The sequence below is a fragment of the Citrus clementina genome, unplaced genomic scaffold (assembly GCF_000493195.1).
Source record: "Citrus clementina cultivar Clemenules unplaced genomic scaffold, Citrus_clementina_v1.0 scaffold_5, whole genome shotgun sequence".
Classification (NCBI taxonomy): Eukaryota; Viridiplantae; Streptophyta; class Magnoliopsida; order Sapindales; family Rutaceae; genus Citrus; species Citrus x clementina.
The window spans coordinates 25,686,150-25,747,097 of record NW_006262201.1 but is presented as its reverse complement, the minus strand read 5'-3'; the positions used below and the strand labels follow the sequence as shown (position 1 = coordinate 25,747,097).

General features: G+C 35.3%; 3 protein-coding genes, 1 non-coding gene and 2 pseudogenes across 6 annotated transcripts; all 6 read left to right on the top strand.

Moving 5' to 3' along the window:
* Positions 1-1,210: 1,210 nt before the first annotated feature.
* Positions 1,211-4,646, top strand: LOC112098084. Its single transcript, XM_024183689.1, has 5 exons — positions 1,211-1,601; positions 2,354-2,740; positions 2,897-3,713; positions 3,803-3,842; positions 4,005-4,646. Exons 1-5 carry the CDS (start codon positions 1,211-1,213, stop codon positions 4,644-4,646), a joined length of 2,277 nt encoding a protein of 758 aa, XP_024039457.1.
* Positions 4,647-16,444: 11,798 nt separating this feature from the next.
* On the top strand, positions 16,445-22,561 carry LOC18042442 (protein LOW PSII ACCUMULATION 3, chloroplastic). Of its 3 annotated transcripts, none has more exons than XM_006432561.2 (9): positions 16,445-16,551; positions 16,630-16,791; positions 17,717-17,764; positions 17,855-17,894; positions 17,991-18,091; positions 20,737-20,929; positions 21,005-21,103; positions 21,500-21,617; positions 21,741-22,561. In XM_006432561.2, exons 1-9 carry the CDS (start codon positions 16,477-16,479, stop codon positions 21,859-21,861), a joined length of 957 nt encoding a protein of 318 aa, XP_006432624.2. In that variant the 5' UTR covers positions 16,445-16,476; the 3' UTR covers positions 21,862-22,561. The 3 variants fall into 3 exon arrangements, with proteins under 3 accessions (XP_006432624.2, XP_024038684.1, XP_024038685.1); XM_024182916.1 differs by having other exon boundaries at positions 21,752-21,863; XM_024182917.1 differs by lacking the exons at positions 17,717-17,764; positions 17,855-17,894; positions 17,991-18,091.
* Positions 22,562-23,170: 609 nt separating this feature from the next.
* Positions 23,171-25,265, top strand: LOC112095417 (UPF0481 protein At3g47200-like). Its single transcript, XM_024183002.1, has 2 exons — positions 23,171-23,855; positions 23,956-25,265. Exon 2 carries the CDS (start codon positions 23,964-23,966, stop codon positions 25,236-25,238), a length of 1,275 nt encoding a protein of 424 aa, XP_024038770.1. The 5' UTR covers positions 23,171-23,855; positions 23,956-23,963; the 3' UTR covers positions 25,239-25,265.
* A 1,354-nt stretch (positions 25,266-26,619) lies between these two features.
* Positions 26,620-27,849, top strand: LOC18041266 (annotated as a pseudogene).
* Positions 27,850-34,860: 7,011 nt separating this feature from the next.
* LOC112098083 lies at positions 34,861-43,338 on the top strand (annotated as a pseudogene).
* Positions 43,339-47,470: 4,132 nt separating this feature from the next.
* On the top strand, positions 47,471-47,612 carry LOC112098720. Its single transcript, XR_002905829.1, has one exon. It is a non-coding gene; the product is annotated as a small nucleolar RNA Z247 (small nucleolar RNA).
* Positions 47,613-60,948: the final 13,336 nt, after the last annotated feature.

The following is a 60,948-nucleotide window of genomic DNA, read 5'->3' as shown; positions in this document are numbered from 1 at the left end:
TCAGGTAATCTCATTCTCCCTGACAAGTTAAGTCCAGAGAAAGAACTGTAGAGGAGGTTATCAGTTGGTAATGGCAGAATGCTTTATTTTTTTGTGCAATTTAATTATTGGGTTTGTTTTAATTTGGCTTATGAATAATATTTTTGAATTTTTATTTTTGGGTTGTTTCAGATATTTAGAAATTGAACAGTCGTGCAACCCTGGTGGGTTTTGTTTTCCAAATTTTTTATTTATTTATTTATTCGTAACTTGAAATTTTTGTTCTTATTTTCTATATCTTCACTCACATGCAGTCCAAAAATACAGGCATTTTAAGTGGTGCATTACTTAAACTCAAAACACTTGCTGCTGCGACTCTGTTTTTTCTGCCACATTTGAGGTCAGTTTCAAACTTTTGTGCATGTGATTTACTGTCATTGTTATTTAAAACTAAGAATGTGCATTTTTTTTAGTTTCTGAAATAAACTGTTAGCTCCGTTTCTTAACTTTGAGCAATAAGTTAGTTGATTTTGAATGTACTAAAATATGAAATTTGATTTTAGCTTTTGCCTTTGTGATTAGGAGATGATTGTTTGGGTGTTATATTGGCTGAACGACTGTGTATTTAGTGGTTACAAACTATTTACATCTCTGTTTCATGTAAAGAGATTCAAATTTTGTTATATAATCCTACTTGTTTATTTATTCTGTTTTGGTTGGACGATTTGTAATAGAGACAATGACTATGATATGAATTAATTAAGTTCGTGGTTGTGAGTATTTTGAGATTGTATAAAGTTGATGATTTGTGTTTGATTCAATAAAGAAATGCTTGTTTTAAAGTAGTTCTGCATGTTGTATTTGAAGTTAAAAAATGATTTATAGAATCTTAAAAAATGGCTTGCAAAGTGGTATGAAGACATTATTTATTTGAACTCTTAACTTTTGTTAGTTACTTGACTTATGAATTAGTTCGACTACTTAAAAAGCCATTAGCACCCATCTTACCTATTAATCTCCTATTTAAGTTTCAAAACTTATTTTGTTTCAATTTCAGGATTTTGTCTAAATTATTATTATAATTAATGATTTATAGGGCTATTAATGATTTTCCAGAATTATAAGTTTATTATTACAACTATAATCATAATAACATTGAACTTTAAATTAATCATGCAATTTAATTAAACTTAAACTAACATTACATATGTGAACAGGTAAAATATTTGAAATGGATAGAAGTTGGATAACTTGTGATAGATTGTCTGTAGAGAATCGTTCTGGAGTTGCTGATTTCTTAGATTTTGCCATTTTGAATGCTGAAAATCGAATGTCAATTAGATGTCCTTGCACCTTTTGTTGTAATATGGAGTTTCATACTCCTCAACAAGTGAAGGATCATTTATTTGAAAAAGGTTTTCTCCCAAGATATATTGTTTGGACTTGGCATGGTGAGACTGACTCTAAATCTACATTTACAAACTGTGAAGACCATTCACATAGTCAAAGATTTAGATGTCATGATTACAGTAATATAATTGACATGGTCGAAGATGCTTACGAGCATTGTGATAGAGATCCTAGTTCTTTTAAGGATATGCTTGAAGATGCTGAAAAGCCTTGTACCCGGGTGCAAAACATTCAAAGTTATCTAGTTTAATGAGACTTTACAATGTGAAAGGGAACTATGGGTGGTCCGATAAAGGGTTTTCTGCTTTCTTAGAAGTCCTTGCTGATATTTTGCCAAATAATAATACTCTACCTATGTCAATGTACGAGGTTAAGAAAACAATGAAAGTGCTAGGCTTAGAGTATGAAAAAATACATGCATGTCCAAATGACTGCATTTTGTATAGGAATGAATTTGCTGATCTTGCTGAATGCCCAAATTGTGGAGCATCTAGGTATAAAAAAAAAAAAGATAGCTCAACAAAATTTAGGAAAGGGGTTCCTAAAAAGGTATTATGGTATTTTCCACCTATTCCTAGGTTGAAAAGATTGTTTTAATCACCACAAACAGCTCAAAATTTAACATGGCATGCTAATAAAAGAATTAGAGATGGCAAACTTCGCCACCCAGCAGACTCACCAGCCCGGCAACTAATTGACAATAAGTGGCCAAAATTTGCACAAGAACCTAGAAATCTCCGTTTAGCTCTCTCAACTGATGGGGTTAATCCACATAGTACACTTAGCACTACTTATAGTTGTTGGCCTGTTATATTAATAATATATAATCTTCCTCCATGGTTGTGTATGAAGAGAAAGTTTTTTATGTTGTCACTTTTGATATCTTGCCCTAAACAACCTAAAAATGATCTAGATGTATACCTAGCACCTTTGATTGAGGACTTAAAAACTCTATGGGATGTAGGTATTGATGTTTATGATGCTTATAGAAAAGAAACCTTTAATTTACGGGCTGTCTTGATGTGGACAATCAGTGACTTTCCAGCATACGGAAACCTCTCTGGTTGTACTGTTAAGGGCTATTATGCTTGCCCAATTTGTGGGATAGACACTTGTGCATGTTGGCTACCACATAGTAGAAAAATGTCATATATGGGCCATCGTCGCTTTCTACCACTCGGTCACCTATTTCGGAAACTGAAAAAGGTTTTTAATGGGAAGCAAGAGTGGAATGAGCCTCCTAAAACTTTGTCTGGTGGGGAAATCTTTAATATGGTGGAAGATATAGATATTAAGTTTGGGAAAAAGAAGGCCAAAAAGCGAAAACATGATGGCGGTGGTGGCGGTGATGGTGATGAGAACATAACTAAAAAATTGTACAAAAAAAAGTCAATCTTTTTTTAGTTAGACTATTGGAAGCATTTATTATTTCACCATCAATTAGATGTGATGCACATTGAAAAAAATGTGTGCGAAAACATATATGACACATTACTTCATCAATCAGGCAAAACAAAAGATGGGATTAATGCTAGAAAAGATCTTGAGTCTTTGAAGATCAGGGGAAAACGAGTTCCTGATGAAACAAACAAAAAAAACAAAGTCCTGCCTCCAGCTCCCTATACTTTGAGTAAAAAAAGAAAAAAAAAACAGTTTTGTGAAACCTTGTTGAGTGTGAAAGTCCCTGATAGGTATTCTTCCAATGTCCAAAACCTTGTTTCAATAGATGATTGTCGGCTACAAGGCATTAAGTCCCATGACTGTCATACTTTGATGCAACAATTTCTAACACTAGCCATTCGAATCTGTTTGCCTATAAATGTGAGAAGGGCCATAATCAGGATGTGCTTCTTTTTTAATACATTGTGCTGTAAAGTGGTAGACCCTAATACTCTTGACCAATTGCAAGAGGAACTTGTAATCACTTTATGCTTACTGCAGCAGTACTTCCCACCTAGCTTTTTTGACTTAATGATCCATTTAACAGTCCACTTAGTTGAACAAGTTAGGTTATGTGGGCCTGTTTATCTTCGATGGATGTATCCTTTTGAGAGACAAATGAAAACTCTCAAGGATTATGTTCGTAATCGCTACCACCCTGAGGGTTGTATTGTAGAAAGTTATATTGCAGAAGAAGCACTTGCATTTTGTGCTGAGTACCTCTCAAATTGTGATGTTATTGGGCTGCCTACTGGTTGTCCAATTGATTTATCTATCAAAAAGCCTTTGGGAGGTGCAAACATAAAGGTGGTTGATGATCCTTTGTTGGCACAAGCACACCGGTGTGTTCTAATGAACACCCCTGAAATCCAAATATATATCGAGTAAGTTGTTAATTTTTTCAAAAAAATATAACTATTGTATTATTAGATTAATAGACTAGTTTTTAAATCTTAATATGGTCTCACTGTAGGGAGCATATGCATTATTTGGCATCAAGAAACCCCTATAAGGCAAAAACAAATCTGTGGTTGCAAAATGAACACACACGTACATTTTCTGGTTGGTTACAAGCAAAGGATATAATTACTTAACTAAATACAATATATGATATAAACTTTAACAAGATTTTTCTACATGTTACTAATTACTGTACTTATTAATTTAAATTATAGGTGGCACATGATAAAGCAAATAATGTGCCGATTGACGAAATAGTGTGCTGGTTGGCAAACAAACCACGCTCAAGCGTGGTGACCTTCTCTGGCTACGAGATAAATGACTTCAATTTTACAACGAGGGACCGGGACTGTAATCGTGTGACCCAAAATAGTGGTGTTAGGGTTGTTGCTAACACTCTACAGATTTCAAGCTCAAAAGATAAAAGTCCTCATTTTGGAGACATGAAGTTTTATGGAGTCATTGATGAGATTTGGCAGCTTGATTATCTAATGGTTAAAAAAACACTTTTCAAGTGTGATTGGGTAGATGATAGAGGGGTTTGCACTGACAATTTAGGTTTCACTGTAGTTGATTTAAATCGGATTGGCTATAAATCTGATTGCTTTATTCTGGCTTGTCATGCAAAGCAAGTATTTTATGTAAAGGACCAGCTAGAGAATAATAAATCAATAGTTTGTTCAGTGACCGACAAAGCTTATAAGTTAAATGGGGAAAGATGTGAAGACGTGGATGTATCTTCTCCATTATCTAACAAACTTCCAGTATGTGAGTTGGATGAGAAAGATGATGAAGGAATTTATGACAGAAAAGATTGTGATGCTATTCCAATAGATATTGATTTAGAAAATCAGTGAATGCATTATTGTAGTTAGTTTCTAGCACCAATTTTCAAAGTTTTCCAGTAAGTGATTTATTTATTTCATTATATGCTATTGCTCTTGTATTAACTTATTAATCTAAATGATATACTTATTTATTTTAATCATTTTCAGGATTGTAGGAGATGGCTGACGATGTTGAGTTCACTCTTCCGGAGCTCGACGGAAGACCAAGGAGAAGAAAACAAACAAAAAAAAAAGGTTTGCAAAAACAAGAAGTTAGTCATGAAGCTGCAATTGAGTACAATTCTTATGGTGTTCCGGTTGGAAAGGGAAGAAATGATCTTAGGAGTTACATTGGAGTCATTGTACGTGAAACAATTTCAATTTTACTTGATGATTGGAGGCGTGTGCCACTGGAGATGAAGGAAACTTTGTGGGTTCATTTTCAGGTTTTGTTTTCTTGTTTCATAGTATGTTTAAAGATTTTATATAACTTCCAGATTTTTTTAAAGTTGATGCTAATCCATGTTATTGGTTGACAGAAAAAATTCAAATTGAGCTTGAAATGCAAAAGCCAAGTATTAAAGTGGATGGGGGTTGCATCAAGAAACTTTCGTTGTGAACTGGCAACTGAATTCGTTCTACCTAACAAGGACGATCGAAAGTCACTAAGGTTGCCTCCTATTGAATATCCAAGCATTAAAAAGGAAGATTGGAAACTTTTTGTTGACAAAGTTTTGTCTGAACAATTTCAGGTGTGTTGTTTGTTAATATTACCTGATTTAATTGTTGGTAGTTACTAATAATCAGTGGTAACTTTTTGTTCTTCATATAAACTGTTTGTGCAGGAAAAAAGTAAGAAGGCAAAAGACAAAAGAGCAAAGAATGTTGTATAGAAAAGTAAGTGGGGTAATATGGAGTAATTACAGTAACATAAGTAATCTAATGCGTATAATATAATAGAATCAATTATTTATGTTTTATGTCACCTTGTAACAGAAAAAGGAGAGTGGAGTTTCTGAGCGGGAGATTGATCGTAGTGAAGCTTGGTTAATGGCACGAGCAGACCGAGATGGCAAATATGCTTCTGATGTGACGCCAATTGCTGAGAAAATAGTAAGTCACTTGTATACTTAATTCTTATGAATTTTCTTTATAATATGTGTGTGTGGGGGTAGATATTTACGTACATATATACTACTTTTTGTAATAATTGTATGGCAACATTTACAAGTGACAGAAACTCAGTAAGATTTTATCAGAACTTATTTCTTCGCATATAAAAAGGTTAAAACTTGTGTGAGGTGTTGTCTTGTAATATTTTATGTAGTTTCAATTTGAACTGTATATGGATTTGCTCTTTGTTAAAGATTCAAGAAGGATATTAGTTTAGTTTAGCTGATGTCTTGTACTCGTAATTGCGGATTTACAATATTTTTTTTGTAGAATGAGCTGAAGAGTCAAGTTGAACAAGGAACATTCCAATCACAAGGGTCACATGACATTCTAGGTGAAACTCTTCAGAAGCAGCCAAATGGAAGCAGGGCGCAAGGAGTGGGGCAATTCGTCACCCCATCTATGTACTTTCATGTCCCTGATGCCACTGAGTTAGCAAGAGAAAGAAATATGTATCAAGAGAGTTTCCAATTCATGTCTGCTCAATTAGAACGCATGAATGCAAGGTTAACTGCGTACAACAATACTGAAGTTGGAAGTTCTAACTTTCCTAAGCCCAAAACTTCCACTGGTGTTCAGATTGACAATGATCAACAATCCCCTGAAACTCTTGGAAAAAGAAAGGTATATGGCCTGTTACATGTCATTATTTTATTTCCATTTGTATATGCATGTATTACTACTAATGGTATGTATTTTGATTATTGCAAAGGCTGATTTCCCATCCGGTAAGTCGACTCCAAAATCTGTGAAGAGTAAAATCAAGGACAGTCCCACCACAATTTCCCAAGCAACTCCTTAACAAACCCCCGAAAAAGTAGACTGTGAAATTACTTCAAAGCCCACACCGAGAAGATCTCCTCGACTAACTCCTAAAGTACTAGATAGGCAATTCTTCTGTCATGACAAAGTACCCAACAAAGAACCACCAGTTATCAGACCAACAGAAGTAGCCAAAAAAGAACCCAGAGTCATCATACCAGCAGAAGTAGCCAAAAAAGAACCCAGAGTCATCAGACCAGCAGAAATAGCCAAAAAAGAACCCCGAGTCATCAGACCAGCAGCAAAAGACCTCAATGTACGTGTGAAGAATACACGGGCAGCAGCACGATCAAGAAAGAATGACATGAGTGAATATATGAACATGTTTAACCTGTTCATCGAGAATTCTTTACCTCGGTTGATCAGGATTCGGCATGACACAGCAACCTTTGGTGAAATTTGGGAAACACACTTGGACAAAATGATTTGTGCTGAAATCATCGAGTTTAAAGAGGTCTCAAACTGCATCATTAACATATGGATCAAGTACGGTAAATCATAACTTATGTTTTAGTAAACTTGGCCCTATTATTTTGTTTCCTATATTCAAACTTACTTCGTTATATATATTTGTTTCCTCTTAGACACCTGTATGAGGAGATGGAGAGCAATGGAAGTACTAAACCAGTTCAGTTTGGGCTTTTTGAGAAACTATATCCAAGGGTCAGTTTCAAAGACAGGACTCAATACATTTCAAAACTGTTAGGCTTGGCAGAATTGGGACAAGTCATCGTATTCCCGTATAACCCTGGGTATAACCTTTTTCATTTGCTAGTAATATTCTTTAATTTGTAGATTAATCACTTTTACTTGTAATTCATGTGTGAGAACAATTTTTACTTTGTTTAGTGCCCACTGGGTGTTATTGGCAATTGATATGGTGAGACGTACAACCTATTACCTTGATCCTTTGGAAGGTAGTCCTGATGAAGAGCTAATGCAGATTGTCAATCAGTTAAGTTTGTTATTTGTATCTTTGATCATGCTATTTTATTTTTATGTCTTATGCTAATTATTTGCTAACGTTAGCTATGTCTCTTAATTGTAGGGGGATTTGAATACATCAGAGTTTAAATTCTAATACAAAGGCCAATGTTCAATGGATACCTGTCAAGGTAAAAATCAGACAAACCTAACTAATTATTGTTAACGTACAGTAAAAAATTAATGTAATTTTGACCTTGTAGTGTCCGAGGCAGCCGAGCAGCTTTGAATGTGGTTACTATGTGATGAAATACATGCAAGATATCATCACAAATGTGAACGTTCTGAAAAATAATGTAAGTATTGAAAATGATTTTTACAATACTGTATCATATTTTTTTAATTTATTGTGAAATGAATCAGCTCAAACACCTGTGTGCTTCTTTACAATTATCTTTTTATTGCGTATTGTATGCATTTTATAAACTGTGAGGGTACTTATAATGGTGACTATGTTGCATACTGTTGAATAGATTATATGAATATCCATATAGACATGAATTAGGATTTGGGATATACACAATGTACTGCATATCCCAACACAAAACAATTGTTTGGGTTGCAAAGTAGTTGTTAGTGGGGATGTGCTATGGTGTTGTTGCTTGTACTTTACTTTGATGAGGATAAGTTGTCATCCTAATTAAGGTTTTGTATCTACATCCATATTTGTATTAAATCGCGTACTGTTGGGGTTCACAAGTTGCTTCGGCTATCAAATATTGTTGTTGTTGGGGTTCACAAGTTGTTTTTTTTTTTTGGAATTACCATGATCAGGATGTTCAGTATTTACCTATATAATTTTGGATAAAACAGTAACATTGTTGGAGTTTATTTGTTGGCTTTAATTGTTAACACACAAATGTATTTAAATGAATGATAATTAAGTAGTTTAGTCAAGGATTTTCGGTGAATAACTTGTTGTTTTAAAATTAAAGTTCAAGGGAGTTGAGGAATACACTGTCAAGGACCTCTCGCGACTTCGTGATCAGTGGGCTACATACGTTGCCAAGTTAATTACAGCCTACAATCGCGAGGTAACATACAAGTAATTTATGATTATTTTTCCTTAAAACAAATCTGTGATTTATTTTTTGTGGTGTGCTAATTGATTTTATATACTTGTAGGTGGAAAAAAAATGAAGGCATATGCGGACTCCAAAATCAGTGACTCCAAAATCAGTGACATTGTTATCTGTTTTTTCTTCTTGGCTAAATTTTCCGAAATTAATTTAGTACTTTACCGTGTATACTACTTGTTCAAAGCTTAATTTTGTACTTGAACTTGTTTTTTACCCCCAAACAATGATGTATTTGAACTATTTTAATTTAACTGATGTATTTGAAATGTGTATTATGTGAATTGCATTACAAGATTTGGTATGTTTAATATATTTTGGGTTTATTTTAATTGTAAAATAAACATGAATAATGTCATTAAAAAAAATAAAACACAACCGGTATAGCACCGTTAATACTGACACTAATTATTTAAATGACGAAAAGAATTTTTGATGTTACTGAGTCAGTGGATTCCTGATACTGTAGTCACATAAATCAGTGACATGTAAATAGTATCATTAAATGCTAACGCGATTGAGTCACTATCCTTGTGACTCTCTAGTGACACAAAATACTGACATAAAAATAGTATCAACTGATACTAACATCATAGTATCACTATGGTGGTGATACTATAGTGACACAAAATACTGACGAAAAAATCACTGACACCAAAGATTAGTGTCAGTGTGTTCTGGCTTGAGCATTACTGACACAATTAACAAGTGTCAGCAAAAGTAATTACTGACACTAAATTGGTGTCAGTAAAGCCCATTTTTCTAGTAGTGATCACATTAATCATCTTATTTTATTATTATTATTATTATTTTACAGAAAAATGCAAGAAACATAAAATACTACTTTTTAAAAGGAAAAGTGAGATAATGAAACTTAGAATAGAGTTTCTAAGATTAATAATAGACGAAATTGGAATTGAGATACAACCTCATATTTCTAAAAAAATATATTTATTTTTAAATAAGTTAGAATCTAAAGAGTTGATTTAAAGATTTTTAAGATGTCGTAATTATACTGAAAGTTTCATAGAAAACTTAGCAAAAGAAAGGCAACCCCTAGAAGGATAATTAAAAAAGAATAATACAAAAACATGGGAAGATCTCCATACAAACATTGAAGATTAAAAAGAAATGTAAAAATCTATTAAGATCAGGATTTCCAACAACCAATGGTAATTTAATTTTTGAAACAGATGCTTATGACAATCACTAAGGAACAATGTTAAAAACAAATTAAGAAAAGATTTGTAATACAAGCTGAACATTTAAACCTGCAAAAAAAGAAGAAAAGAATTAGCATAGTAATGAAAAGAACTTGTTAGCTATTAAAAATGGGATAGCTAAATTTACTTTCCTTTTATTACAAAAAAAAAAAAAATTAAGGTTAGATCTTATAATACTCAGGTGAAAATATTTATAGTCAAGCAAACTACCTAATTTACCTCAATATAAGAGATTAATTAGATGACAACAATTCTTCGCAGAATTTGATTTTGAAATTAAATATATTAAAAGATTTAACAATTATACTGAAAATTTTCTTAATATCAAAATAGAATGGAGAAGAATATTTCTAAAATAATAAAAGGTATAATGATGTGCTCTGAAGATTAAGAATTGTTTCACAAAGGAAATATGATGACTTCTGATGGGCTTTCTATGATTGATGATGCCCAAGAAGAATTAGTAAATTTTTTCAAGACAAAAGTTTACAAAATCGTCTAGAAGTTCAAACATCATAACAATATATTAGCAATATGCTAAAAAAGATCTATTTCAAGAATCAAAATAAGGGGTTGATTACTAATAATTCATCACAAAACTTAAAGACCAAAATCCAAAGCATTTACTCACAATTCATGATCTATCAATATACAAAGGGGGAAAGTTACCAAAACTCTTCACAGAGCTTAAAGTCTCAATATACAAAAAGCGGACAGTTTAGTCAAAGGCCAAATTCTAATTAGAATGTGACTATGCTTATGAATACAAGAGAATTAGTAAATTAGCTTATGAGATTCGTCTTAATTAGGTTATATTACTATATCATTAAGGATTATACTAAAAATTAACTTCATTCAAGAAACGAATCCAGAAATAATAAAAAAACATGTTTAATATGGTTTTATTAATCTTATTTATGTCAGTGAAAATTGCTGGGAGCCAGAATTAGTTCTAAAAACAATCATAGAAGCTATTATTAGCCTAAAAAAAGTAACTAAGACAAAAGAGTCAATTTATGTCAAATTTCTTACTACTTGCCCAGTGTACTATAATACATGGTATCCAGCAATGCACATGATATAAGTTGGAATTAATAGCAAAAGAATTAATCCAACCATTATTTTGGATCAAGTCTACAATGACTATGATCTTAAGTTATTTGAGTCGAAAGTTCTCTCCAACAAAAGAGCAATTGGCATGAAAGTCTTCTATGAATAATTTTAGAGGATAAGCAAGGAAAAAGTATTGCTACGTCAAGTCATAATAGAGTATATAATCTTTTCTTTAAAAAGAAAAGAAAGCATTTTAACCAGGCAAGCCATCTTGAAAGAAAAAAAAAGGTGATTTACAAAAATCTTATAGAATCTAGCCAGCCAATGCACCACGAGATATGTAAAGTGCTAGGCATCAATTAGATTATGGCTTTTGCTATGAAAGGTCAAAAAAGGGCACAATCGAAGAAGATATGTCTCTAGATGAAGACCTCATAATAGGTATGTGGCAGGAGACCATTGAAAGATAAAAGATGCCTGCTTAAGAATCAATAATTTAGAAAGAAAGAAACCGAGGGAAAGGACAAACCTTTGTCAGCCAAAGAAAAAAAGATGATAACAGTTGCCATCAATAATATCAAAAAAGACAATAAGGAGAAATAGTCACCTTATCTCCATAAAATCTACCACAAGGATGTTGCATATGTAGGAGAGATAATCTTATTTCTTATTCAAGTCCATATATAGAGTCATGTAAGAGCGGAGAAGCATTTGCATCTCTCACGACCCTCATCTTCAAACTTTCTTTGTAAAAATTTCAGTGATAAAATAAAGAACTCTTTTGGAGTGAAACTATCATCTTCTATATATCTTGTTTTTAATTTTTAGAAATATATTAAGAATCTTACATGTCTGCACTCATATTAAAAGAAGAAGACTCCATATTACTCAGCAATCTTCCTAAGATGATTGCTAGAAAGTCACTCAGACAAATCCTGTTCGGCCAATTTACAATGCGTTATGTTGGGTTGTATGGAACAGTCCTTGAGGTAATTCTACAGGACATGTATGGAGTTATTGCGATGCCAACTATGGACCAATCTATAATTGGAGAGAACTAGTGAATCTATTCCAAAATTTCAAAAAGAATAGTACACTAATTAACATTATGAATTACCTTATATTTTTTCACAAACAAAAACATGTTGGGCCTTGATTGTTTCCTAGAATTTATAAGATATGAGGTGATAATAGTAACTCAATTTTAGAAAAATGGAAAGATCAGTCAATAGACCTCTAGATGCAGTTGATAATTTAGATTTTGTCAAGAATATCGAGTTATTGATACAATAAGGATTGTTAATACTCGATTAATTGCAAGCAAATGCTTGTACGAAAATATGAAAAGGATAAACATTGAATGAAACAATGAAATTTTTGAAATTTTTGAAGAAAAAATAGGGTAGCATTAATGGAATATCTTAATCAGTCTTGAAATAATTCAAGATAGCAAGTGCAAGATAAATAAAAGGTCTCTAGAACATCAATAACAAAGGTTGAATAATAAATAATAATAACAACAATAATAATATGAACTTTTCAATTTAGGACGCTAGATTTAGATTGCAAAATATATGTGAAAGCATTGATGATATATATCTTGAATGGGAAAATAGATTAGAAATATATATAAATATGCTAGAAGAAAAATTTGGTCAATGACTAGAAAGTCAAGGAGTTATAAAATGCAAGTGCTAATGTATACTCAGAATTTATAGATCTTTATGAATATTATAATCATTTAAACCTTTATAAAATATGGTAAAAGCTTTAAAAATAGATGTAGAAGAGATGAACAAAGAAGTCATCCAACAATTCAGAATCAATAATTAAGTATATAAGGACCTAACCGAAGAAATGAAAAAATATTTGAATAAAAGAAAAATCTATGACAAAAACAAAACTAATCACGTGTTGTTGAGATATCAATTTGTTAGTCAATTCAACAGATCGCAATTTATAATAGTTGTAAATTCTGATGACTAAAGATGGCCAATGGACCGGGGCCATGTGGCGTGACATGGGCATAACATGACACGAGCAGTTTCGGTAGGACACGCGGCACGGCACGGCACGTACGTTGGCTGGGTTGGGCTTAGAATCTTAATTACGTGGGCCTTAAAAGTATGGCACGATTAGAGATGGATCAAAGCACAGTATGGAAAAAAACACATAACAAGTACGCTTCACTAATGGGCTAGTACATGGCCCGTAGGTTATCAATAGCATATGAGCCAAAATATATCAAAGTAAAATTTTTTAATGAGAAGTAAACAAAAAAATGTTATGACTTTACAAATATCTTGAAATTAAATTTTTTAATATATTTTATTAGCATAGGCTTTTAAAAATTAATTTAAGTGTTAGTTTAAAAAATTTCTAATTGTCTTATGTTTATAATTTGTTAAATGAATAAATGAAATTTAAATAATTTCTTTGAATATATTTTATATTTTGGCCGCTTGAGTTTATAGATTTGTATTAATCATTACTATGATCTATGGAATTAAATTTACGTATTGTTGTATTATAGTTTATTATTGTGAAATTAAATATATAGTTGTGAAATTCTGATAAATTGATTATGAAACGTTAATTGTTCCCTTAATAAAAATTATTTTTATTGTTGTTGTTGTTGTTCTTCTTCTTCTTCTTCTTATTATTATTATTACTATCTACTACTACTATTACTATTATTGTTGTTGTTGTTATTGTTGTTGTTATTATTATTATTATTATAAGTGCATGAGCTGATGGGCTTGAAAAAACACGTAAGGCACGTGGGTTTAAATAAAGTACGCCAGGCATGTGGTCATGCCGTGGGTCATACTAGACCTAAAAGAAAAAATTTGAACACGACACAACATAGTCCGTTTACTTAATAGGTCGTATCGTACCGCCCCACAAACCCAAATGAACTTTAGTTTGATGGGCCATGCCGTGCCGTTGGCCACCTTTAGTCATGACCCCTTCAATTTTTTAAACAAAACAAAGAGAAAATCGGGAAATTTACAAAAATAGTCATAAAATTTTTACATTTTTCAAATTTAACCCCTCAAATTTTTTTCTATTATAACTAGTCAAATGCTAAATTTTTGGACCAAATTGCCCTCGCCACTTTCATCGAATTTTCAAACAATGCCACTCTTACAATACTCAACACTCTCAACAAACCTTAACTCTCTCAACACCCTCAATAAACCTCAATACTCTCAACATTCTCAACACTCTTAGCATAACAAAAGTATAAAATCATCAATTGGAGAGTATTCTAAAGGTTATTCCATGTTCTTACAGTATTCTAAAGGTTATTCCATGTTCTTACACAAATATAAATTTTTAATGTATTAAGTCTATAGTTTAAGTTCAAAATTGATGTAGATTTTGTTGTAAATGTTGTTATTTTTCATTTATAAAGTACTGTAATTTGTTAAAGTAGTTAGATTTGAGTTGAGAAATAAAAAAATTGTTGAAAATAGTGGAAATTCGAGTTAGAAACGAAACCCAGATTATGTGCGACATGTACGTTTTGGAAGTCATAACTTAAGCTATATGTGTCCGTTTTTTGCGTATGATATACCGTTTCAAAGCTTACGACGAGACGAATCAAACTCATAACTTTTTCGCCGGTCTCCCCCATGATCAAACCAAAAATTTGCATCAATTTAAGTGCAACGAGCACCTATTGCACAAAAAGTTAATTTCACAAATATTCTCCGTTTTTTACGCAAATGTTTGGTTTGATCATGGGGGAGACCAGCAAAAAAGTTATGGGTTTGATTCGAAACGATAGATTATACGCAAAAAAGGGACAAATATAGCTTAAGTTATGACTTCCAAAAAGTACCTAGCACATACTGTAATTTTGTGCGACAGGCTGAATTATGTGTGACATATTGTAATTTTACCTTGAGAAACTAAATCCAATCAATTTGTTTAGTTTGTTTTAAAAGTTTTTTATGTAAAAATGATAAGGTTTTAACTATATATGAGTTACTTAATATTTATCAGGATTTAAGCACTAGAATAAATCGAATCTTGATCTAAGAATGCCAATGGGATGGGGTGGGGTGGGGGTGGAGAAGCCTACCCTATTCCCCACTCCATTAAAAATTTCATCACCATTCCCCAATAAATTTAGAGGAGTGGGGATTGATTTCCCAATCTTCATGCCATTCTTTATTTATTTATTTTATAGTAAATATTGATATATGATTCCAATAAATCAAAATTAAGATTTAAATAAAATTATTATCATATTATCATGTATCTAAATTATTTTTAAAAAATCTCCAAATGTTTGAAATAATATCTTGAAATAATATCAAAATTGAAAAATATTTGAAGAGAGCGGTATCTTAAGAGAGAAAAGAAAACATAACAATGTTTTAGGTTGAATAAAAAATTATATTGTAGGGTTTTATTTTAATTATAGCCCATTTATTTCAAGTAAAAATAAAAAGAAAAATTATTAACTAACATTGTAATTGACAAAATAAAAATTATTAAATAAAAATTAGAAAAATATTTATATATAATAGGGATTGGGGTAGGGGGTGAGGTGGAGAATACAAAACTAAATGCTACCCTATTAAGAGTTTGAGAATTATTTTTCCCTAATTGCCCACTCTATTCCCCACAAATTATTCAAAATTTATCCTATTTACGGTGGAGCCCCATGGGACGCCAAATTCATGGAAGATTTTATCATTTCTATCTTGTTCCCACTTGACACGCTTCACTTTAATAATGCAAACCACTTTTTGAAAAAATAAAATAAGGGTGATGGTAGAACTACAATATTTTATACAAATAAATATAATCAAAATTTATTGATTAGATAAAAATATAAAATAATAAAAATAAATCGCGTGAAACAGTAACTATTTTAATTCAACTAATTTTATCATTACTAATAAAAAATAATGCACAACCTCTCAATATTTTTTAATAAATAATTTACCAAATTTATAAATTTGTTTATTCGCATGAATTAGTTAAATTCCCAGGTACAAAAGAGCACAATATTTTTAAATTTTTTATTTAAAAATAACTATATTTTAACTATATATGAGTTAGTGAATATTTATTAGGCGAGTTAGTGAATATTTATTAGATTTTAACCACTCGAATAAACCGTATATTGATCCCATCCCAGTTGTCACCCTTAACCTTAATAACGCAGACCATTTTTTTAAAAAATAATAAAAATGAAATAAGAGTGAGGATGGAATTATATATTTTTATACAAATGAATATAACATAAATTTATTAATTAAATAAATATATAAAAAATAATAAAAATAAATTACGTGAGTCAACAATTATTTTAATTCACCTAATTTGATGATAACTATGTCTTTACTAATAAAATAATGCACAACCTCTCAATATTTTTTAATAAATAATTTACCAAATTTATAAATTTTTTTATTCGCATGAATTAGTTAAATTCCCAGGTACAAAAGAGCACGGTATTTGAAAGGGGAGCGTTTCTTCTCTCTCTTTCTCTTTACTTCGTGGTTCAAAATGCCGTTATCCTCCAATACAGCCATCGCCCTCCCTACGCTTCCTATTCCGGTTTCTTCAATTCCACGTCCACAGGTATACTCTGAGTCTGTAATCATTACTTTTTAATTTTTTAAAATTGTTTCTAAATGGAATAATTGTCACTAATTGCAGGTAAATTGTAGAATCGAAATTTTCAGTGGTCAAAGAATCGTCACATTTTCGCCGTACAGAAGAAAACGCAATTGTCTCACCAATTCGGTTTCAAGCGATGGCAACAACTCCATTAACGTCGATATTCCCTTTCCCAGTGACTATTCAGAGCTTCTTGATCAGGTACGCTGGCTTCTGCATTTGTTTATTTACCTTTTTATTAGATTAAGCTTTAGGATCTGTTTGATATCGAGTTCTTGTAGTTTTTAACTGTATATGTGTGGTGAAAAAAAAAAAAAAGGCTATAGCTGTGATGTAAAAGTTGACTGTGTTTGGTAAATATGACTTATAAATAATATTTTTTAACAAAACTGATAAAAGGTGATATAAGTTTTTTGTCAAAATATTTTGAGATAAAATTATTTGTGCTCAAAAGCTGCGGCTGTAAGAGTTTACCAGACACTTTTATATATCTGAGCTCCCCAATTGCAATGCCGAAGGGATCCTTAAACTTGTTAAATGAAAAGCTGGAGACATTTCAAAACCAATTTGGCCTTTTTGAAGCTATTAGAAAACAGGCATTGGGTCCTGCTTGTTGTTTTATCCAAAAACATTCACGGGGTAGATAAATTGTGGCAATTTTAGAACAGCATCAACAACTTTCACAGTTTAAGTTACAGATATGTGGATCATATTTCTATATCTGTTGAACATTTCTTTGGTGGGGGTTTTGGAGACTTAAATCAAAACATCTGCTTTTGTGAAATCATCTTCTCTCTACATCGAAGTTGTTGTTTTTGTGTAAGAATCCCTGTGTTATAGTATCTTAGGATGATTATATTTCCAAAATACTATTAGCTCTGCATTTAGTTTAAAACTCTAAACTACTGTCACCACATCATATTGGATGAGTGGCACCTTTAAGATGAGTTGTCAAAGCAGTCTAAAAATTACACAAAGAAACAGAACCTCTTTGGAACCTCTTGGAAAACACAACTTGGTGGCTCTCTTGATACAACTTGATGTGTATCATCTGTTCTGTAGTAGTTAGATAATAAGTATCGGAGTAGGAGCATCTACTTAGTTTGGGCTTTTGACCTTTAAACAGGCAAAAATGGCTGCTGAATTAGCTGTGAAGGATGGCAGGAAGTTGATGGTGAGTTATTACTGGATAATTGAAGAGCTATATGCCCACATCGACTGCAGAATAAGTATATAGTTTATGATGAACAAGTATATGTTACAGGAGATCGAATTCCCAACAGCTGGCCTTGATTCTGTACCAGGTGCCCTCCACAACTAACCCTTACCTCCCACCCCTTACCGAAGAGCAACCCAAATATGTTGGTTATTACCTCTCACTTTTTGTAATTGTGGGACAGGTGATGGTGAAGGAGGAATAGAAATGACTGGAAGTATGCGGTTAATACGTGAATTCTGTGACCTGTTTGTGACTCCGGAGAAAGTTACACGAACTAGAATAGTAAGTATTGTGTATGTGAGCAGTGTTATTTTAATATTTTCTTCAAAGTGAAGGTAGTGTTTGTGTGTACATGTATGCGTGTGTGTATAAAACATAAATAAATACATGCATATGACGAATTTCTGTCCTTAAACCAAGGTGGAACTAATTTCTGCCCCAAGTGCAACTGCCAAGATTTTACCAGATTGACTAGATATCAGAAGTTAGATGTCTATCGTTTTATTCTCAGAATTAGCAGGAATTCATTTTTGTCCAAAAGGGCTCTAGGAAAAGAGGTTATCTTCTTCCTCCTAAATTCCCTTTCTCTCGTTAAGGCAGGATTGGTCCCAAGTCCCTGATACAATCCTTGATGACTTTTATTAGTTGGACAAGTGAACACCTTGAACAGGTCTTCTTGAGCTCAGTACAATTTGTGCAGTCGTTTTTCTTTTAATTTCTTTTGAAATGAGTTACCAAGGTATGACCTCTAAGAGAATGTATTAATTGAATGAGTTAACAACATTGATTTGGCTCCTAGACCTCTATGCAATTTGTGTCAGTTAGTTTTGCTTTGTATTCTTTTTAAATGAGTCCAGATTTGGTCATCGGTGGAGAAGGATGCTGAAGTGATGCGCCTACCCACAGAGGACCTGCCATTTGGCAAGTTTGATGAGTTCCATCAATGGAATCTACAAATTAAATGATATGGGTACAATACCCATGTCATTTAGAATAAAATATTTGTGGTTCCCATCCATGGGATCCATCAGACCTGCCAATGGTGGGTCCTTAGTGGGTGGACAACAAGTTTTTCTCCATTGGCAGATAAATGAGTTAGCTTTTTCCATGCTAAGTTTTTCATGGATGATAAATTTTCTTTGTGCTGCAAGAAACACCTACTAACTCTTTATTTTTTTCTTTTATTTTTGGGCTCCTTATAAATGCCATTAGACGTGAGATTGACTAAAACAAACTTCCTTTTTCCCCCCTTAACATAAACATATGACAGATAATCACTAAGTCCTTTGTTATGAGAACCTTTGTCTGAGCAAAAGCAGATGTCAATTGCTAATAATGTTCTTTTGCAGCTTTTTGCATATCTGTTTTTTGGGTTTTGTGCTTTGTAATTGTTTGCTGTGACCATAGGAGCTTCTACCCATATTATTTTCAGTGTTTAAATAAATCCAAAAGCTTGCACTTTAAGTCTGTCTTAATTTCTGAGGTATACTGTTAATGAGACCTCTTGCCAAGTTCAAGCTTCTTGATGTTTTGTAATTGCTTTAGTTGCGGTGGTTACTTTGCCATAGGTGATAGAACTGACTGTTGAACTCTTGAATACAACTTTCACCAAGCATCTTTAAAATCTCATAGACCATGTCTGCCAAGTTTGATTTTGTTCCTATCTCATTCTTTTTTAATTAAAATGTTTTCATTTCTATTAAAATATGGTTGATTGATTGTGGACATGAGATGTCAGTGATTGGATTGCATCCAACGACTAACACATGTTTGATTATTTATGACTAAGAAAAGAGATCAAAGAAGGTTACGGGCGACAGGGGACAAAGTCTTCAAATTGTAACCTTCAATATGACTCTCTGTGGGAAAGGTTTCCCTTAATTTCTTTCAAACTTACTCATTTTCCGAACCAAGCACTAGGCATGGTCTCTTCATATGTCATCAAATTTGGGAGGTGTCTTTTTGGGGTTCTGCCAAAGTTTTATTTGTGGGTTTGAAATGTAAGAAACCAGAGTCTCGGCAGTTTGAGCCTGCCAACTTTTGAAATAGGCATTTCTATCAACAGTACATCAAGAAGCTAGAGCCTGCCAACATTTGAAATATGCATTTCCACAGTCAAGGTTGCCAGTAGTTCAACAAAGTGTCCGCTGGGCCAATTATTAACCATTGTGTTAAGTGCACAAAATTCTAGCAGGACTAAATATGACGCCAGTCCTTTTGTTGAATTTTTCAATGCAATGTTGGGTCCTTCAGAAAAAAGCTATTTCTACTTGTTAATCCAACGGTTAGAAAGAAGCTTTTTGTTCCTGGTCTTGAGGTCCCAACAGCAGACATTAAAGTATGGCTTTTTCAATTCTGAGTTGTCTTCAATTAGATGCATTATGCTAGACTAGTAATTGTTTTAATAAGGAAAGCTTCATGGTGAGAAGCTGATTTTTGAGGAAGGACAAGTTTATTCTTACCTGAAAGTGAATGTTTCACTGAATTGAAGAAAACACAGCTGGTGCCTGGAAGGAGAGCTGGATCAGGATGAAAGACAGGCAATGATTATATATTTGAAAAGAGAGATAATAAAATCAACTGTGTGTGGGGCAGGTAAAGCAATCAATCAGGCTCTCTGCACTTTAGGAGTGTAGGCAATCCATCAAAGGCCATCAATCAACTCTGTTTTTTTTTTTTTTCATATAATAATCAAACAAATGTTAGCCCTTAGATGGCATCCAATTGTTCATTGTCTCATATTAGGATGTAAACTAAATTCACAAGAGGATCCCTCTGCATATATATTTCATGTGCATAAGGTGTATGAATAATGTTTTCTGTATGCATTTCCTACTTGTTAGTAGTCTGTTTAATGCCCATTTTTGATTATCTGATATCTATGTTCATGATTCGTTTCGTGATCTTGGTCTGTCATTTGATTTTAGTTTTTCCCAGAGGCAAATGAAGTCAAATTTGCAAGAAAATCGGTCTTTGAAGGATCATCATTTAAGTTGGACTATCTAACAAAACCTTCATTCTTTGAGGATTTTGGATTCACTGAGAAGGTTAAAATGGCAGACCGTGTGAAGCCGGAAGATGAAATGTTTCTAGTCGCCTATCCATATTTTAATGTCAATGGTAGTCTTACACCTTGTCTTCTCATTGATATTCATTCCTTAAGGTAATTAATTTTGCTTTTCTTTTGTCTTGTAGAAATGCTTGTCGTTGAAGAGCTTTACAAAGAAGCTGTCTTCAATACTGCCCGGAAACTGATTATATTCAATGGAGAACTTGACCGGATAAGGTCTGGGTGTATCCTTCACCATTCTTTCATTCTTATCGTACTTTCTGTAAATTTAGTATGATTTTGATGCTATATAGCAGTTTCTAGATGCCCACCCATTGAATTGCTTGTTTACAACTTTTTGGTCCTTCAATTGGTATCTTGTTGCAGAAATTGAAAGTAAAGTGGGTCTTTTGCTTCTATTTTTGAATTCAATAATTTGAAATTCACTCACAGAAATCTAAAAGGGAATTAATAGGGATGATCATGTTATATCTTTCAATAAAATGTTGCAAGGAAGAATTTTTTTTTTTTTTAACAAATAACAATGACTTAACAAAAAGAATTGGTAACTTGGTTGTAGTAGAGTTGTTTTGGAATGTGCAATGAAAGGATCAGAGAGGATTTCCTTAAATGAGCTAAAGATTATCCGTCATTCTTCTACCCTAAGCTGGCTGCACTATCCAAAACACTTTTTCCTGTGATGGAGACCATATATTACATTCACAATTTTAAGGGTCGCAATGGAGGAACCCTTTTCAGGTTTGCTAGCTAGTTACTGACACTTTTCCTGCGGCAACATATTAATGCTTGCCTAGTATCGCTCACTGTTTTCCTGCTGTTTAACTTATATTTTACATTTTATTCTTTTCCACTTTCTGTTAGGTGCTACCCAGGTTCCTGGAAGGTCCTCAAGAAAGTGAGTAATAAATATATATGTTTGCATCAGCAGGAAGTGATGCCTTCCCTTAAGGAGGTTGCTTTGGATATCCTTCCGTCAGCTTGAGTTTCACCAAAATACTTGTCTGGTGATAAATCCCACTTATGTTATAGCAGATTTGTTTTATAGCTTATAAAAGATCAACTTATGTGCTGAGTTCAATAATTGGTGCGTGATTAATAATTGGTGCGTGATTTCTAGTTTGTAGGTCTTATGCTGAGTATTTTTTATACTAATCTGCCTGTGTCTGAAAGATCTTATTCTTAAGATGAATATAATCATAACTTCCACGTCATAACGTGATTGATATGTCATCTCTGCTCTAAATTAAGCATCAAATTATCAGAAGAATTTGTTACTTAAATAGATGGTTTTCATTTCAATCCTAATGTTCTTTCAGGCCTAAAACTTCATAGTGCTTGTTTATATTGTTAATCAATATATATAAGTTTACTTGGAGGCAATATCGAAATATGGGTAAGTACGACAAGGAAATCTCAAGAAGAAACAAAAACTTAATGCTTGAAAATTTTATTTATTTTGGGGAATCCATTATGAGTTTTGGGCTCCTTAATAGCTTTAGTAAATTTTGGACCCTTATTTTGAACTGTGACCCAGTTACCCTTGTTTACATGATCGAAGATTAGCAACACTCTCTTAAGTCTCAAATCTCTCTCTCTCAACCAGCAAAAATCAACTTCCTTTCCAATCTAAATCACAATGCAAGCTATTTCATCAAACCCAAGACTTACTTCAGCTTAGATTCATATATATTATTTGATTCTTGATTAAGAAAGTGGGTTTCTTTTTTCCCTAGTATTCTTAGAGAATAACAAATATATTTACCAAAAAACACAAAAAAGGTTTATATGTGGCTTGGTTGACAATTTTATTGTGGTAATATGTCGTTTAAAGATGAATGTTGTTGATTTATCGATTCTTGTTTGATTTGGATGGAAGATATGTTGAAGAAACCCAAAAATTACATTTGCAGGTTTTTCGTCATTTCTGGTTTTCATGATTTTGTACAATATATAAGTTTTGTTTTCTAGACTTTGTTCTAAATAGTATTGGGAAATTTTGTATTGCACATTGTAGCTGTCCTCAAATCTATTAAATTGGATTAGGCTGTCTGAACTCGTTATAAGGGTTGTAAAGGGTCCATGCGGTATAATTTTCTCTTGATGCTTTCAACATTTTTGGGTTTACAGATTTGATGCATTGATGATTCTTTGATTCTGATGTCTTATGAAAATGTATGTTTATATTGCATTTATGAATTTCTTACTCCGGGAATAGTAGTAATTGTGTGCTGTATTTCCATGCAGTCAAAACCTTCATGATTTTTTGAAAAAGGAAAATTACTTAATTCGATAAAGAAGAATATATGAATTTCAATAAAAACTGTAGGAAGCAAAAAGACATCCTTGTGGCATTAATGAATTGCTTGAAACAAGGTTTAAGAATTTTGTATGCTTTTGTTAAAGCTATAAAATGCTATTTATTATCTGTGCTGTTGTTACAAACTAAAGTACTATTGTGCTTTATGCAAATTTAAAAGTGTTATGCTATGTGTTAGAGCAATAAAGTTGTTAAGAAACAGTGGAGGCTTTTGTTGCTTTACTTAAGATGAGGTTCAAGAATATTATATAAACTTTAGTAAATGTTTGCTTGGTGGCTTTGATCTTGTTGCTGCCCCAAACTGACTGATTGAAGGAGAGAATTTTACAGCTACATCAAGCTTCTTTCCCCAGATTAACTTCTGACATGGACCAATCAAATGGCTGTTGCATTCTTTGAATTTTTCCATAGTTATGGTCCACTTGTACGGAATCTGGAGAAATTAATATATGAATTGTGACTTATATCATCTGTAAAGGCAAGGAATAATCCAAGGAATTATATAAGAAGCACTGAAACTGCTTTGTTGATGGCCTGAGGCCAGAGAAAATGCCGATAACATATTCCTAAGAAAGTTGTTCCTTTTAGTTCAGTCCGGTCTATCATTGAATCCTGGCTACAGCTCTGCAAATAGTAGGGATTGAGGTGCTTCTGTACGTGTAAGAATGCTCTTGTATTTGGTTTTTTTTTTTTAATTCTTTTTTAATTACTATGCCTTATTAAGTGTTGAATTGATTAAATTTCACGCCATGTTTTCAGTTTATAACATGGAAGAATGCTTGCAAGTTAAGTTGAAAAAATTATCACCATTGCCCTCAAACTGCTGCATCTACAGAGTTCCAGAGCGATTACGTCAGATAAATGAAAAGGTATATACACCTCAGGTAGTCTCAATTGGCCCTCTTCACCATGGCAAAGCAAACTTACAGTTCATGGAAGAACATAAACAGCGGTACCTGCATTGCTTTCTTCAACGGACCAACATAAGCTTTGACGAGTTTGTTCAAATTATAAAGTTCAGAGAAGCAGAATTACGAGGTTCTTATGCAGAAAAAGTCGAACTAAGTAGTGATAAATTTGTTGAAATGATTCTGCTGGATGCTGCCTTCATCATTGAACTCTTATTGAGGTATCATTTCCGTCAACTTCAAAAAAAAGATGATCATATATTTCATAAACCCTATTTAATAGAGGATATATGGTATGATATGTGGTTGCTTGAGAATCAGCTTCCTTTCTTCATTCTTGAGGATCTTTTTGCTCTAGCGGCAATTGAAATCCCCGACCAACATGAAAATCCAATCATCATCACAGTCACATACGAGTTTTTCAAGGGTTTAGAGGCAGTACAAGGTAATCGGCAAAAATTCCCTCCTTACACTGAGGTTAGGGTAGAGCATTTCCTTGATTTTCTAAGGATTTGTCATCTACCATCATCGAGGAATCAGGAAAAACAAGAAGGTCAGCAATACCACAAAGGTAAAACCGCACCAAGTGTGACTGATCTCCACCAAGCTGGAGTCCACTTCAGTTTGAGCAAGAGCAATGATTTGTTCGCCATAGAATTCAAAAACAGGACATTGCATATTCCGAAACTGAAGCTACAGCTGGAAACAGAATCCTTATTTCGTAATCTCATTGCCTTTGAACAACGGCATTACTCAGAGAATTACATAAATGATTATGTGTTCCTTATTCATCATCTCGTGAACACAGCGAAGGACGTCGAGTTGCTTGTTCAGAACGGAATCATTGAGAACTGGTTGCCGGATAAAGAGACTGCGTCAATGCTTCTAAATAACCTTTCTAGAGGTACTACTCTGCTGTCTGATAGCTTCTATTTTTCTGGGCTATGCAAAGGATTGAATGATCACTGCAAAAGAACGTGCTACAAATGGAGGGCAAACTTGAAACAAAATTACTTCAATACTCCATGGGCTGGCATTTCGGTGTGTGGCGCCGTTTTCCTTCTTATTCTCACCGTCATTCAGTCTGTATGCTCTGTTATACAATTGTTGTCCCAACCCAAAAATATCTCGTGACGAAAAACCTCTGTACGGTATTTGTATGTTGTTTTTGAGTTGCTGTTTTCTTTTTTTATTTTAATTCTTATTCTCAAGCAATTTTATCATGGAATTGTTAATTTTACTTGAATGTTGAACCAAGCCTTTATTTTTTAATAATGAAATGAAATAAAAGGTGGGGGTATACCCTACAAAATACCCTCTTCACTCCTTATTTAGTGTTGCATTTACCGCAAGAAAAAATAATTTTTAAACGATAAACATATTTACTTGAAAACAAAAATTAGTTTATGCTATTTATTTATCTTATAATGTTGGAACTTGAAAGTTAATTTAAATTAATGTAATCCTACCAACTTGATTTGGTTTTCATATTGGTTGGTTTCATGTATCACACGAATTGTTAGGCACCGACTAACTCAAGCGTATGTTACTCAGACATCTCACTTGAATAATAGTCTAAGGAATGTTGATTTGGATGGTAGATATTTAATTAACTAAAACTAACGTTCTCAACTCAAAGCTCATCTACTAGTAAAAGCAAAACCCTTCTCCGTCAACTTATCTTCTTCATTATATAACAAAAGATGTTCAATGAAAGAATGAAAAATATATATATATATAAAATAATTAAGTCAAAGTAGTCAAGATCCAGCCACTCGGCTTGAGGGCTTGAGTTCGAACCGACAAGAACTTATTTCAATCCTTATTTTATAAATGTGAGATTAGAGATAGATTTATCTCTAATTATTTATTTATCGAGTAATTAATTTTAATAATATTATTAATTTTAGTTGAAACTGGAATGAATTTTCTGAAAGATGCTCTCTCATAACTAACCAACTAAAACTAACAATCAAATTATCAAACTCAGAGCTCACCTACTACCTACTAGAAAAACTGTAAAACTAAAACACTTACTTCTCCATTAAGTCATCTCTTTATATATAAAAAGGAGTGTTTTATGAAAGATGGTAAAAGCAAACAGTAACAATTAAGTATCAAATAATTCAAAAAGATGTCAAGCTCTGTTGCTACTGCTGCTGAGGCCGAGATTTGGATTGTCCCATTCTTCGGTCAGGGACATCTATTTCTATGCATTGAGTTATGCAACCAAATCGCTTCTCGTAATTACAAATCTACCCTCATCATTCCCTCTCACATTTCCGCCACCAGCACCATCCCTTTCTCGTTTCACCAATACCCTCTCTTTGAAGTTACAGAAATATCCTCCTCATCTCCGCCACCAGCATTATCCCTTCCTCGTTTCACCAATACCCTCTCTTTGAAGTTATTGAAATATCCTCCTCATCTCCGCGACCAGCATTATCCCTTCCTCGTTTCACCAATATCCTCTCTTTGAAGTTACTGAAATACCCTCCTTCGCCTCCTCACCCCCATGTTGTCATGCACAGCCAAATGCTTCAAGGCCTTCGAAACCTCTTTCAACCCGGGAACCCAAAGCCGACCCGTTTGTGCAGTCATCGACGTTATGATGGGCTGGACGGCTGATGTTTTCAAGATTTTTTGAAGTTCCCATTGTTGGGTTCTTCACTTCTGGTGCTTGCTCGGCAGCTGTGGAGTGTGCCATGTGGCAGGCTCGCATCCAAGGGGTCAAACCGGGAGAGGGCCGTTTACTTCCTGGGTTACCCCAGGATATGGCTTTATTTGAATCGAATCTTAAACACAGGCCTCATGGGCCCCCTCCTAGTGGTCCACCACCTCTGCGAGGTGCACCCGGTTCCGAGAAAAAAAGGTCCACTAGAAGCCGGTGATCAACCACACTGGATGAAGGAAGTAGAGGGATCAATGGCGTTGATGTTCAACACGTGTGATGGTCTTGAGGGACCATTTATTAATTATTTAGCCAATCAATTGGGAAAGCCGGTGTGGGGAGTGGGCTCACTGTTACCTGAACAATTTTACAAATCGGCCGGTTCAAAGCTTCATGATCATGAGATGAGAACCAACCGGCGGAGTTCTAACATGACGGAAGATGAGATTGGTTGAATTTGAAATCACGTGGATCTGTGTTATATGTGTCGTTTGGTACTGAAGTGGATCCGACCTTAGATGAGTACTTAGTACTAGCCAATGCTTTAGAAGCATCAAATCGACCGTTTATTTTGGTAATTCAAGGTGGTGCAGGTAGATTGGATCCTCTACGTCATTTGGACAAACCAGCTGAAGGCAGTTATTTTCGTAGTGGTTTGGATAATAAAGTCGGTAAAAAGGGTTTGATAATAGATGGATGGGCGCCACAATCATTGATATTGAATCATCAATCAACGAGTGGATTTTTATCTCACTGTGGATGGAATTCAACAGTAGAAGCAATTGGTTGTCGAGTCCCAATTTTAGCATGGCCAATTAGAGGTGACCAACATTACAATGCCAAATTTGTGATCAATCATCTCAAGGTGGGTACATGATCTCTGATGATCAATCAAAATCGATTCAAAAGGATGATATAGTGAGTGGTATAGAAAAGCTTATGAGTGATCAGGAGATTAAAAAACGAGCTCACGTGCTTCACAGTATATTTAACCATGGCTTTCCTCTGAGTTCGGTGGCTTCTTTGAATGCTTTCATAGGTCTTATTAACCATAAATCAGTTTTAGAAAAATAATTATCAGAAGTCCTACAAACCATCTAAAATAAAAAGATGGCCCGTCCTCCATCCAAACGACAAAAGCATGGACTCGCAACGCAAGTAGTCATATTCACCCGAGCAACAAAATGAACATCAAATTGTTGACGAGGCACCATATGCACAACATAGTGATATTGTTTAGTGTTTAATATTATAGGGAAGTTTTTAATAAATCTTCATTTCCGTGCATATTGTGAGCTTATTGCCAAAAATGAGACTATATAGTTGTGGGACAAACAAAAAGGGAAATTCTTTACCATTCGGCTAAATTTTGATGTCATGCAAAATAATATAGGATCTTGAATTCACTTTAATATGATATCAACATACGGAAGAAATTTCTGAAGCAAATAGATTTTGCATGAAAGGTATCGACACAAAGTCAGAGGAAAATTTGAATAGAATTTTTTTTAATATAACAATCACTGGTGACCATGTTTAGATACCATCTGAGAGTAGTAAAATATCAACTACCAATTCTACTGTGGTTGAAGAATGTACTTGTCGTTAGATGAGTTTGTTCCCATTGAAGCTATCAAAGAAAGAAAAGGAAAAAGAGCGGCCGCAAAAGGGAGGAAAGTGGGAGGAGTTGAAAGGCTGTCACAGCAAATTGATCGCCTTGTTGATACTGTGGAAATGGAGGTCGAATTTAAGAAGAAGATCATAGTATTAATGTTCCTAAAGGTCGAGAGATGGGGAGATTGAGAAATAATAGTGCTGCAAGTTTAATGAGTGGACAATATTATAGTTATATATTTTTTTACACACATGTATATAATATTTTATTTTTATGAACTACTTTGATTGCAATAGTTTTATGTACATAAAAGTTTATATAAAGATTAAATTTTTGCATTTTCTTTTTGCACTTATTTATTAATCAATTTGATAATATGTTAGCATGAATTTTTTTAGTTAAAAAAATATTAAAGTTAGTTTTATTGCAAATTAAAATAGTTAATAAAAAAATGATATAGATATGTAATAAAGAAAATAGAATATACTCTTTAAAAATCCAGTAAATAAAAAAATGATGTTAATAATAATATTCCGAATAAACTACAAATAAGCAAACAAGTACATTTTTATCATTGCACATGAATATTACACTTTTAATTTTCACTTATCAAATTTGTATAGTAGATTATTTGAAAATTGATTGTCAAATAATCATCATTTACCAAACACCCTACAAGAAGTTATTTAAATTAAGATATCTAATGAATTCTATTAATAGTGAGCGTGCTTATCAAATATATAAAAATAAAAAGAAGAAGAGTTGGGGGAAAAAAGAATTTTTTATTAGTTTGAAGCTGATTAGATGCTTTAAAAAGAAATGTTCTCATGATTGATGACTAAACAAGTGCATAATCCATTCCTAAGTGCAAGTCATGATAAGTAAACCACCTATAACCTAAAGAAATAAAAGAAATCCCAAATGTACCCTCAATCAATCCCCTTTGCTTACTAGTAATATTTTTTTTTCGTTTGCCAAAAATTCCAAGGAAAATATAAAAAGAAGAAGAGTTGGGGGAAAAAAGAAAGGGGAGGAAAATCAGGTTCCTCTGTTTTCATTCCCCTGTTTTGAAATTATCTATCATCGATATAATTTTATTCTCCTGTTACTAAAGGAGAATGGTTCAGATGAGTTGCCGTCCATCAGGCGGATTCAGATTTTGAATTATCATTGGTTTGATATTGTCGTTCCACTTGTTTCATGAATGGATTCCCACCTACGCGTTTGCTTATTAAAAGAATTAATCTTGCTTTTCTAGGAATATAATGCAATATGCATGACGGTACGTGTCCATGTGAAAGTTGATGAAATCTTCACTTTCAGTGTTGGAACTCCACAATCGAAACAATCAATACGACAATTTTTCTCTATCGGTTCAATTTTAATTAAATAGAAAACAAGTAAGGTCAAATAAATTCTGGTCCACCAATTTAATTAGTATAAACATATGGATCCCATCATTATTATTATACATATATGGGTATTTTTACTTATTATATGTTAGGTTCCAGTCAGAGACAGCCAATGATCACGCGTAACACAAGTGATATTTTTCTGCTTATGGCGAGAAAGGACCCAATAATTGTTGTTTAGAATTCTCAATGCCTTTATTCATATTCTGGAGCTTATTTATAATCACAAGACCTTGATTTTCAACCTACAATCACGGCTGAAATCAATAAAACAAATATTAAAATAACGACCTAGATAATATTTCGTAAAGATAATCAAAAGCAACTTGATAAAGTTATCCCAAAAGCAACTTGATAAGGTCATCCCAAAATCACGGCTCCAGTACTCATCTTTACAATTTCCACACGTTAAACTGCACATGCATGTGTCATGCATGGCTTGCATGGGAATCAACTTATGCTCTCACGTAATATACTTATGGTTTGGCTTTGGCATTCTTCCAGATCTTCGTGGCTCATGCACTTGCTTTCTATCATAATCACCCACGGCTTTCTTAAGCAAAGAGACGTGAAACACCGGGTGAATTCGAGCATTCTCTGGTAATTGTAGTTCGTAGGCCACGGCTCCAACTTTGCGAAGAACTAAATACGGCCCAAAGTACCTGCAAGCTAATTTCTGATGTGCTCTTCTGAACACTGAAGTCTGCCGATAGGGCTGCAACTTTAATAACACCATATCTCCCTGTTTGAACTCAACGTCGCGGCAACCCTTGTCAGCTGTTTGCTTCATCCTGTTAGCTGCTGTGACTAAGTTTTTCTTTAATTGTAAGAGCAGTTCATCACGTGAATGTAAGGCTTGATCAACCTCATGCACCGGCGAGGAACCAAGTTGATACATGGGCACGGTTGGAGGTGGTCTTCCATACAAAGCTTGGAATGGAGTCATTCCGGTGGAGACGTGGAATGTGGTGTTGTACCAAAATTCTGCCCACGGCAAAAAAGAATGCCACTTTCGCGGCCATTGGTGAACAAAACATCTCAAGTACTGTTCCAAGCATCGATTAATTACCTCCGTTTGGCCGTCGGTTTGCGGGTGGTACGCCGAGCTCATTTTGAGTTTGGTGCTGGATAAATTGAAGAACTCTTGCCAAAATCTGCTGATGAATATAGGGTCTCGGTCGCTAATGATTGATTTGGGCATGCCGTGCAGCTTCACTACTCCCTCAATAAATTTTTCCGCCACTGTTTTTGCTGAGTAAGGATGAGAAAGAGCCATAAAATGTGTTGATTTACTCAGTCGATCTACCACTACCAAAATAGCATTCTTCCCTTGTGACCAGGGTAAAGCTTCAATAAAGTCTAGTGTAATATCATCCCACACCTGACACGGGATTGGCAGAGGCTGGAGAAGTCCTGCCGGCTTGAGTGTTTCTGCCTTTGTTTGTTGACAAGTTGCACATTTACTCAAGTATTCACGCACAGTTTGGAACATGGATGGCCAGTAGAACTGTTGTGATAAACGTTTGAATGTGCGAAGAATTCCAGAGTGACCTCCTATCTTTGTGTCATGTGCTTGAAATAGGAGTGTGTCCCGTAATGCTTGTGGAACTACTACTTTATTCTTAAAAAATATCATGCCATCCCGCAACGTGTAAGGCCCTGAAGGTTGGGCTTGCACAACTGAATTTATTCTCTTCATGTACTCATCATTGCTGGCCGCGTTTTTTATTTCTTCCCATATAGCAACCTGCGGAATAAAGACATGAAATAGAGTTGGGCTGTCAAAACGTCGTGACAACGTATCTGCGGCTGTATTTTCTCGACCCGGCCTATAAACAATTTCATAATCCTAGCCCATTAATTTTACCATCCATTTTTGTTGCTCCGGTGTTGCGACTTTCTGTTCCAGGAAGAACTTGATGCTGCGATGGTCAGTTTGGATTGTGAAACCCTGCCCTAACAAGTATGGCCTCCATATTCGAATAGCTTCCACAATGGCGAGCATCTCTTTGTTGTAAACTGACCAAGCTTTCTTTGTGATGCCGAGAGCTCTACTCATGTACGCTATTGGTTTTCCTTGCTGCTGTAACACCGCACCAATACCATCGCCGGAAGCGTCAGTTTCAATAATGAAAGTATCATTGAAGTTGGGCATGGTGAGCATTGGAGTAATAGTCATAGCCTTCTTTAAATTGTCAAAAGCTTTTTCCGCTTCGTCACTCCAGCCGAACTGTCCTTTCTTCAAAAGATTAGTGAGTGGCCGAGCAAGCAACCCATACCTTTGCACGAATTTTCTGTAATATCCGGTGAGACCAAGGAATCCCCTCAGCTCGGAGATGTTTTGTGGCCGGGGCCAAGTTACCATCGCCGCAATTTTCTTGTCATCTACCTTTACGCCATGACAAGTGACTATGTGACCTAGATACTCCAATTCCTACTGCCCGAAATTGCACTTGCTTGCCTTGATAAAAAGTTGCTGTTCTCGAAGAATTTCTAGTGCCTGTTTCATATGGTTCAAATGGCAGCTCCACGTGGGGCTGTAAATTAGTATGTCATCAAAAAATACAAGTATAAATTTTCTGAGGTAAGGACGGAAAATAGAATTCATCAAAGCCTGAAACGTTGATGGTGCATTGCACAATCCGAACGGCATCACTAGGTATTCGCAATGCCCGTTGTGAGTTCAGAATGCAGTTTTATGGACATCCGCAGGATTAACTCGCACCTGATGATACCCTGCCCTTAAATCCAATTTTGTGAAATATGCGGCACCATGGAGATCGCCTAACATGTCATCAACCGTTGGAATTGGAAAACGGTCTTTGATGGTGACTTGATTTAGAGCTCTGTAGTCGGTACAAAAGCGCCAACTGCGGTCCTTCTTTTTTACCAACAGCACCGGTGAGGAGAAAGGGCTGGTGCTTGGCCGGATTAACCCTGAAGTGAGCATCTCTTGTACTTGTTTTTCAATTTCTGCTTTTTGGAAATAAGCGTACCGGTACGGTTTTACGTTAATTGCCTCGGTACCTTCCTTTAATGGAATTCGATGATCAATGTCTCGTGGAGGAGGGAGCTGCGTGGGCTCACAAAACAATGCCTCATAATTTGTCAACAGCTGCTGCATATCTGGTGGTAACGTGCCCAGCGACTCTTCTAGTTTTATTTGGAAACAAATTGCATATACCTCATGACCTTGTTTAATTTCCTTCGTTACTTCTGTCACCGATGCTGGCTGTACCATTTGCGGATTTATCCCTTGTAGGCGTTGTTTCCGGTTTCCCCACTCAAACTCCATAGTTAATGTCTTCCAATTACATACGACTGAACCCAATAGTTCGAGCCATTGCACACCCAGTACCATATCTAATCCTGATATCGGTAGAGAATAAACCGTGAGTGAAAAAGAAATATCTTGAATGAAAAGTTGTACCTGTTCAAACTTCCCTTGACATGTCAATCTTTCACCGTTGGCAACGCGTACTGTGAAAGTCTCCATTGGTTTGACGGGTAATTGGAGCAAATTAGCAAGTTTAGTGCTAATGAAATTGTGGGTGGACCCACTGTCTATTAAGACTATTATTTTGTACGGCCCAATCCTTGCCATGACTCGCATTGTTTGAGGTGCAGTCCATCCCGTTAATGCATATAAAGAGATTTTAGGTTTTTCCATTTCTGCTGGTCCCGTTGTTGGATCATCTTCCGTGACCTCTTCATAGATGAATTCTTCTGTTTGTGGTTCGCCTTCTAAAATCAGTAATTGTGCCTTGGTGCATTTGTGGCCAACGGTAAACTTGTCATTACAGTTGAAGCATAACCCTTGTGTACGTCGACGTTGCATCTCCTCCCAAGACAGTCGTTTGAAGGGTACTGTTGGTGATGCTCGATTGGGGACCGGCGGTGTTCGGCTGACAATTGTTGGTCGGAATAATCTTCGTTGGCGTGTTATCTGGTCGTCTTTCATACGAGCAAGGCTAATGGCTTCCTTTAACGTTCGTGGCCTGAACATCCGTATATCCTCTGCAATCTCCGTTTTCAACCCTCCCATGAAAGTGCCTACCAACGCTTTCTGTGACCACCCATGAACTCGGTTTCCCAACCTCTCAAATTCCTTTTGGTATTCTCGCAGAGAACCTGTTTGTTTGACCCGAGACAATGCTTCATCAAAGTCTTCACAATCAGTGGGTCCGAAGCGCGCCCACAACTCGTCAACAAATATTTCCCACGTAACCGGTCGACCTTCTTCTCGGTAAGCCTTGCACATCCACTGCCACCATTGATTTGCTTCGCCCTCCAAGTGATATGCCGCTAAGACTACTTTCTGCTCATCTGTGGTTTCTTGGTACTCAAAATACTGCGTTACCCGATTGAACCACTCCGTTGGGTCGTCGCCGGCATAGCGGGGAAACTCCAACTTAGCAAGTCTTGTCGGCATCGGTGGTCGACCTCTTTCACTTTCCTCGCGGAATGATCGTGAAGGTCCAATGTTCTCGTTAGTGTCGTGTCGTGAAGATCCAATGTTCTCGTTAGTGCCGTGACTGGCAGTGCCTCTGGTTGCACTAAAAGATTCAACCAATTTGTTCATGGTATCCTCCAGACGTTGCAGCTTGTCATTGAACCCAATTTCCATTTGTTCCATCTTGTTCTGTAAGCTCCCGATATCAGTTTCAATTCGTTCGATGCGCTCCTTGTTGGTCCTCATTGATAGCTAGCTCTGATACCAATGTTAGGTCCCAGTCAGAGACAGCCAATGATCACGCGTAACACAAGTGATATTTTTCTGCTTATGGCGAGAAAGGACCCAATAATTGTTGTTTAGAATTCTCAATGCCTTTATTCATATTCTGGAGCTTATTTATAATCACAAGACCTTGATTTTCAATCTACAATCACGGCTGAAATCAATAAAACAAATATTAAAATAACGACCTAGCTAATATTTCGTAAAGATAATCAAAAGCAACTTGATAAGGTCATCCCAAAATCAACTTGATAAGGTCATCCCAAAATCATGGCTCCAGTACTCATCTTTACAATTTCCACACGTGAAACTGCACATGCATGTGTCATGCATGGCTTGCATGGGAATCAACTTATGCTCTCACGTAATATACTTATGGTTTGGCTTTGGCATTCTTCCAGATCTTCGTGGCTCATGCACTTGCTTTCTATCATTATATTATATGATTATTGTACTATTTACGGATTGCTTTCATTATGTCATATTAGGTAAGGAGATTCCCTTTAAAAAAAAAAGAAAAAAGAAAAGAGAGAGAGACTCCCTCTTCGGCGAATGAAAATAAAAGAAATCAAAAATAAAATAAGACTTAGTAAATTTAGCCCTTTTTTCTATTTTTGCTGCTGGCATTTTATTCATAAAAGAAATGATCACAAGTCATTTAATAAATATTAAGGGCTGCATTATTAAGTCTTCTTCTTTTGCAAATCATTACTTTCATAAGCTCTCTATAATCACATTCCTTTGCAGTTAACAGAAATTTTTTTGCTCATTGAAATTGTTCTTAAATATTCAAGGCGATTACATTAGCTCATCAACTTTCTGATGCCATATAATTAAACATGTGCACTTGTACTAAAACCTTCAATTAATTTCTTTTAATAGCATAATCTCTGATGCTTGATCTTTATAGCATTTCTTTCTCAATTTCCATCCACTTTCCATGATAAAACTTTTACGGCTTGTTTTGCTTGAGTTTTGTAGTTATTGTTCATTTATAGTTGTTTTTTTAGACACTTGAAGTACGTTTCTGTTAATAGCAAAAACTCTGATCCTTAATAAAGAAGAAAAAATGCTCTGTTCATGTTTCAGTTGATTCAAGATCAATGTTGCGATACTGTTTGCTGTCTTTTCCTTTCTTGTCTTTCCTTCTAGTTCATTTTAGTTTATTTGACATATTATTAGATTTGTTAAGCAGCAGGCAATGGCAGAGGTGGGTCTGGCTGCTTTTTCCAGCATCGTATCAGAAGGTGCAAAGTCACTGTTCAAACCAATTATACGGGAGATATCTTATGTGTTCAAGTACTAGAGCTACATAGATAAGCTAAAAGATCAAGTAAAGCAGCTGGGATATAAAAGAGAAATGGTGCAGCAACCAGTTAATCATGCTAGGCTACAAGGGGATGAGCTTTATGAGGGTGTCACAGACTGGCTACATAGCGTTGACGAATTCATCAGTGAAGGGGTTGCAAAATCCATCATTGATGTTGAAGATAGAGCTAAGAAGTCCTGCTTCAAAGGATTGTGCCCAAACTTGATTTCTCGTTACAAGCTTAGTAAACAAGCAGCAAAGGCCGCAGAAGCTGCCGCTAGTCTCGTGGGAAAAGGCAACTTCTCTAATGTTTCCTACCGTCCTGCTCCAAAGCGGGCAGAACATATGCAAGCGAAAGATTTCGAGGCCTTTGATTCAAGAATGAAAGTACTTCAAGATGTTGTGGAGGCGTTGAAGGACGATAAGCTCAAGATAATTGGGGTCTACGGGATGGGCGGCGTGGGGAAAACCACGCTCGTCAAGCAAGTTGCAAAGCAAGTGATGGAAGATAACTTGTTCGATAAGGTCGCTATGGCTGTGGGTAACAGAGAACCCAGATCCCCAGAAAATTCAAGACAAGCTCGCTTCTGATTTAGGCATGAAATTTGACTTGAATGATAGTATACACCATAGAGCTTCTCGACTGCGTGAAAGGTTGAAGCAAGAGAAGCGGGTCCTCATTATATTGGATAATATTTGGACAAAACTTGAGTTGGATGCGGTTGGAATTCCTTCTGGAGATGTTGATGAGAAAGGTAGAGAGGATGATCAGAGAAGATGGACAATAATATTGACGTCTAGAAGTCGTGATTTATTGCATGATGATATGAAATCTCAGAAAAATTTCTCAATTGAAATCTTAGCAGACAAAGAAGCATTGCAGTTGTTTGAGAAGATAGTCGGCGATTCAACAAAAACATCTGCTTTTCAACCTATAACAAATGAGATTGTTAAAAGATGTGGAGCTTTGCCAGTCGCAGTGAGTACAGTTGCAAATGCTCTGAAAAATAAGAGGCTTGCCATTTGAAAGGATGCGTTGAATCAGCTGCGAAATTCTAATTCAAGAGAAATTCATGGAATGGATGCAAATGTCTACACTTCCATAGAATTGAGTTACAAATTTTTGGAAAGTGATGAAGCAAAGTCTTTGTTCCTTCTTTGTGGTCTATACGGTCAAGGTCATTCTCTAGAAGTTCCTTCCTTATTGAGAAATGGTATGGGTTTGGGTTTGTTTAAAAATGTTTACACATTGGAAGCAGCAAGGAATAGAGTGGATACATTGATCGACATTCTCAAATCGTCATGCTTATTGTTGGATGGTGATGCTGAAGATGAAGCTAAAATGCACGACATTATTCATGCTATTGCTGTATCAATTGCCTCAGAAAAGCTTATGTTTAATATCCCAAATGTTGCTGACTTGAAGGAAGAGATAGAAAGGACAATAGAGAAGGAACCAACCGCTATTTCTCTACCTTTAAACAAAAGAAAGGCTTCTGAGCTTCCAGAACGGCTGGAATGTCCAAAACTCAAGTTACTTTTGTTGTTTACAAAGTTTCGTAGCTCTTTAATAATCCCAGACCTCTTTTTTGAAGGCATGAAACAACTCAAAGTATTACATTTTACTAATGCTCGAATCCCTTCATTACCTTCATCACTTGGTTGCCTCTTCAATGTTCAAACATTATGTTTAGATGGTTGTGTACTGAATGAAATAGCCATAATTGGACAGCTAAAGAAGTTAGATATTCTCAGCTTTCGAGATTCTAATATTGAGCAGCTGCCACTTGAAATTGGACAATTGACACGGTTAAGGTTGTTAGATTTGAGCAATTGTTGGAACCTTGAGGTGATAGCACCGAATGTCATTTCAAAATTATCTCGATTAGAAGAACTGTATATGGATAACAGCTTTTCACAGTGGGATAAGGTTGAAGGAGGAAGCAATGCCAGTCTTACCGAGTTGAAGGGGTTGTCAAAGCTAACTACTTTGGAGATAGATGTTCCAGATGCCGAAATTCTGCCGCAGGATTTGGTCTTTGTGGAATTGCAAAGATATAGGATATGTATCGGAGATAAGTTGGGCCAACGGCACGTCAAATCTGAAACATCAAGATTGATGATACTCAAGAGGCTAGGAAAAGTTAGCATTCTTTTGGAGAATTATGGGACGAAAATGTTAATGAAGAGAACCGAAGATCTTTGTCTACGGGAACTGAAGGGTGTTCAGAATGTTGTTCATGAATTAGACGATGGGGAAGGTTTTCCACAGTTGAAGCATCTTAATGTAACATATTGCTCTTGTTGGGAAAAATCAGGTTTTTAAATTTTTATAAAACCTTTTGAAGATCGCTCTCATATAATATATAAGAATTTGTATTCTAGAAATCGTACCTTGAAAATCCGATTTGGCTTTTTCCGTTGAAGTGATTTAGGCTCCTAGATCACGATCCGCCACCACCACTCCTGTTAGATCACGATCCTGCACCAACACGCTTGTTAGATCATGAACTGTCACCAATGATCTTCCAGCTTATGACTCAGGTTCGATCTGCACTTGACGTGTGGGCGCCTTTATCACTACCAAAGCAACTAGCACGAGAAAATTTTTCTCTCAACAATAGAGAGAAAAATCTTTTTCTCTGATCTGTATAAAGTGGCTCCACCTTTTTCTTTTAAGAAAATAAGCCTTATATATCTCCCTTTAGTGAAAACCCTACACGGTACTTTTCATTTAATAGGGGACCCACCATGTAAAATAACATAAGGCCCCTTACATAAGCTAATTAAATGGAGCCTCTCACTAAATGATATATTTAGGCTTTTGGCCCAAATAGCTAGTTATCTTGCTTATTAGTCCAGTAGTGGTGCAGTCAATTAAATGAGCTAACCCGGGGATCATTTGGGAACATACAATAGTGGCTATAACAATTAGGCCTGTAATTAAACTAGCCTAATTATTTAATTCCAAATCTACTCCACTAAAAGATTGGAACTGACTTCCATAATTGTATGCTCGAATAATAATTCGTCCCAAGCCACATTGATTTCTTTACTGCACAATCCTTTGTACCACATCGTTAATTAAATTGATATCTCAACTGTCCAATCAATTTAATACCATCTTTTTCCTTGATCCTTACTGGTTTTCTCTAATGATCATTTTCAACATACTAAATATGTTGACGCACTTTGGCCAGAGAATTCAATGATCAAGTGCCGAAAACCTATCAAGAGATGTGTTGTACAAATTCTATATTGTTAATCCATAACTCCAATACTCATAATTGCTCCCACCAAGATACCGGGTAATCTTGACCACAAGTATGTGTCGTGCCCATTGGTAACTCAAATGGAATAACAATTACAATCATGAAATCATAATTAACTCAAGATTAAGATTACAGTAAAATCAATGCCTATGAGATTTAATAAGTCTGACAGTTATTACAAAGTTAATTAAATCTCATATGTGATCCTGTTCAATGTAGTCGTACTACATCAATAAATTCATACATGATTAAGACAAATCATTCAATGAATTTATTACAGTTTATACCTAAATAAAGTGCCCAACTTTATTTATCAACTGCGAACTAAACTTATTTAATCATAAGATAACTTGTATTTATGTCTTCTGTGAATCCACATGGTGATCACATAAATACATATAATATGATTAAATGGACTTTAATACAAATATTAATGTAATTAAGATATTTGAATAAAATACCTCATTTATTTTATTAATCAGAAAAATTGTTTATTACAATTAAATAAACACATATGCTTTTAAAGAGCATATTTTTCCAACAACTCTAAGATTTTACATATTGTCGGTTCAGTTGGACGGGTTCGTTGCGAAGTCTTTCCCTGGCTGGAGTCATTGTCTCTTATGTTTTTAACTAATTTGGAGACGATATGCTACAGCCAACTCAGAGAAGATCAATCCTTCAGCAACTTAAGGATTATAAAAGTAGCTTTTTGTGGCAAATTGAAGCATCTCTTCTCATTCTCTGTGGCTAAAAACCTATTGCGGCTTCATAAAGTAGAAGTGGAAGATTGCCGTGAAATGAAAATGATTATTGGTAAGTGTTGAAATTAATTATTGGTAGGATTATTGACATTGGCTCATTCTTCTTTTTTTTTTGGTGAAAAAAACAATAGAGGTTAATTATATATTGTTTTTGTTCATTTATAGGGCCCGACAAGGAGAAACCAACAACTACTCAGGGATTCAAAGAAATCATTGCAGAGGATGATCATGTTCACAAGGTGAAAATTTTTTGTTTAATAATTAATTAATTGATTGATTAATTATTTAATTAATATTATCACGATTGATCTTCAGTCATCAAAAGAATATTATATTAGATAGTTGTAGTTGAAGGAACAAAAATGTGTTAAGAATAACATATGATGAGTCAGCTGCTGAGTCATCAAGCCACGCTGGAAGTCAGTTTTGCAGTTAGTTATAGAGCTTATCAGCTTCCCTCCAAAAGTTTGTTATGTGTATTAGAATCTGTGCTCACGAGTTTTGTGAGATTGTAACCTTGAAAAGATTCTCACACTACTGTAAATTGTATTGTGACTCAATTATAAAAGTGTTGTTGAAGCTTTGAGTTCTTCTGAGCAATATTTGCTGTCATGTTATGCATCACATCACCAGCAATTTTTCCTTTCTTTTGCTCAACTCTATTTTCATGATTCAACAACAAAGAATATAGTTCATCTAATGTGATCTTTTCACCTCGAGCTAACACAGCTGTGGCTAAAGACTCATAGTCTGATGAATCAAGACCAGTTAATATATGCATCAGAAGATCATTTAACTTAATAGGTTTTCCAGCTAGAGCTAAAGTATCAGCTATGCGTTTTACTTTTACAAAATAATCAGACATATGCATTGCACCTTTCTTAATAGTTTGAATTTGCATTCTAAGTGTTTGAATTCTAGCTTGTGATTGAGAGATAAACATACTAGCAAGAGTCTCCCAAAGCTGTTTTGAAGTTGTAGAATCAATCACAGTAGCAAGCAGATTTTGCTGTATCGATGACATCATCCAACTCAGTAAGAGTTGGTCAGTCTTCATCCAAGCTACGAATTCTGGATTAATAGATCTGGATCCAGATTCAGTTAAAACTTCAGCTCCATTGTTGTTTCCAGAAGAAAGGAACTGCTCAGGACATTCTCGATCGCCATTGATAAACCCTTCCAAACTGTTTCCTTTGATTGAAGTTAAAATTTGTGTGCGCCACCGAATGAAGTTGTTTTGATCTAGCTTTACTGGCGTAACATGGCGTAACAAAACTGAAAGAGTTGTTGTTTTGAACTATATTTGCCATTTATGGCTCTGATACCATGAAAGAAACTTAGTTCTATATTGTTTGGTAGGCTAGAAAATGAAAGAAAAAAAAAAAAGAGCTTTGCAAAGAAATCTGTTGGATCTTTTATTATTCCAAGCTTACAGTTTAATGACTACTGATTAATATTTATATTGAGCTACAATCTCTTTACACACACACGAGATTGTTGCAACACATAACCATTTGCTGTATAACTAACTTGACACATAAGCTCAACCAGCTAACTAACTTTGACAGGTTAGCTTAATGATTTGATCTGCTACAACCAGCTACATAGCAACATCATGCTCTGCTCCAGCTTCATCTAATTCACTAACAAAGAACATTTTGGTCTACTATTTCCTTTACTACGGGAACTAAAAATCATGGATCTTCCAAAACTCAAAAGATTTTGCAACTCCAACGAGAGTATAATTGAACTACCTAAGTTGTGGCATCTGACCATTGAGAATTGCCCTAATATGAAAACATTCATCTCCAATTCTATGTCTGCGCAGCACATGACAGCGGATAATAAGGAACCTCAAGAAATAAAATCAGAGAACTTCCAGCTAGCTGATCATATAGAACCACCCTTCGATGAAAAGGTGGTTATTATTATTATTATTATTATTATTATTATTATTATTATTATTATTATTATTTCTTCTTCACTTTCATTCGCATAGGTGTAATTTCATTAGACTCAAAATCAAATTTAATGACTCATCTTCCTAGAAGTTGTCTTAATTTATATATGATTTAACAGTATTATTGTTATTATTAACTAACTTTACAATAAGAATTATAAAAATGTCTCAAATTAATTAGATGATCGGTAACATGGTGTGAATTATATCCATTTTACGCCTTACATCTCTGTTTTCCTAGCTAATTCATATTGGATTTAGCATTAGATTTGATTTATGTGTTTCAAGGGTAATTAATTTGTTTGTTTTTTTTTGGTTCCTTCCAAAAATGAAACCAATTTGAATATAAAATGTTGGGAGGACTGCAGAGATTAGTTATGTATTTTCTTTACAACTTAAGTTTGTTGATTTTCAGGTTGCATTCCCCAAATTGAGACGGTTAAAGCTGTCTAGATTACCCAATGTGTTGCATCTCTGGAAGGAAAATGCCGAATCCAACAAAGTTTTTGCAAATTTGCAAAGTCTAGACGTATCGGAATGTAGTAAGTTGCAAAAATTAGTACCGCCTTCATGGCATTTGGAAATTCTGGCGACTCTGGAAGTATCAAAATGTCACGGGTTGATAAATGTGTTGACGTTCTTAACATCTAAAAGTCTAGTGAATCTTAAAAAAATGAAGATAGTTGATTGCAAAATGATAGAAGAAATCATACAATCGCAAGTTGGAGAAGAAGCGAAAGATTGCATTGTTTTCAGGAAATTGGAGTACTTGGGACTTGATTGTTTGCCTTAACTAACAAGCATTTGTTTGGGTAATTATACTCTTGAATTCCCGTCCTTGGAACGAGTAGTTGTGAGACAGTGTCCAAAGATGAAGATTTTCTCTCAAGGAGTTGTAGACACACCAAAGCTAAACAAAGTGAAACTCACCGAAGGAGAAGAAGGATGCTGGGAAGGCAATCTCAATGACACCATACAAAAATTGTTCAATGAAATGGTGAGTATTAATTAATTAAATATTGGTGCTAGCTAGCAAATTATTTTATAGAAACTAATATGGTATAATATGATTGGTTGACTGAAATATATAATAATAAAAAATAAATCATGAGGGTCATTGGATGTTTTAGTTTAACCAATCGTATTATGTTACATTAGTTTATACAATATTATTTGTACAAAAGAGTTTGTGGTCGCATCATTACTCTTGCTATTTTTTTAATTACTATTATTATGATGATGATGATGGTGGTATTGTATGCTTGCTTACACATTAATAATTACAAAATGTGCAAAATTCTGAAGAAAAGATTGAGCCCACCCTTCAAGTACAATAAAGAAGCTATCTCGAACCAGGACAATCTCTTATCCATGATTCAACTTGTTCGTTTTTTTGTACTTGAATAATTTGACCCCAAATGTATTTACAGCGTTTTGGTCATGCTACAGACTTGCAAGACACTTTGGATTTGTTAGATGCATTCTCTGTTTAAGGAAGGACTTGAATTGATGTTTCATGTCTCATGCGATATTCAATTAGATTCTGTTTCAACTTCTATGTTAAGCATCTGATTTCTAACCTGTTTTGATTGAAGATCTTTAGTGAAGAAAACAGCACAAGACAATGCTGATTACATTTGTATGGCGTTATCATATATAAGTGTGTAAGAATTTATACCTAAATGCATGCCGTCTTTGTACAAGCTGAAGAGTACTATGCAATGAAGGATTTGCCTGCACAGAAACGAGAAACATAAAGAAGAGACACACGAAGCATTTTACCGTTTTGAGATCATTGCAGCATACAAAAAATGTGAATAACAACAATGCAATATACGATACCCACATTAAATTTATGTACAAACATATAAAATTAAGTGCTAAATTTGAACTTTTAAAATCATTATATAATTTGGATATATCCAGAACTTTTAGCGTATGTAAGATTAATTTTAATGCATGCAGCATTTAGAAGGTACTAAGGTAGAAACAAAAATTTGCGATTGCAACAAGAATTGATCTTTGCATTCCCCAGTTTAGTAATAAAAAAATCAAAACAGAGTAGAGACAGGGGATCTCTTTCCTCATTCCCCTGTTTAATAACAGTAAAAACAAAACAGACGAGAAACGGAGGCCATCTTTTCATTCCCCTGTTTTTCTATTCATTTTAAAAAAAAAGTTATTCAAAACTTTTTTTTAATTCAAAACTATTTTCTATTTTCATATTGACTTTTATTTATTAAAAAAAAAGTAATTAAGAAGTGTAATTCTAAACTCATCCTTGTGCTTTGATGTTGGAGGGGTTTTTCCGTTTTTCTACATTGGCCATATCAATTAATGATGAAAGTTCTTATCATTAACTGCTTTCGAAATGAGTAAGCACGCTATGACCCGTAAGAGAATTTAATAATTGGATAAGTTATATAACAGCTTTGATATGGCTCCTAGACATGTATGCAATTTGTGTCTTTTAGTTTGGCTTTGTATTCTTTTTTAATTAAATGAGTCCGGATTAGGTCAGCGGTAGATAAACGAGTCGGTTTTTCCATTACTAAGCTTTTCATGGATGAAAATTTTTATTTATTTTTTTGTTTTATAGATTCTCCATGAATGCCATTAGAAATGAGATTGAATAATTCAAACTTTCTTTTTCCCCTTAACATCCAAACATGTTAGGTGAGGGCTACTAATAAGTCTTTTGTAATGAGAACCTGTGTCTAAGCAAAAGCAGAGGTCAATTGCCAATACCATACTTCTGCACCTTCGTCTATCACTGTTATTAGTTTCAGTGCTTAAATTGCTCCATAAGCTTGCACTTTGTCTTTGTCTTAATTTCTGAGGCGTACTGCTAATGAGACCCCCTGCCAAGTTCAAGCTTCTTGATGTCTTGTGATTCCCTTTTTTGTGGTGGTTACTTTGTCATAGAACTGACTGTTAAAGGCCATCAATCAATCCTGTTTTATAACATTTTTTTTTTTAACATAATGATCAAACAAATGTTAGCCCTCAGATTGCATGCAGCTATTGACTTGCATCCAATTATTGACTCTCTCATATTTTGATATAAACTAAATTCATAAGAGGATACCTCTTCACCATGGCAAAGCAAACTTACAGTTCATGGAAGAACATAAACAGCGGTGCCTCCAAGACTTTCTTCAACGGACGAAATAAGGTTTAAGGAGTTTGTTCAAGTCATAAAGATCAAAGAAGCAGAATTACTCGGTTCTTATGCAGAAAAAATCGAATTAAGCTGTGTTGATTAAATTCGTTGAAATGACTCTGCTGGATGCTGCCTACACCATTGAACTCTTATTGAGGTATTGTTTCTCTCAACTTGGGGAGCCAGTTTGGGAAGTCGCTCCATTGCTACCCGAACAATTTCACAAATCAGCCGGTTCCATGGTTCACGATCGTGAGATGAGAACCAACCGACGGAGTTCTAACATGGCTGAAGATGAGATCGTTCAATGTTGTATTTGAAGCCACATGGATTTGTGTTGTACGTGTCATTTGGTACTAAGGTTGGTCTAACCTTCTACCTTTGATGAGTATTCACAACTGGGCGATGCTTTAGAAGTACCAAACCAGTCATTTATTTGGGTAATTTAAATTGGTGCGGGTAGATTAAATTACTTCAACCAACCATGAATTTATCAATTTCTGGTAGCTCACAGGCCACAGTGAAGCATGACTGCAACCAGACATACCATATTGATACAGCATTCCAGAGCAGGGGAAAAAATTTGGATATGAAGTAATGGATACAATTAAGATTTTTTTCCCCTTCATTTTTCAATCACACTTACACAGCATGAATATTTACTAAAGAAACTTGTGCCGAACGGTGTGAGTGCTGTTAGCTGTAAGGTACACTATGTTCAAAGATGGACACACTAACGTGTACGGGAAATAGAAATCTATAATGCAAGTTTTATTAAGAAAGTATTCGACAATTAAGCTTTGACTGAAAACAAACTGGAAATTTATGATCTATCTCTACTTCGACTTGTCTTTCTCAAAATTAAATCTTCGCAATCTTCAAAGTGAACAGAGCCTCCCACATGCATTTCTACGTTGATTCTAGGATATCAAACGAGTAACCATGATTCACTGACATACAGAGGTACCAACACATACAAGTATTGAGAAATATTTCCACTAAATTCTTTTCATGTGTACAACTCAACCAATCATGAACAAGAAAAAGAATAAAAAATTAAAAGTGTCTCTAAGATTAAATTGGATTTATCATGTAAGACCCCAACCAATCAATAAATTCATAATTCAGATAAAAAAATAATGATTATAATAATAATAATAAGACAAAATCTTGATATGGGCATGCTCTAATTTTGCATGCATGAACACACATCACATTAATCCAAACAAATCACATACCGTAAACACAAAACCATCAAAAAATTAAATCCCAGAAATATTTTTTATCATACACATTTACACTAAATGCCCCAAATGTATTTACAGCGTTTTGCTTATGCTACAGACTTGCAAGATACTTTGGATTTGTTTGATGCATTCTCTGTTTGAGGAAGGACTTGAATTGATGTTTCATGTTTCATGCAATATTCAATTAGATTTTGTTTCAACTTCTATGTTAAGCATTTGATTTCTAACCTGTTTTGATTGAAGATCTTTAGTGAAGAAAACAGCACAAGACAATGCTGATTACATTTGTATGGCGTTATCATATATAAGTGTGTAAGAATTTTTTACGAGAAGATTAAAATTATCTTGACCATTATTAAAAGGAATTAATCTGTCAAGTTGGCCTTCTCAAACCAGCTGTTAAGGAAGCACAACAAGTTGCTGAGAAGGATTACCAGCTGGCTTCATATGGTTACAAAGTCACACGTGCATGATTAGTTAGTAAGTTAGCTAAAATAGTTTGTTGTAGAGTTAGTTGAAATTAGCTTAATTACAGTTCAGCATTCTTGTATATATAAATAAACTTCATTGTATTATGTTTTTATGAACAATGAAATGAATTAGAAAGATCTGGAATATTTCCTCTCAATTCTTCTTTCAAAACTTTCTCAGTATCCAAACATCATTTTCTTGTTTTTCAACTTGGTATCAGAGCCAGCTATGGCCTCAGTAAATCTTGCTTCATCCTCTACACCAATTCAGAATACTAATGTCAACTCATCGACTGTAACCTTTACTTTTAATACACCTGTTAAACTTGATCAGTCAAACTATCTGATATGGAGGTCACAAGTCTTAGCTTCAATTCGAGGTAACAGACTTGAGAAGTTCATTGATGAATCTATCACTCCACTTGCTTCTCACATTGCTCAGAGAGTTGGTGATGATCTCAGATTTGTTGAAAATCCAGACTTCATAACATGGCGCTCACAAGATCAAGTGCTTCTCGGATGGTTACTCTCCTCAATGAGTGAAGGCATCATCAGTCTTGTATTCAACCTGGAAACTTCTTTGGAGGTATGGAAAGCTATTGAAACTCAGTTTGGATCACAATCTAAATCTAGACTTCTGCACTTAAGGTACATGATGAACTCCACTAGAAAAGATTATTTGAAGATCACTGACTACTTTATTAAGATGAAAAATATTGTTGATAATATGGCTGCAGATGGAAGTACTTTGAGTGATGATGATTTAATTTTGCACATACTCTCTGGCTTAGGTCCATATTATAATTCTGTTGCCACATGTATCACTAGACAAGTAGGTGTTGGGAAGATGAATATTAATGAAGCCTATCTTATGCTTTTAACTCAAGAGGCTAGGATTGAGCAACAAAATCATATGCTTGCTGGTATAGATGTAAAATAAAACTTTGAGGCTAATTTTTCTCAAAACAGAGGACCTAAGAGAGGAAATATGTCAGGAGGAAAAGGTTTTGATAATTTTGGATACGGTTCTGGTTATGGCTATAATGAAAAATCTGGTAATAATGATTATAGAGGAGGATAAGGAAACTCTAGTTATTCTACTAATGCTTTTGGTACTAATGCACAGCACAGAGGCTATCCGGGAGATAATCAAAGAGGTGGTGGGGGAAATTGGAATCAAGATGCTGGACCTAGTGATTTCAATAACTCCAAAACTTTTGGAAACACTAAACCTAATTGGAATACTTCTAAACCAACCTGTCAGATTTGCTTCAAAACTGGACATACTGCAAATGTCTGCTGGAAACTTGCTGAATTCATGGCTTCTGGTGCTTATAGACCACCACCAAATAGAAATCCAAGGTCAACATATCTAGCCAACATGGATGGACCATCTGATAGTAATTGGTACCTGGACAGTGGTGCAACACACCATCTTACAAATGATGTGAGTAATATGCATATCAGTGAAGCTTTCACAAGTACTTCTAAACTTTTTGTTGGAAATGGAGCTAGTTTGTGCATAACACATGTTGGTCATGTTGTGTTTAAGCTAAAGAACTTAATTACCTCTCCCACAATTAAACTAAATAACATACTTCTTGTACCACAAATCACCAAAAATCTGATTAGCATATCACAGCTAACTAAAGATAATAATGTTGTAGTTGAGTTCACTAATAAATTTTGTTTTGTGAAGGACAAAGTGAAGAACTTGATCATGCTACAAGGTAAGGCTGAAAAGGGATTATACAAATTGCTATTGGTTTCCTCTAAAACAATAATTCCTTCGACAACCTTTCAAAGTCATGTTGCTGGTATTGAGGCAGTAGCTAGTGAAACTCCTCTTTTAATGTTCTCTGCTGTTGAGTCTGATTTCAAAAATAAAACTTCTTGTTTGCCTACTGCAACAGATGATTGTGTAAACTCCAAATGTTTGTTGAGTACATCTGTATTACATCAAAGATTTGGTCATCCAAATTCTAGAATTCTAACTCATGTAATTCAGTCTTGTCCATCTTTCAAGTTTGTCAATAAAAACAAAGTTAGTGATTCCTGTGATGCTTGTAAAGTTGGAAAAATGCACAGATTACATTTTCCAGCAACAAAAACAAAAACCAATCATCTTCTTAAAGTCATACATATTGATCTTTGAGGACCTGCCCCTATAATTTCAATTCAGGGGTATAGATACTATGTAAGCTTTGTTGATGAATACACTAGATTTACATGGATCTTTCCTCTAAAAACTAAGGATGAGTAGGGATGGCAACCGAACCCAGACTGAACCTGGATAATCCGATCCGGGTTCAACCCGCACCGGAACAAATTTAATGCGGAATCCGGATCGGTTTTTTAGAACCCACATACGTCCAGATCCGGTTTCAAGTGAACCCGCAAATCCAAAACCCGGATCCATATATTATTTATTTTAATATTAATTTTTTAGAAATTAATAAATATAAATAAAAAAAACCTAGCTCTCTCAAATCTCAATTCGTTCCTCACTTCCTCTCGGTCTTGGCTCTCTGCCTCTCTCAAATCTCAATCTCTCTCACTCATTGCTCTCTCGATCTCTCACTCTCTTCAACTCTACTGTAATTTCTCCTCTCAATCTCTCATCTGTTCGGTTCCTCTCTCAATCTCTCTCAAGTCTCACCCGTTTCTCAATTAATCTCTCTCACTCTCTCACGGTGCGGCTGCGTTAAGCTACTGCTGTGAATATTTGTGAGTCTTGGCTTTTCTCTTTACAGTTTATGCTCTATTACTTTTTTATTATTCCCTCTTTGCAATTTAATTATATTGTCTTTACAATTTACCTGCTGTTATGCTCTGATTATACTCTTTTTGGAATTTAATTATATTGTCTTTGTAATTTATGTGTTGTTATGCTCTGATTATACTGTCTTCACAATTTAATTAGATTGTGTTTGCAATTTATGTGTTGTTTTGCTCTGTTTGTGACTTTGTGTCGTGTGAAGGATGTTAGAGTGTAATTTATGCACTAGTTTTGTATTGTTTACTTCCTTTAATATCGACGTTTTGCACTTAATAATAATGATTTACTTGTGTTTTATTCTTGTAGGTGCAATTCTATTGATTGATGCTAAAATTGAGCTACAAGATGATGCTTGAGGATGATTATTTTCCTGGAGAAATTATGAGCTTTAGAAGAACATTGTTGATAAGGCATGGGCACGTGCTGTCAACTAAGGACCTGCAGTTTTTATTTTAACGTGTTTTGTCTTTTTAGTTATTTTTGTAATTTTGAATTTAATATTTAGATAATATTTTAGATATTAGTATTTTATTTTTGGAAGAACTCTATAAGAGAGAAGAGACGTGAAAAACAAAGGGCAGGTAGATTTTTGAAGGGGATCAAATAAAAAAAAACCCTAGATCTAGATTTTTCTCTTCTCTCTATGAAGAATTAAACCTATTATTCTGGTTGAAGATTAATAAAGCTTTGATTCAACATTACTGTGAGATCTTTCTTATGCTTTAATTGTTTTATTGCTTTTTGGGTATTTGTTTATTCTCTATATTATTGTCATGATTATGTTTGTTAATTAGATAATTGGCCACTATTTAATTATCAATTTAATCTATTATCAATTAAAAGATTTATCATATGAAGATTTTAATGTTTGTGACAAATAACATAGCAGTGCGTTATGTTATGAGAATAAACAATCTAATTTAAATGAACCATCGTATGCGTTTGTTGATTAGGATTTTGGTCTCTCTGGTTTTTTAGGCTGTCAATTGATTAAATCCTATGATCGTATCTAGGGTTGTTGATAACTCTAGGAAATGAGAGTTATTACATCAATTCTAGACTTGAATCAAGGCCACTTAGAGAACAAATAAGGTGTTTTTATTACATTTTGGGTACCTTTTGCATAAACATTCATTTTAGTTGAGTTTTAAAAAGTTTTGATTGAATCATAGTAATTTGTGCTAAAAACAGGTTTTAAATTGTAGGTTTTAAATTTGTGAGAGGATGTTGAAGCATTAGAAGAGCAAGAGGAGGAAGGAAGATGACCACAAAAGAAGTAAAGCACAATCGGGAAGAAAACAATGTTGTAGCGGCTGTTAGAGCAACCAGTGCTGTAGCAATTTAGGAGCAGTACGGGAGAAAATTTAGGCGTGAGTCAGCCATAAAGTCGCGATCTGCATGTTTCCTAATTTAAACACATGCACGCTCATGGGCTTTGGTTTTAACCTAATTCGCAATATAAAAAGGAGGTGTGCACCACATAGAAGGGCGGCAAGGAATTATCATTAGAGTAATTAAAAGGAACGAAGGAGAAGAATATCATAATTGAAGAGTGTTGTTTCGGCAACATTGGACAATCGTGCAGAATTACTTGACTTTGATTTTCATTATGCTCAACTTATATTTATTTTTTTCCTTTAATTGATTTGATGTATTCTGAGACCAATATATTTATGTTTACTTTTCTCATCCAGATTATGAACTAAATTTATTTGTGGTTGAGCGACAAATAATCCAATGGGGTCTTGACTGTTCTTTTATGTTGTTATGGTAATGCTGTAGCATTTTACTCTAGTAGTTTTTATAAATACAACTGTTATTTCGGTTGACCACCCATTTAATAGTTTTAGTTAAGATAGAGCAGCAAAAGGGCATGTCTTAGCGGACGTTATTAGAGTATTACTTGTTCTTAAGTCGAGTTTCCTGGATTAGGTTATCTTGAATCCTATAAGGGCAATACTTGAAGTTAAGATTTGTGACACTCTAGACATAGGTGTTCACCTTGTAGAGTAGAGAGATTAAAGGTGATAATGCCATACCATAAATATATGAGCAACTGGTCATTGTTAGTAGATTTAAAGGTATGAGATTTCCAACATGGGATAACTGCGGATGCAAATTTATTCTACCCATTGTTGCAGCACTTATTGTAATAACTGGTACTAATTTGGTAAACAACAGTCATCCCATTAGGAGAGTTTGATCATTCAACTACTATATTCTCAATTGAATTTTAGACACATTCAACTCAGTTTATTTCATTACAGTATTGTTTTATTTTCTTCTCTCACAACTATTAGTTACATAGAATTATTTGACAATTGTTTGTTTCGGTCCTTAATTAATTTGCATTATTGTGATTTGCTTTAGCATTTTGAGTAACATCAATCCCTGTGGAGACAATCTTGAATACTCATCACTTTATTACTTGTTGTGTATACTTGCACATTGGCATTGATAATAATTGCTTATAGAAATTTACCAACAGTTGTCTATTGATTTAGGGAAATAACCAATGGTCGTACCTTGGTTATCGACTAGTTAAGGAGAGATTGGCTATTAGAGGGTCTCAGTAGCTATAACCAGTCAATTCATAAGTAGTAATGATTTATATTTGAATCAATGATCAGTAGTCGAATCAAGCTGAGTTAATTCCTTCAACCATAGCTTTTTCCCAATTTGAATTACAATTTTAATTTGCATTCTTGTTATTTTAATTTGATTTTTATTATTGTCAACAATCCCCCATTTTGCATTTTACATTTTAAAAGGATTTAAATAATTACCAATCTCTGTGGACACGACCCTGCTCAATCACTATACACCATTTATTTAGAGTAGGTATTTATTTTTGCTGGCTTTGACAACCATCAAAGGAGGACTTCATCTGGCTGCCACAACATAACAGAGTAGCCGTAAAAAATTAAAATAGAAATTATATGACACATACAATAAAAAATTGATTATGACATTACTTTGTAACTTTAATAGCTAAACTCTGTGATTTTTAATATCTATACTTAGTTATGCTTCAACTTTATTATTTATAGTTTATTTATTTTTGAATTATTTTTTATTGTTGTTGTTAATATAATAGAAATGGTATCTCTAAAATATTTATAGTTTTTACGATTAAACATAGCATATAAATTAGAAGAAGTTTCTGGAATTAATTATGTCTTGACATAATTTTTGTAGAGCGAAAAATTGATATGGAAAATGAACAAAGAATTGACTTGGATGCCTCCAAAAAAAGTGATGAAAGTGTTTGTGTGAGAGTTATGACAAAATCAGAAAATAATAATGATACAACTGTTGAATTAGAACCAAATTCAATAGTAGCAGTTCAGGGGGGTAGTCGTGGCCGTGGCCGTAGGGATAATACTAATCCTGTTACTTCACAAAAACGAGGTGGTAGTGGTAGAGTAGTCTCTGATGCTTGGAATCATTTCAAAAAAGTTAAGTTGGGTGAGGAAGTTCAGGCGATTTGCAATTACTGTGGGTTAGTTATGCAAGGACATTATTCGGGGGGTACTAATAACTTAATAAACCATGCTAAACGTTGTCCTAGAAGGTCATTCAAGAATGTACAGCAAATGCACTTATCTTTTTCTTCTAAAGTTGGTGGAACCACTTCACTTAGTAATTGTAGTTCTGAATCAAAATGGGATATGGCTACAATAAAGCTTTTTGTGGCTACAATGATTGTACTACATGAGCTCCCCTTGGCATTGGTTGAGTACGTTGGGTTTTATGACTTGTTGAAGCTACTCCAACCTTCTATTGAGACTATTAGTAGAAACACCTTCAAAGCTGAAATTTTGAAGCTTTATGATGTTGAAAAGAAGAAGACAATAGGTATTTTGGAAACTTGTGAGAGTCGAATCGCAATTACTATAGATATGTGGACTGCTAGTAACAAAAAAAAAAAGGATACATGGTTATTACGGCACATTACATTGAGAGCTCATGGGTGTTGCGAAGTCGTATTATGAGGTAATATTCTTAAAACTTATTTTTTTTTTTGTTTAAGCATAAATTAGTGTCCTGTCTAATATTTTAATTATTTTTTTCACATTGTTAGGTTTATATATGTGCCAGCTCCACATAGTGCTGAGGTAATGTGTAATGAGTTATATGGTTGTTTGATAGATTGGAATATAAATAGAAAGTTGTCCACTGTAACTGTTGATAATTGTGCTGCAAATGATTCTATGATTGCCTTGTTGTTGGGGAAATTTTCTGCTAGTTCAATGATTATGGGTGGCAAATTCTTTCATATGCGTTGTTGTGCTCATATATTGAACTTGATAGTTAGAGATGGTTTGTCTGTGATACAAAATGGAGTTGAGAAAATTAGAGATAGTGTTCATTATTGGACAGCAACACCAGCTAGAGTTGAAAATTTTAAGAATGTAAAAAAACAATTAGATATTAAGGAAACCAAAAACTTGGTACTTGATTATAAAACTAGATAGAACTCCACTTACTTGATGTTTAGTATTGCATTATTGTATAAAGATGTATTTGATCATTTAAAGGAACGTGAGAGAAATTATACATCTTTACCTAGTGAGTCAGAGTGGAATTTTTCAAAGCTTATGTGTGAGTATCTATAAAGCTTTTATAAGTTGATAGAACTTTTTTCCGGGGACATGATATCCGACATCTAATTTATTTTTTGCCAAGATTTGTGAAATTAGATTGTCAATGAATGCATGGTTGCAATCACCAATTGAGGGGATAAAAAATATGGCCACTAGGATGATTACGAAGTATGAAAAGTATTGGGATGTTATTCATGGAGTTCTTGCAGTGGGGACTATGTTAGATCCTAGCCGTAAAATGTTACTGATTAACTTTTTATTTCCTAAAATATATGGGGAAAAAGATGAATCCGAAATTAAAAGAGTGCATAAGTTATTTGTTGATTTAGTGCATGAGTATGAAGTAAAGCATCTATCAAATTCAAGTGGGGGGTTAATGGTGCCAATTCTCAAGCTGCTTCAGGAGGGGATTCTATTATGTTGGACTTAGATTTGGATGAAATGGCTGATGAGTGGGCATTATTTAGAAATGAAAACACACAGAATACTCATTCCAAATCAGAATTAGAGCTTTATCTTGAGGAGAGTACTTTGCCTTTAACTAGTCAATTTGACATTTTGTCATGGTGGAAGAATAATCAAGGCAAATATTCTATACTTGCAAAGACCACAAGGGACATTTTGGCCATTCCTATATCAACAGTTGCTTCGGAGTCCGCTTTTAGCACTGAAGGTAGACATTTGAGCCCTCATCGCAGTATACTTCACACATCCATAATGGAGGCATTGGTGTGTACTCGAAATTGGTTTTGGCTTGAACAAAACCTAAAAGGTATGCAAATTTTATTTATTAGAATCAAATTATTTGTTGTATTGTTCTTATTATTAATTTATCACTAATTGGTTGTCTTGTTCATTGTGTTTATGATTTACATATTTTTTGTAGATGGAATTCCAGAGGAAGCAATACTTTCTGCTGAGCATTTGATTAATGAAAGTTGGATGAGTGAACAATAGTCAAATGAAGTGGATGATTGAGAGTTTAGTCTTTAGCACTAGTGGTTTGAAATTTGAACTTTAAATTGTAGAATTATGTTATGGATTTGTATTTGTGGATGTTTATTACTTTAAAATTTTGAATTTTAAATTCTATGTTGTGTTGTATTTGTTTTAGAACCTGGATAAGTTATATGTTTTTTATTTGAAATTTTGTTGAGCTAAACTAAAGCAATTTGTATTCTGGAAGCAATTTGGTTCTGGTTGCTAAACTAAAGTAATCTGGATTCTGGAAGCAATTTGGTTCTGGTTTGAGTAATTGTGTTCTTTTTTTTTTCCTTTTCCATCAACTTAAGTTAAGTAAAGCAATCTGGGTTCAAAACCCGAAATCCGGAAACTCAGATTTTTTCGGGTTGACCCCGGACCGGACCCGGATGGAAAAAAACCGAGTTCAATGTGGGTCTGATAATAAGAATTTAGTGTCCGGGTCCGGATCTGGAACAGCCAAACCCGGACCCAGACTCAAAAATTGCCATCCCTAAGGATGAGACACTATTTGTTTTCAAAATCTTCAAAACACAAGTAGAAAAGCAACTTGAAAGATCAATCAAATCCCTTCAATCTGATTGGGGTAGGAAATTCAAACCATTTGTTGATTTTATTCACAAAGAAGGAATTCAATTTAGACACTCTTGCCCATATACTCACTACCAAAATGGCCTGGTAGAAAGGGAACACAGACATATTACTAAATTGGGGTTAACCTTACTTGCACAAGCTACTCTACCTATTAAGTTTTGGTGGGATTCCTTCCATAGTGCAGCTTACATCATAAACAGACTACCCACTCCTACATTATCCATGCAATCACCCTATGAGTGTATGTTTCATCACAAACCAGATAACAAGTTTATGAGAACTTTTGGTTGTTCTTGCTTTCCTTTTCTTAGAGAATACAATAAACAAAAGTTCTATTTTCACACTTCTAAATGCATATTTCTGGGCTACAGTCCTATACACAAAGGGGTATAAATGCTTGCATTCCTCAGGCAAAATCTACATAGCTAGTCATGTTCTATTTAATGAAACGTTTTTTTCCCTATTCAACTGATGCTATTGCTTCTTCTTTAAAGCCCAATCCCTCTGATTTTAAATATAATCTCCTTCAGTCTTACACCATATTTGTTTCCAATAGCAATTTGAATAATCTTGAAGCTGATGCTGCAGTACATGGTTCATTCTCTCCTATACCCTCATCAACTTATTCACACAACACATCACTTGTACCTTCATCATCTGATTTACAAACACAATCTATATCACAGAACTCTCATTCATCTCACTAAACAATTATACCATCCACCTTACAGAACTTACAAACCTCATCAAATACATTTCCATCCCAAACTATTCCATATTCTACATCTCAAAAATCCAAACCAATAATTCCTACTCACAGCATGATCACTAGAGCAAAGGCTGGTGTTTTTAAGCCCAAAGCTTTCTTATCAGCTCATAACAATCTAGAACCCTCAACTACTAAAGAAGCATTATCTGATCCTAAATGGAAGAAGGCACTGCAAGCTGAATACAATGCTCTCATTAAAAATAATACTTGGAAACTTGTGCCCATGTCCTCATAGCTTAAGCTGGTCGGCTATAAATGGGTGTTTAGAACCAAGTATAATACAGATGGCTCAATTTCTAAATACAAAGCACGGTTGATTGCAAAAGGGTTCCATCAAACAGTTGGTATTGATTACTCAGAAACTTTCAGCCCAGTAGTGAAATCTTCAACAGTGAGAGTTGTTCTGAGTATAGTTGTCATGCAAGGATGGAAAGTGAGGCAAATTGATGTGAATAATGCCTTCCTCAATGGTGACCTTATTGAAGATGTATATATGATTCAGCCTGAGGGGTTTTCATTAAAAGATGGTTATGTTTGCAAACTTAACAAAGGTCTTTATGGATTGAAGCAAGCTCTAAGAGCTTGGTATGAAAAACTCAAGAGCTGTCTTGTTAGGTGGGGATTTAACAATTCTAGAGCTGATACTTCTCTATTTATAAAATCAAAAAGGAAACTCGTCTCTTAGCCCTCTTCTACCTCTCCGGTGACTGAGCAATTTCTCTCCCTCGACGTAAAAGCTACCTTCCTTGTCTCTATTCGGCTGGGCCACAACTACATGTATTATTTCTATTTCTTCAGTTTTGGATAGTTGTAGAAAATTTCTTTTCTCTCTATTTTGCTTGGGTAGTGTTTGGTGATATTGCTCTGGTCATAGTTTAGGAAATGTCAAAAGGCAAAGAAAAGGTAATTGAGATTGATGACGACGAGTTAGACTTCTTGCCTAGTCTACTCGCCGATTCTGCCTTTGACCCTGGGATTCCTTTAGAACCGATTAGATCTAGTATTGGGACAAGTGCTAGGAGGATGTCTCCCCAAATAACCTCTTCAACTAGCAATAGCGGCGGCGAGGGATCTTCTAGTTCGGAAGATACCCTGCGTGAGGACCCATGAGAAGATTCTGGTGAAATGTCCTCACTAGGAACATCGCGACAAGATAGGAAGAACAAAGTAGGAGGTAAGGCTTTATCGGAGCATTACGCTATTGACTTCATCACGTGCACGACCTCGTTGACCTCCGGACTAGGTATGACATTCCTGATGATATACCCCTTAGGATCCCAGGAAAAAATGATACTCCCAGTCGGCTTCCCAGGGGATACGTTACTCTTTTTCTAGAGAGTTTTAAGTTAGGGATGAGGTGCCCCCTACAACCCTATTTTGCCCGAATGCTTAGTGGGTTAAACTTAGCTTCTAGTCAACTTAACCCCAACGGGTGGAGGGTACTTTCTGGTCTGTTCATATTGTGGGACAGATGCTGCCAGAGTGAGCCCACCATTGATAAGGTAAAGCACATGTACCAGCTAAAGAGCAACCCCAAAGACACCGGTTGGTATTACTTCATGTCGAGTACCAAGACCAGGAAACCCATAACTAGTCTTCCAACGGGTGGTGGTGGAAATTGGAAGAAAAAGTTCTTTTTTACTGGGGGTCCCTAGGGTCAAGTTGCACAGATTGACAAGAAGAACTATCGCGTCCCCTCCAATTTCGTGGTCCTAGGTTGTCTGCTCGCTTTAGATGTCTTGTATCCCTAGTTGTTCTCATTTTTTATTTGTCTCTAACCCAATTTTTGTTCGAACTACAGGTTCTTTGGGTGTCCACTACAAGCTTAAACCTAAACCGCTCAAGCGGGTCGAGATTGTGTTAGCCAATTCCTGCTCAGGCCGAGAGTTGCTATCTACTTACAACTTCTTCAAATCTCGCCTGGTGCACACTGATCTTAAGATGGAGGATGCTGTGATTGGGGCTTTGAATCAGAAACGTCCTCGACCTCATGCTGCTAAGCGAGACCAGGATAAGGATGCTCCCTCTACGAAACGGGTGAACATCACGGAGCAGGTCCCCCCTTGAGGACTCTACCACCTCTTCCTACCAAAGCCAGCGAAAGTAATGGAACAACCACTGATCCCACTTCCCCTCCTCCACCAACAGAGTCGAACCCTCGCTTGCCCGACAATTGAGCAGAGCATCTGGTCCCCTATATCAATAAGTTTTCTAGGCTCGCCAGCAAAAAGGACTTGGAAGACTTTGACGGCAGCACTCTGAGTGAGCTGGTGGGGGCTATGCAGTTTAGTGCTTTTCATCTCGGCTGCATGGCCACTTACTATAAGGCGAATGTCGGCTGCTATGATCGAAAGATGAGAGAAGACGTTCAATCGGCTAAAAACAAAGCTCATGTTGCCGAGAAGAAAGCCAGAGATCTCAACCTTGAGAATCTGAAGTTGATAGAGCGAGAGTCTCTCGCACAGGCAAAGGGAATCACTCTTAAGGAGGAGCTGACTAAGGTCAAGGAGGACCTGCAGAGACAAAAGGCTACTTACGAGGCTCAGCTCGAATCTCTCAAAGATTCCTACCAGGTTCAGGTTGAAAACCTAGAGAAGGAAGCTGACAACCAATATGACCAGGGGCTTCGGCATTCTTATCGCTGCATCATGGCCGTCCTAGGGAAGCAGCATCCTGATCTGAAGATGGACGAGCTTACTATTGGTGTTGCTCAATATATGGATGAGGAGGCAGCCAAAGAAGATGTCGAAGAGTTGGAGCCAAATGCAACTGAGGAGGGAACATCTCCTCCTCGTGCAGTCCCTGCTGATGTTGCCGAGGCAAGTACCCCCCCGAGTGCAACTGGTGAGACCCCCATGCTCCTGAGGTGGACCAGTCAACAGAGACGGCCCAGCTTACTGACCCGCTGTCCTCTTGAATGTACCTTGTGTCGTAGGTTTCTTTTTTGGAACATTGTATGTTAAGACTAGCAGCTTTCATAATTTGTTGGCAGATTAATAAGAATGTTCTTATTTGCTTTCTTCGCTTTGAGCTCTTGGCAGATTATTTTATTTTTTGTTCGCTTACATTGTGGTCGAGTAGGTGTCGAAAAGTTCAGCTTCCCGTCGCCTTACGTTTGATGGTTTGCTCGTCTTCGCTTGGTCGAGCAGATGTTGGTATGTTTTGGCTTCTGGTCTCGCCATAAAACAGGCTTTGAGATTTAGTGAGCCTTTGCATGCCTTAGAAAATTTTTATAACATTTGAGGGTCTGCTCGCCTTCGCTTGGTCGAGCAGATCCTGACACGCTTGGCTTCTGGTCTCGCCATAACACAGGCTTTGAGACTTAGTGAGCCTTTGCATGCCTTAGAAATTTTTATAACATTTGAGGGTCTACTCGTCTTCGCTTGGTCGAGCAGATCCTGGCACGCTTGGCTTCTGGTCTCGCCATAACACAGGCTTTGAGACTTAGTGAGCCTTTGCATGCTTTAGAAATTTTTATAACATTTAAGGGTCAGCTTGCCTTCGCTTGGTCGAGCAAATCCTGGCACGCTTGGCTTCTAGTCTCGCCATAACACAGGCTTTGAGACTTAGTGAGCCTTTGGATGCCTTAGAAATTTTTATAACATTTGAGGGTCTACTTGCCTTCGCTTGGTTGAGCAGATCCTGGAACGCTTGGCTTCTAGTCTCGCCATAACACAGACTTTGAGACTTAGTGAGCCTTTGCATGCCTTAGAAATTTTTTAACATTTGAGGGTCTGCTCGCCTTCACTTGGTCGAGCAAATCCTGGCACGCTTGGCTTCTGGTCTCGCCATAACACAGGTTTTGAGACTTGGTGAGCCTTTGCATGCCTTTGAAACTTTTACAACATTACAACTGACTGAAATTCCTCAACGTTTCATTAATTTCTGAATTCGGCTTACATGAGGTTGATTTAACATAAAACAAATAACAACAAGAACGAATAGAAATAACTTTTAAGCATGATTGGGTCTTATTGGAAATATTTCCTGAGGTGTTCTGCGTTCCAGGGGCGTTTCGCCTCGTGGCCATCCGCGCGAACAAGCTTATAGGCTCCGGGTTCAGTTACTTGCTTGACCCTATACGGCCCCTCCCAGTTTGGTCCAAGTACTCCTTGTGTCGAGTCTTTCGTGTTCTGATCCACCCTCCTTAGTACCCAATCGCCGACCTTGAACTGTCGTATACACACCTTCTGGTTGTAATAACGAGCAACCCTCTGCTGGTAGACGGCGGATCGCTTCGATGCTTGCTCTCTCTTCTCAGTCAGCAGATCCAGATTCAAGCACATTTGGTCGTTGTTTTCCTGCTCATCGAAGTGATCTGTCCGGTGCGTGGTCGCCCCTATCTCGATCGGTACAACAGCTTCATGTCCAAAGGCCAAAGCGAACGGAGTTTCGCCAGTTGCTGTTTTGTGAGTTGTCCTGTATGCCCATAATACACCTAGTAGCTCATCAACCTATACTCCCTTTTTTGCTCATAGCCTAGTTTTCAAAAG

Bases quoted from the DNA above. Each gene is read 5' to 3' on its own strand.
- LOC18042442 (XM_006432561.2), top strand. From the start codon at position 16,477: ATGCCGTTATCCTCCAATACAGCCATCGCCCTCCCTACGCTTCCTATT. The intron at 17,765-17,854 runs GTGAGTTATTAC...TATATGTTACAG, and splicing joins AGGATGGCAGGAAGTTGATG to GAGATCGAATTCCCAACAGC. The intron at 20,930-21,004 runs GTAGTCTTACAC...TTTGTCTTGTAG, and splicing joins TCCATATTTTAATGTCAATG to AAATGCTTGTCGTTGAAGAG.
- LOC112095417 (XM_024183002.1), top strand. From the start codon at position 23,964: ATGGAAGAATGCTTGCAAGTTAAGTTGAAAAAATTATCACCATTGCCC.
- LOC112098084 (XM_024183689.1), top strand. From the start codon at position 1,211: ATGGATAGAAGTTGGATAACTTGTGATAGATTGTCTGTAGAGAATCGT. The intron at 2,741-2,896 runs GTGATGAGAACA...TTCATCAATCAG, and splicing joins TGGCGGTGGTGGCGGTGATG to GCAAAACAAAAGATGGGATT. The intron at 3,843-4,004 runs GCAAAAACAAAT...TTTAAATTATAG, and splicing joins CATCAAGAAACCCCTATAAG to GTGGCACATGATAAAGCAAA.